At 40.7% G+C, this 65,921-nt stretch overlaps 5 protein-coding genes across 7 annotated transcripts in view; 1 reads left to right on the forward strand and 4 right to left on the reverse strand.

The window, feature by feature from the left end:
* Positions 1 to 1,806: 1,806 nt before the first annotated feature.
* Positions 1,807 to 11,728, reverse strand: LOC137298244 (microspherule protein 1-like). The gene is made up of 13 exons (XM_067830417.1): positions 11,400 to 11,728; positions 10,338 to 10,708; positions 9,677 to 9,718; positions 9,178 to 9,258; positions 8,560 to 8,669; positions 7,898 to 8,006; positions 7,434 to 7,578; positions 6,647 to 6,722; positions 6,148 to 6,176; positions 5,820 to 5,912; positions 5,280 to 5,362; positions 4,647 to 4,862; positions 1,807 to 3,633 (listed from the first exon to the last, which is right to left on the reverse strand). The coding sequence occupies exons 1-13, from the start codon at positions 11,428 to 11,430 to the stop codon at positions 3,541 to 3,543; spliced, it is 1,479 nt and encodes a 492-aa protein (XP_067686518.1). The 5' UTR covers positions 11,431 to 11,728; the 3' UTR covers positions 1,807 to 3,540.
* An 8,193-nt stretch (positions 11,729 to 19,921) lies between these two features.
* On the reverse strand, positions 19,922 to 27,285 carry LOC137298079 (uncharacterized). Its single transcript, XM_067830146.1, has 9 exons — positions 27,165 to 27,285; positions 25,335 to 25,548; positions 24,765 to 24,916; positions 24,078 to 24,204; positions 23,355 to 23,470; positions 22,725 to 22,914; positions 21,949 to 22,088; positions 21,540 to 21,642; positions 19,922 to 21,151 (listed from the first exon to the last, which is right to left on the reverse strand). The coding sequence occupies exons 1-9, from the start codon at positions 27,205 to 27,207 to the stop codon at positions 20,953 to 20,955; spliced, it is 1,284 nt and encodes a 427-aa protein (XP_067686247.1). The 5' UTR covers positions 27,208 to 27,285; the 3' UTR covers positions 19,922 to 20,952.
* A 4,554-nt stretch (positions 27,286 to 31,839) lies between these two features.
* LOC137297709 (cytochrome P450 3A29-like) lies at positions 31,840 to 44,767 on the reverse strand. Its single transcript, XM_067829635.1, has 14 exons — positions 44,606 to 44,767; positions 42,015 to 42,111; positions 41,560 to 41,609; positions 41,233 to 41,329; positions 39,722 to 39,838; positions 39,322 to 39,410; positions 38,544 to 38,695; positions 38,080 to 38,216; positions 35,793 to 35,874; positions 34,937 to 35,094; positions 34,565 to 34,653; positions 34,131 to 34,268; positions 33,463 to 33,619; positions 31,840 to 32,656 (listed from the first exon to the last, which is right to left on the reverse strand). Exons 1-14 carry the CDS (start codon positions 44,674 to 44,676, stop codon positions 32,579 to 32,581), a joined length of 1,512 nt encoding a protein of 503 aa, XP_067685736.1. The 5' UTR covers positions 44,677 to 44,767; the 3' UTR covers positions 31,840 to 32,578.
* A 3,454-nt stretch (positions 44,768 to 48,221) lies between these two features.
* On the reverse strand, positions 48,222 to 58,384 carry LOC137299025 (cytochrome P450 3A29-like). The gene is made up of 14 exons (XM_067831498.1): positions 58,311 to 58,384; positions 57,525 to 57,612; positions 56,975 to 57,024; positions 56,262 to 56,358; positions 55,836 to 55,952; positions 54,768 to 54,856; positions 54,252 to 54,403; positions 53,323 to 53,459; positions 51,504 to 51,594; positions 51,114 to 51,271; positions 50,188 to 50,276; positions 49,630 to 49,767; positions 49,226 to 49,376; positions 48,222 to 48,299 (listed from the first exon to the last, which is right to left on the reverse strand). The coding sequence occupies exons 1-14, from the start codon at positions 58,382 to 58,384 to the stop codon at positions 48,222 to 48,224; spliced, it is 1,509 nt and encodes a 502-aa protein (XP_067687599.1).
* Positions 58,385 to 64,938: 6,554 nt separating this feature from the next.
* Positions 64,939 to 65,921, forward strand: part of LOC137297804 (uncharacterized) — a 20,483-nt gene continuing 19,500 nt past the window's right edge. The window contains exon 1 of one of the 3 annotated variants that reach the window (XM_067829756.1): positions 64,939 to 65,088. In XM_067829756.1, the coding sequence (XP_067685857.1) occupies positions 65,076 to 65,088 (13 nt within the window). In that variant the 5' untranslated portion in view covers positions 64,939 to 65,075. The remainder of the gene's footprint in view (positions 65,089 to 65,921) is intronic. The other 2 variants (XM_067829757.1, XM_067829758.1) reach the window with 2 other exon arrangements.

Here is a 65,921-nt window from a genome sequence, read left to right on the forward strand (position 1 = left end):
TTTACCTTCAGAAAACATGAGATTGCATCTGAGATCATCTCATGTTTAAAAATTTCCGGACTCCCTGATGAGCCACTTCGCCGCCTCGAACGTGAATAGTGCCAACCTCACCCCCATACATTGCTCTGTTGTATCTCTACACGTCGTGGAGTCGGTGGGGTAGCCCAGTAGTAAACGCATTCGTTCCTCACGTCAAAGGCCAAGTTTCGATTTTCCACATAGGCACAATGAATGAACCCATTTCTAGTGTCGTGATATTGTTGGAATATTGCTAAAAGCGGCGTACAACTTAACCCACGTGACGAAATAATGTACTGCTTAATTTTTGAGACGATACCTTGACATGTGTTTACATTTTTCAAGGACATCTGACTCGGGTGGCTGGTGTTAGGTTGGTTTATTTATGTTCTGCCAAACGATATAAGCTGTTTATCGTCCTTCCCATGAAAATCAACAAAGCAGTGCAAGGTTTAATGTCGGATGAAAACCCATACCAGTAATTACGTGATGTCTCGGCAAATCTGATTGTGTTGTGAAATGTCATCTGTCATAAGTGGTGGGGACAGTGTCATAACATGATGTAGCACATTATAGGATACACACCATCATTTCGTTACTTTCTGTGAAACTGTCGTTGGCGTTGGATGTTTTAACCAAGAACAGACGTTATTTATTTGTAAATTATGTAAAAAATGATTCCATAATGAGAAGTCGTTGTATCAGGGTTTGTTTTATTTTGTTTTTTCTTTGATTGACATTACATTTATATTTATGCCCGAGCTCATTACGTCAGGGAACCCGAGATCAATGTTTGTGGTAAGAGACCGCTGACGGGATTAGGTGGTCAGGCTTACTGATACATGTCATCGTATGATATCATGATCATGTTTGTCTACCAGTATACGGAATTTAGTGGGTGTTGATATGTTATCCATTAAGCAGGCTCGTGAATATAACGTATTGGGGTGTCAGGCTCCGGGAATTTTCGGTGTAAGTGTGATGTACTGACATCGTGACATTCGGTTATTGTGCTGTTGTCTCGAAGAAATCCCCTTGCTGTCTGCATGGTCATTGACTATTCCTCATTCTTCGGTTGTGTCGAAGAACATGGCATAACCATGTGTTTAGGTAGGTGCCTAGCGCCATCTGAATGGTGTGTGACTGTTTGGGGATGGAGGTGGGATGTTGGGCAAGGTGAGTGCTAATCAGCCACTTCCCAGAAATGTAACACTGAATCTCCTGTTCATTCACACAATGCATGGACTACTGAAGACCAGGCCCACATACATCTGGAATCTGGCATTAAACAATTTCATAGAATCCTGACCCCCACTTCTACATCCTACATGGATGAGTGGTTGGGTGGTTTAATGATGAATACATTTCAAAATATTCACAAAACAGCAAACTGTCTCAGCTTTATGTGGGACACAGGCCATCCTGATTCCCGGGCCTCTCATTAATATAGAGGCCTCTGTGTTGGTAAGAGGCCTGGGAACCAGCAATAAGTAAGTGAATGAGTTTAGTTTTATGCCATACTCAGCAATATTTCAGCCATATGGTAGCAATCTGTAAATAATCGAGTCTGGACCAGACAATCCAGTGATCACCATCATGAGCATTGATCTGCACAATTGGGAACTGATGACATGTGTCAACCAAGTCAGCGAGCCTCACCACCCAATCCTGTTAGTTGCCTCTTACAACAAACATAGTCACCTTTTATGGCAAGCATACCAGCAATAAAGTCACAAGAATATGTAATTCAACTCTCCATCACTGTACAATGAAATATCCATCCTTAGACACCACTATGAACACTATTTATTATAAAGATGTTTATTACAAAATGACATCCCCTCTTCTCAATAAGGCATTATTACTTCCATACATACATAGTCTTCCACTCGACTTGTTGAGGTTGGCATCAGAACAGTGATAGTATATTACACCAGTTTCACTTATCTTTACATAATAGTAACAACACAACAAACATAGAGAGACTAACAAGGGAAAGTTTCCTGATGTTGAACAATGTTTTATGTTGAGAACAGAGAATATAGCACGCAGTTTCTGTAAGTGTACCTAAAGGAGGAACCAAATGTTGCTATTTAGCATCAACTACATAACAGGCAAGCCAAGACTTTTAGTCATGAAAACTTCCAATAAAACTAATAATAAACATTCGTTTTCCTAAGCATAGCTTCAAGGCTGAAGGCCTTATATTTATACGTTATAACCATGAAGATTTAATTTCATAGTGGTGTACTGACAACAATTTTGTACTGAAATCAATTTCAGCAGATCGTTTCCTTGAGACAAATCAGTAAAGTAAACAAAGAACTGTGGCCTTTGGAAAATGGACCCAAAATATACTGAGCAAGTGAGTGAGCATGGTTTTACACCACTTTTAGCAATATTCTAGCAATATCATGGCATGCTACAACACAACTGGCTTCACACATTGTACCCATGTAGGGAATCAAACCTGGGTCTTCGACATGACAAGTGATTTCTTTAACCGCTTGGCTACTCCACTGCCCCACCCAAAACATGTCAAAACCCAAACCATTAAACATTATTAACTATATAATACTTCTGTGAGAATCTCAGACATGAAGGAAGCTTGAATGGTATAGTTACTCAACAAAACCATGTGACAGTGTTTTGTTCATTTAACTGTTAAGAGATTAGCGTCATGATTCACTCAGGTCATTGTTCCAAGAGGCAAATCACATACATAAATCCTCAGGAAATATGGTAACTTAAAATGACATTTATACAACAAATTAAACAAGCATTCCTCCCTATATAAATTTCATTGTTCACTACATGTTTGAGCCAGTGTGCCTTAGAGTGCATCTTTCATTCATGACAGCCTTTATTCTTAACCATGTCAGTTGCATAAAGCGGCCTTCCATACACTAGATACAATAATGTCAACAATAACAGATAACATGTGTCAACAATGGCAGAGAATGGCAGCTTTTCCTTATCTAGGACCAACACACCATGTGCACTTGTAATTCCACCATGTGAGTGCCTAGGTCCAGAGAGGATGTTTACTCTCGAAATACTCCGTCAGAATATTCACTGTCCTTACATTCTAGGAAAATCAACCCTGATTTACATACACTCATGAACACATTTTGAAAGAGGAGTTTAAGGTTGCAGAGCCATTGCAAGTACACCAACGAATACAATCATGACAAATCTGGTATTCAAGCACCAATACTTCTCAGAATTTTGGTAAGGAAACAATAGGGAGACTGGAACTCAAGTGAGCTCACTGAGATCACAGCACCACCACTGAGATCACAGCTGAGTGACAACCTCAGCACTTTCCAGTAAAGATTACTGCAGTCACTTCATGGCAGCTTTCAATCTCAAATGAACCACAATAGTGATGTACGTATTCTGGTGGCTTCCTATAGCCATCCCACTGTAAAGGTGACTCCAGGTAAGGAAGAGCTGCATATCACGTATGGATGTTGTAGGTGAAGATGAATGTGAAGAGGATGAAGCTAATGTTGAACGTGGTCATGTTGTTGGTGGTGTTATCTTCTGAGCTTCTGCTCGTATGACATTAATCAGATCTTGATTCATCAAAAATGTAAAACGCAAACATGAGATCTGAAAAAAGAATACAAAAGAACGTAAGGAAAATGTCAACACTCTGTATTGATTTAAACCGATTTTAGTATATCAGTCTATACAATCTACTTCCTACACCATTGTTGATTAATAATCATAAAATATTAACATGAAGCACATATTCACAGCATTATAATTTGTTGACATCAATCCAGTGAATATCCTAATTACTCAGGCAATGTAGATAATGTTTACTCTCTTTGTCATTTAGCTTTGAAGTAACTCAAAATAGACAATAATTTGCTGGTTTCATTTCTTTGCGGATTTCTTTAGGAGTACCCCAGCTGTGTCACAGACTCTGGCCAACCCAAGGGAGGTAACTGTTTCATTTCTTCGGATGTTCTTTCTCATCTTTGGCTTTATGTTGGCTCTCATATAACCAAATGTTCTCTGACAACCCGTGACAACCCCTGAAGGTCCAGGTAAGGATAGTCCTCCAGCAACCTATGCTTGCCATAAAATGAGACTATCCTTGTCGTAAGAGGTGACTAATGGGATCGGGTGGTCAGACTCACTGACTTGGTTCCCCATTGCACAGATTGATGTTCATACTGTTGATCACTAGATTGTTCGGTCTGGACCTGATTATTTACAGACTTCCACCATATAGCTGGAATATTGCTTAAAGATCAGCCAAAGATGAGAAAGAACATCCAAAGAAATGAAACAGTTACCTCCATTGGGAGTGTGAAATAAAACCTAAACTCACTCACAATCAGGGGCAAGGAGCCTGCAGAGTTTTTATCTTATAATATCAACTGTAAAGTTAATGGGTTAATATCATAATTCAGTCAGTTTTATTTTTTAGTGTTCCTTCCCCACTATTCCAGGCCACTATTCCAACTGTATTTCTACTTACACAGATTACCGTGCAGTTTAACTGAATCCACAGTATCATGAAGAGTGTTATAGCAAGGCTGACTGTATCACTATTGAGGCAGGTTTAGAAAGTTCAAAACTTTTTTCAACCTTGTGTTAAGAATTGTATTTACCTCTAACACAGAATTATTGAAGAGTTTCTGTTTGTTCCCAGCTAACACTGGTTTGCCATCTATGTAGATAGGCCGTTTTCCCTCATTAGCAATGAAGAAATCTCCATTGTTTCGCAGTTTAATGACTCCCTGTCGCCGAGATATTTTGGCTGCAGGACCTTCCAGTGACAAGTCCACATCGATCTGGTTGTCTTTTGTGGCTCGACCCAGTGTGATCTGAAATTGAATATTAATGGAGGTTTACAAGCAACAATGCCCCCCCAACAACCAGTCACAGTCTTGTATCATCGTATACCAATTACACCACTGGATTGTCTGGACCAGACTTGACTATTTACAGACCACTGCAGTTTAGCTGGAATATTGTTGAGTGTGGAATTTAACAATAAAGCAACGCTAGTCATCTGTGCCTGTTTACTACTCTCAAGACACTGGCTATTTCTGTTTACAAACAAATAACAGCAACAATGAAACTAGATGATAAAACGTACCCCATAATTAAATGTACATCCATATATTTATAAACACTGATCCTAATTTCAATAAAAGCAGCAAACTTTCGAGTCAACATCAATGAACTGTGTATGCATGAGGTCAGTATGCAGGAGTCACAGACTAGTAAGGGATATTCACCTCTCTTGACCTCATGAGATAGCGTACCAGCCTCCCTTTCAGCACTGCTAGTGTCTGGTTGTCAAAGTCCTGCGGGTTGATGCCTGCAATACAGGAAGATCTTAGCTCCTACTGGTATCTTAATATATTACTATATTGGCTGGGATAAAATAGTTCACTAGGCTTATTGACTTGTGAAAAGTTTTGAACGTATCCAAGCTTATTTACCAACAAACAGTTTTAAATCACTATCAGCAAGCAACTACTATACCAATGTCACATATGGTAAAGTGACAAATAGAGGAAAAATCAATACATAAATGTAAATTGTGCAAAATTATGTTTGAGAATATTGTCTGAAATTCATAGCAACAGAAGGAGAATGTGCACCATGTCCGAAAATATATGCAACTATTGGGACCAGCAGGGTTGACATTACAATGTCTTAAAGTGACATATTCTAACCCTCAGAAACAAAATATGTGCACAAATATCTGAAAACTAAGGAATACCCATGATGGGAAAGTTTTTGCCAGTTAAAAACAAACGTGTGTCTCTCACCTGTGATGCTGTCAACTTGCACCTGCCATTTTGGCAGTTCCTGTTCAAGGTGACGAATCTCACGCTTATTTCGTTTGTCAGCTATTGCAAGTTCTGGGGGCAGAATTCAGATTTCCTTAGTACATATCATATATACATATTCATGAAACAGATATAGCAATTGAAAAAAATGAAGAGTTCATATATTATCTTTCATATATGTTCATTTCCCAGATTATAGATTTCAATAATCCCACTGAAAGATCAGATTGGAGAAAAACAGGTTAATTACTTATTAGCTTATCAAGTAAATTCCTTAATGTAAAAGAGACATAATCAATCCACTTACCATGTTCAAGTATTTCATCTCTACCATCCCTGAAAATACCAATGTAATAAAAATGTAACAGCATAGACTACCATGCACGGGGGATGAAGGTAAAGGGAGGCAACTCAATTAACATCCCTACAATACTTCACTTCACCTTCTCCAGTCATGCCAGTGTTTATCAAGACATTTCCTCCAGCTGATTGTGATTAGGTAACATGGAAAGTGATGATTGCCCTTATCTATTAAAAAGAAGAGTTTCTATACTATAAGTTCTATACTAGCTGTTTCTGAAAAAGCTCAGTCTAGTTGAAGGGTGCAAAGTTGACAACAGCAAACAGATGTCTAACTTCACAATAAATGAATACTCAAGTAAAAATGAACCTGATTCACATTGCTCAAGAAGACAGTTACTATTAAAGTAGTGATTCTGGTACATGTACTGAAAACTCACTGGTTTTTGTTGTTTTACACTAGTCGGCAATATTTCACTTTACACAGACATAGTTCAAACACTCACTTCAAGTCATCATCATTCAGCATGTCCTCTGCATCCGACAGGTTGAGGACATGGTCCCCTCGTGGCATGGGCTGAACTGTGGACATATGTGACAGGTACTGGTGTGTTACAGACAATAATATTACACAGATCACATTATTGGAAACTAATGCTGCATGTGATTAGATCCCACAATGGCCAGAATGAATTTATTCTTTAACCATTATTTCCTGAGGACATACAGCTCTCAACAAAACAAGAAAATCTCTCAGACAGTGAAATACATTGAACTTCACGTTCAATGTTATTCCAGGTACTTTGTGTCAGGTTTGCATGATGTGAGATGAAAGCACTAAGAGAAGGTCTCAGATTTTCACCACTTCCATGAAACACACAGCCAGAGCTATGACACTGACAAAGCAAAAAACATTGGGGCAATGGAGATTTGATTTCTTGATGATAAGTTTCCTTTAGGATGGAACCCTGCAATGGAAATTTCATCAGTGGAGAGAAGACTTGAATGGCCATGTCAACCATGGATGGTAACCTAAATACTCCCAACATTTTATGTCAGGTGCAAACTTAAGTGCATTAATTAATAAATCAAATATTGAAGGTATGTACATGAAAATATTTTCGTACTCTTCCAGGTCATAGACAGGTGTGTTACTATAAATAAACTTATTCATAAATAATAAACATACTGCTTACAAAGGAATAATCATGTGAACAAAACACCATCACAGTGATGTGGTGAAAGCGTCGTTTGAATGTACTGTATATTCATGGCTGGAGAGGAAGGTCTCACCTGATTGGTCTGGAAGGAGGTGGTACTGCTTCATGAGCAGCCAATGGCTATGCAAGGATTTTGCTGTTCTTGCAGGATGGAAGATGTCTGGGGTTTTGTCCAGTAGGTCCTCAAACACCTCCAGCGTAGGCTGGGGCTGAGTGTTCTTCAAGGATACAACAGATGAATCAAAGTCACATACTGGTGTATCGTATCAACATTAGTTTCAGCTGGCTTGTTGCTGTGTACAACCATGGAATCAATCATAACATTGCATCTTTAATATCTGATTTGGGTCAGCCAGGTTTAATATTAAAACTGTTAGTTGATTTTGTACACATTGCACATCCTTCTCCATAAAAATCACCTGCCCTGGCCAAAAATTATGTACTGTCCCTAATATTTTTCATTTTCATTCATTAATCATCTACTTGTTTTACCCCTACTAAAGTTACCCGACTGATACGCTAAAAGATGACACTAACCGATGGTATTTTGCCAAGGAGTTTCTCCTCCTCAGTGCTGTAGAGGGCTTGAGCCTGGACTGCTCCTGCCACATCAGGGTGTAACATCTTCATGGCTTGAATGGCAAGTCTGTACAACAGTGTGTGAGTCATGACCTACTTTTAGTTACAGTCTATGCTGCATCCTATTTTTCAAAATTCATTTACATATCTGACGAACTAAACCTCAATGTTTGAAATAAACCAAATGAGTAAAATAAAGACAGCATATGAAATCTTCCATCTTCCATCCCCTCCTATCTGTATTCTCCACTTTTCTTCTCACAATTCCTAAACCATGTACATGTAATCGCTTGCCCTATCTATACAGTTGCACATTACAGATGAGAGAACAGATACGCCACATCGGAATGTAAAGGCTTTTGTGAAACATGGCCAAACAAATGAAAAATAACACCTATTTTAAAAAAGGAAGACAAGAAATCGACATTGAATGAACTCTTCATACAACATACCCTTCATGGCACATCAATATGATTATGAATGAAGGTGCGATGATGCACGTAAACAGCAAGATTTAAAAAATATCCACTACAATATACTGGCATAGCTTTACATTTAGAATTGTTTATGCTTTATTTCAAGACACAGAAATCCATATCCTGCTTTGCTAGTGTACTCACTTTGAAATGACTGGGTCATACAGCAGAGCATACCACCTCTCCTGGATTTCCTTCAAAGTAAATCTACACGAGAACTTCACTCCCTGGTACACACCGGTCAAGTCATTGGTCTAAAAGAAAATAACATTTGTCAAAAGAAACAGATTTTGTTGTTGAAACATTAATACAATATATTTCGTGTACTTGTTATAAAACATTCGGCAATGATAACGTTTAGAGTTCAACCACTGTGAATTACACGTATCCGTTACAGCATCTTTTAACAGCCACTTTAACTAAACATGAAAATCTGCGTTAGAATTGATCTTAAGTAACCCATGCTTGTCATAAGAGGCAACTAACGGGACTCGATGGACAGGCTCATTGTCTTGGTTGACATTTGTCATTGTATTCCAGTTGCATAGATCAATGTTCATGCTCACTGGATAGACTCGATGATTTACAGACCGCTGCCATGTAGCTGGAACATTGCTGAGTGCTGAGTGCTGAGTGCTGCACAACACTAAACTCAGTCACTCACTCACTTGTGGTACTAATGAAGGTACGGCTGAATATCACTTTCTTTTACTATTTGAATGTGATGTGTCAATTCAAATTGTTTAGTTTCCCTTTACGTACCTGCTGAACTGCAGTTATCAAGGCCAGGTCATCCTGAGCCTTCCATCGTCCTAGGTCTTTGGTAGAAGCTGGAGCTTGTGTCTGTAATACAGAGAGATTGAATGAAATAGTATTAACTTGAATCTAATAAACTCTCCAAAATAATTTGAGCTTTTTCTCCAGATTTAAAACTTGGAAGATATCTGCTATTTCAGTGAAAGCCACAATGTGTATTTAGTTCACAAACCAAGGACAAGGAATTATTCAATTTTTGCCCTGTCCATTACCAACAGCCACAAGCTCAATTTTTAGGCATTTACTGTTTTTTCACTCTCTACATGCTTCAAGCAACAACCTAAAGAAGTATCTACATAGAAATCATTATGACAGTACACATTTTGCAATATGATGTCCTCAACAATCTGTTTATCCATGCAATAACCATACTGAATAAGTGAGAGCATATTCAGGAATGCTGCCACATCTGCAAACTCAAAAATAAACAAAATACTTTCCTTACCTTTTGTTTTTTGTTTCGTTTAGAGGAGGATGACTTTGTTGGCTGAAGCAGAATATAATCATCATCATACTATCCGACACTTGCATGATCGTAAAGAATTTCAGAAGCATGCTGTAACTATTGTAAACAGTTTCAGGATAATAATGAATGTACTTTGTCATCCGAAATTTTCAGTATTTGAGCAGATCAAAAATAGTGTCTGCCTGGGGTCAATGTATCTAGACGTTCTTCCTACAAGCTCAATTTGTATTGGCTCTTGCATTGACAATTTCCATCCCTATTTTATAAAGCTATATGGTTATTAACTCTGTCAATATATACATGTGTTGCAACTCACTATATACAAGGTGTTCAGAGATCAAGTGAATGTCAATTTACCAAAACGTCTGAAAACAATTCAGTCTGGACCACACAAACAAGTAATTAGATGCATGAGCAAATGATCCACCCCTTGTAACTTAATATATGCATCATGGCATGCAATCTACAAAGTCACATAGTCTAAGCATCTAACTGCCAAATCAAACATAGTCAGGAAGCACCAATTCTAGCCTTGAGTTTCCACTGGCCAAGGTCTTAGAAAGTCAAGAGGTTTTTACTTCTAAAACGACAAACATTAATCATTCACAATCGTGAATAAAGCACACAACAGATTATATACCATAGTTTTAGTTCCAACAGGTCTTTTTGGTGGCTCCTTTTTCTTCTCAGGTTGTGGAGGAGCTGGTGCCTTCTCTTCTGGCACAACTGGTTCCTGTTTTTCAGGCTGAGGTGGGGTGATCTTGATTCGCCCACGATCTGATTTGACCAGACTACTCTCAACAACTTCATCATCAAACTTTTTCCTTTTGATTGATCTGGTTGAGCTCCGCCGAATTGGAATCAAATTTCTCGGGTCTAGGATAGGCATCCTTCTCCCAGACTTCACAGCTGGACTAGGTGTGTTGGTTGCTGATGATGGTGGAGTTTGGGTTGGTGTTTGGACAGGTGATGGCACGGCAGAGGACTGAGGGGTCACTGGGGTTGATGAACCTTGACAAATGATAAATATTAACATCAACAAACTTTGTGACAAAATGTTCCTGCATCACATGACAAGTTGATGTAATGATTCATCAAAGTATTAGTTTCTGTCAAAGCCTTCCGAGACATGAGTGTTTCGAGTCGAAATAGACTACACTTATCAATATTTCTTACCCATGAATCCAAGGGTAAAGGATATGGGGCATGAAAATTAATCATAAGGCTTGATGAGGCAAGAGAGATCAGTGAAGTTATACTTTAAAAATATTTCTGGTTACATAAAGATGTACTTATTGAGATGTGAACAGATTCTACTCTCACACAGTGCTGAACTGTAATCAATGTATGTACAATAAGCAGCGATTCATGCTTTAACCAGAGGCCATACGATAAGGTGTCTGCTTTAAGTAGTGACACACACACACACACACACACACAAAAAAAAAACTCACGACGATGCCCCTTTAATTTAGCTTCTGTCATAATGATCATGATGCTGAATTTATAAGTAGTATTATCTAATCGACAAAAACTACATGGGGCTATATGTTCGAAGCTCTCTGACCCCAATATACGACACTAAATCGTACCAACGTGAACGTGATGTGGTCTCATTTGGGTAGTAACGGTAAATGTATGCTCCCGCAGCGGTCAGTATTAAAAGGAAACCAGTTTAAACGGTCAATATATACATTCTTACCAGGTGGTGGCAGCGATGCAGGCTCTTCCATGTTGTTTCACTGTTTTCGCCTTTGAATCTGCCTGCCTTGTGAAAAGTAGAAACAAAGCCAAGTGTGCTGACAGACCTGAGTAAATTTCAATGAAACGTGAAATAGAAGCGATTTACACGCCTAAAGATATATAAACATAAAACTTGCATTTTATTGTTTACAGAAAACGACGAACATCGTTCATATTGCAAGCAATAACGACAACATAGGCCACTAAGTGGAAGCAAGTGTATAATCAGTTCTTAAGCGGAAGTTAACAGTTTTACGGTGTTTACAAAAGTTAGGATTGGCTGAAGTCAAAACTGGTTTTCAAACAAAGACGAACTCAGCACATAGCTATTAGAATACTTAGTAAAAATAATAAGAGCCACAAAAATATAACGGAGAAGGACATCACAGTCTAGCTACATCGTATCATCATTAAGACTAATAATGAACAAAGCTAAATAATCCAAATGTATGGGATAGCAATGTATGGGTTAACTGAACTGATGTGAAAAAACATTTAAAGTATGCATTTCGCTGAATAAATATGAATGGGTGCGTGGGTGACATGAGGGGAAAACGTGGACTTCGTTAGTTTATTTGTATTTTATCTGCACTTTGTAGATCATCATAATGACATCTAATGTCACGTTTAAAACGTAATGACTAAATTAATGACTAAATTAATGACTAAATTAATGACTAAATTAATGACCATGACGTGGATTCTAAAGCTTAATTGGAAGAAAGGGGACATTGAATACATACTGTTAGCTGAAATGAGCATCTAATAGTCTAATAGCAAAATATATGAACAACTATCCACGAAGAGATACCAATATTTATATAAATAATAGGCAATGAGTTGTCGGGTGCGTTATTTACTAGTTACCTCTATAGCCCTAACGATAATTCAATCAATGGCAACACTCACCAATGAAAAGATGAAAGTTTTCCTCTGCATATTGATACATTTTGTAACTTTGTAACTGTCAACCCATCTATTTCGGCACATCTCCTCTCATTCGCGAGGGACTATTATTATCGTTGGATTTTACTTTTCGGATCACTATAGAAACAACAATGCATTTAAAAAAACTCAGTTTCGAATGCCGACCGAGCGGTCTAAATAAATACCTTCTGTGCAATTTTAAAAATGTTTCTTCCTATTTCTTTGTTCACAATTGTAACATCTGTACACAATGTTTCGAACTAGACTTTATCCTTATAAATATGTTTAGACATATCTGTATGCATGCAAAACAACTGTTTTGTTCGGTTTAAGTATTAATATACAATAGCTGTAATATTTAATTCATTTGACAGTCCAGACATTGCATGAGAAATTTACATCATGTACATGGCATGTTCAGGTTTGTCCAATATTACTCATTCACCCAGTTTACTCGTTGCAACTTAACAAGATAAGTCAGTCAGAAAGACAAACTTATTTTTTATCAACTTTGAAATTAACACATTTTCAGTTCAAATGTAATATCAAAATGATTTTGATTCCATTATACAGTTTTCTCTGTATTTGAATTTCATCCAGTCCAGTCCAGTATAGCGTGCATGGACTTGGTATCAAAGGTGTGCTTCTGCACATGTGCAGCATTGTCAGGCAGTCAGACGTTCTCTTTTTTTAGTAACTCTTTTGTTCGTTAATGTTTAGGCATTGCACAATATGTAGGGTGCACCGTAGTCTATGTCATTGTCCAGCATTCCTTATCATATATATTAATGCCTTTTAAACCATATTTAATGAGGTATATCATTCTGGTTCCTGAAATGTAGGACATTTTTTGCTTCAGTATTTGAGACGTGCACAGGGCTGAGGGTATATGGGATTCCAAAAACGTGTTATATCAATACCTTTGAAATACAAAAACAAAAACAAAAAATAATAATCAGTAAAAAAAATCTAGGGGGCAATTGCCCCCTGGGTTACCTACGTCCCTGATTACTGTTGCAATTTCACTATAAGAAATATGTACGTCATGAACATGTGTCATTCCTAATATGTCATGGGAAAACAACGTATTTATAATGTGTTGAAAGAATGTTAAAGATTTAAGTAAATAAAAGTATTAACCATATGTCGACTATATCCTACATTCCGTTGTCTGGATGGAGTCAATTCGGGATATCCACCAAGATGGATGCAAAATCAACGAAAACTGCACAGGTCTTTGTTTTCAATCGGTTCATCAGTACGAACTTTGATTTCTCGTGCATCCTGCACAAAATGCGCGTGTTGGTTACATATCATTCAGTCATGAGGTCTCCGTAACCACTCGTGTTTTCCCGTAACCCGCAAGGGGGACTTGCATTCGTCTATCTATCAACAACTGTTATATGCGAAAGTAGGACAAACCAAATTGAATGCATATAAGGACTGAGTTCCTCATTATACCCCGAATACTTTAACCATTAATGGCAGTACTGCATCACTTAATAATTGTAAAAAAGTGTTTTTGACACTACAAGGTACATAGACAACAGAACTATACCCCATGCATAAATTGTTGTTTGTAAGGTACATGGATGCCCAGTGAGAGATTATACACCGTCCGCTTGTTTAGAAACCCGCTCGGTGCTTTTCTATTGAGTTTTTCTCTCAGATGTATTATTAAATTTGTTCCAATTTTGCATCCATTTTGCTTTACATATTTAAGAGATTTGAAATGGCTGAAAGCTTCGAAACAATTCACCCAGTTAATGCTAATATTGAATATTGTTCTTACATTCCATAACGCTGTGGAGGTATAATCATGTAGCTCTTTCAATGAAAATATAGCAATTCATCCTGACAATTTTGGTATTCATAAATATGTGACTGTAATATATTTCAACGCCGATAGAGAATGTATGGTTGATTTTACATGAACATAAGTGTATCAGTTTTGGTTTTATTACAGTTTGGTAATGGGGTAGCTTAGTGGTTAAAGCGTTCGCTGCACTCACCGAAGACCGGGCTCGATAGTTTGAGGTGTCATGAACAGTTGAGGAAGGTAATTTACAATAACCGACAAATAAATTGTTTTAACATTTTGACTTCTAAAACTTATGTTTTGGTAAACCACTGGATACAATTATGACATTCCACTAAAACAGCAATATGCAAGTACTTCTGTTATGTGTCTCACAACTGGAATTAATCACTCGCATACCTCCTAGTGCCTGTGTGGAACGACTGGGTACTGGAGTATGAACACCAGTGGTTTAGAACCCAGAAGATAGGCAGTAATGGATTCACCAAGGCCGAAGGAGATGAATTCAAGGTCAGACTAAAACCTGATACATGCTTGCTATAAGATGCCTAAACGTGGATTTGAAAGTCAGTCTCAGTAAGCTGGTGCATGTCCGTCCTGCTGATAGACACTGTTGTGGCTGGGTTAGGTTTGAAAGTCAGTCTCTGTAAGCTGGTGCATGTCCGTCCTGCTGATAGACTCTGTTGTGGCAGGGTTAGGTTTGAAAGTCAGTCTCAGTAAGCTGGTGCATGTCCGTCCTGCTGATAGACACTGTTGTGGCAGGGTTAGGTTTGAAAGTCAGTCTCAGTAAGCTGGTGCATGTCCGTCCTGCTGACAGACACTATTGTGGCAGGGTTAGGTTTGAAAGTCAGTCTCTGTAAGCTGGCGCATGTCCGTCCTGCTGATAGACACTGTTGTGGCAGGGTTAGGTTTGAAAGTCAGTCTCAGTAAGCTGGTGCATGTCCGTCCTGCTGACAGACACTATTGTGGCAGGGTTAGGTTTGAAAGTCAGTCTCTCTAAGCTGGCGCATGTCCGTCCTGCTGATAGACACTGTTGTGGCAGGGTTAGGTTTGAAAGTCAGTCTCTGTAAGCTGGCGCATGTCCGTCCTGCTGATAGACTCTGTTGTGGCAGGGTTAGGTTTGAAAGTCAGTCTCAGTAAGCTGGTGCATGTCCGTCCTGCTGATAGACACTGTTGTGGCTGGGTTAGGTTTGAAAGTCAGTCTCTGTAAGCTGGTGCATGTCCGTCCTGCTGATAGACTGTTGTGGCAGGGTTAGGTTTGAAAGTCAGTCTCAGTAAGCTGGTGCATGTCCGTCCTGCTGATAGACACTGTTGTGGCAGGGTTAGGTTTGAAAGTCAGTCTCAGTAAGCTGGTGCATGTCCGTCCTGCTGACAGACACTATTGTGGCAGGGTTAGGTTTGAAAGTCAGTCTCTGTAAGCTGGCGCATGTCCGTCCTGCTGATAGACACTGTTGTGGCAGGGTTAGGTTTGAAAGTCAGTCTCAGTAAGCTGGTGCATGTCCGTCCTGCTGACAGACACTATTGTGGCAGGGTTAGGTTTGAAAGTCAGTCTCTGTAAGCTGGCGCATGTCCGTCCTGCTGATAGACACTGTTGTGGCAGGGTTAGGTTTGAAAGTCAGTCTCAGTAAGCTGGTGCATGTCCGTCCTGCTGATAGACACTGTTGTGGCAGGGTTAGGTTTGAAAGTCAGTCTCTGTAAGCTGGCGCATGTCCGTCCTGCTGATAGACACTGTTGTGGCAGGGTTAGGTTTGAAAGTCAGTCTCAGTAAGCTGGTGCATGTCCGTCCTGCTGACAGACACTATTGTGGCAGGGTTAGGTTTGAAAGTCAGTCTCTGTAAGCTGGCGCATGTCCGTCCTGCTGATAGACACTGTTGTGGCAGGGTTAGGTTTGAAAGTCAGTCTCTGTAAGCTGGTGCATGTCCGTCCTGCTGATAGACTCTGTTGTGGCAGGGTTAGGTTTGAAAGTCAGTCTCAGTAAGCTGGTGCATGTCCGTCCTGCTGATAGACACTGTTGTGGCAGGGTTAGGTTTGAAAGTCAGTCTCAGTAAGCTGGTGCATGTCCGTCCTGCTGACAGACACTATTGTGGCAGGGTTAGGTTTGAAAGTCAGTCTCTGTAAGCTGGCGCATGTCCGTCCTGCTGATAGACACTGTTGTGGCAGGGTTAGGTTTGAAAGTCAGTCTCAGTAAGCTGGTGCATGTCCGTCCTGCTGACAGACACTATTGTGGCAGGGTTAGGTTTGAAAGTCAGTCTCTGTAAGCTGGCGCATGTCCGTCCTGCTGATAGACACTGTTGTGGCAGGGTTAGGTTTGAAAGTCAGTCTCTGTAAGCTGGCGCATGTCCGTCCTGCTGATAGACTCTGTTGTGGCAGGGTTAGGTTTGAAAGTCAGTCTCAGTAAGCTGGTGCATGTCCGTCCTGCTGATAGACACTGTTGTGGCTGGGTTAGGTTTGAAAGTCAGTCTCTGTAAGCTGGTGCATGTCCGTCCTGCTGATAGACTCTGTTGTGGCAGGGTTAGGTTTGAAAGTCAGTCTCAGTAAGCTGGTGCATGTCCGTCCTGCTGATAGACACTGTTGTGGCAGGGTTAGGTTTGAAAGTCAGTCTCAGTAAGCTGGTGCATGTCCGTCCTGCTGACAGACACTATTGTGGCAGGGTTAGGTTTGAAAGTCAGTCTCTGTAAGCTGGCGCATGTCCGTCCTGCTGATAGACACTGTTGTGGCAGGGTTAGGTTTGAAAGTCAGTCTCAGTAAGCTGGTGCATGTCCGTCCTGCTGACAGACACTATTGTGGCAGGGTTAGGTTTGAAAGTCAGTCTCTGTAAGCTGGCGCATGTCCGTCCTGCTGATAGACACTGTTGTGGCAGGGTTAGGTTTGAAAGTCAGTCTCAGTAAGCTGGTGCATGTCCGTCCTGCTGATAGACACTGTTGTGGCAGGGTTAGGTTTGAAAGTCAGTCTCTGTAAGCTGGTGCATGTCCGTCCTGCTGATAGACACTGTTGTGGCAGGGTTAGGTTTGAAAGTCAGTCTCTGTAAGCTGGCGCATGTCCGTCCTGCTGATAGACACTGTTGTGGCAGGGTTAGGTTTGAAAGTCAGTCTCTGTAAGCTGGTGCATGTCCGTCCTGCTGATAGACACTGTTGTGGCAGGGTTAGGTTTGAAAGTCAGTCTCTGTAAGCTGGCGCATGTCCGTCCTGCTGATAGACACTGTTGTGGCTGGGTTAGGTTTGAAAGTCAGTCTCTGTAAGCTGGTGCATGTCCGTCCTGCTGATAGACTCTGTTGTGGCAGGGTTAGGTTTGAAAGTCAGTCTCTGTAAGCTGGCGCATGTCCGTCCTGCTGATAGACACTGTTGTGGCAGGGTTAGGTTTGAAAGTCAGTCTCTGTAAGCTGGTGCATGTCCGTCCTGCTGATAGACTCTGTTGTGGCAGGGTTAGGTTTGAAAGTCAGTCTCTGTAAGCTGGCGCATGTCCGTCCTGCTGACAGACACTATTGTGGCAGGGTTAGGTTTGAAAGTCAGTCTCTGTAAGCTGGTGCATGTCCGTCCTGCTGATAGACACTGTTGTGGCAGGGTTAGGTTTGAAAGTCAGTCTCTGTAAGCTGGCGCATGTCCGTCCTGCTGACAGACACTATTGTGGCAGGGTTAGGTTTGAAAGTCAGTCTCTGTAAGCTGGTGCATGTCCGTCCTGCTGATAGACACTGTTGTGGCAGGGTTAGGTTTGAAAGTCAGTCTCTGTAAGCTGGCGCATGTCCGTCCTGCTGACAGACACTATTGTGGCAGGGTTAGGTTTGAAAGTCAGTCTCTGTAAGCTGGTGCATGTCCGTCCTGCTGATAGACACTGTTGTGGCAGGGTTAGGTTTGAAAGTCAGTCTCTGTAAGCTGGCGCATGTCCGTCCTGCTGATAGACACTGTTGTGGCTGGGTTAGGTTTGAAAGTCAGTCTCTGTAAGCTGGTGCATGTCCGTCCTGCTGATAGACTCTGTTGTGGCAGGGTTAGGTTTGAAAGTCAGTCTCTGTAAGCTGGCGCATGTCCGTCCTGCTGATAGACACTGTTGTGGCAGGGTTAGGTTTGAAAGTCAGTCTCTGTAAGCTGGCGCATGTCCGTCCTGCTGATAGACTCTGTTGTGGCAGGGTTAGGTTTGAAAGTCAGTCTCTGTAAGCTGGCGCATGTCCGTCCTGCTGACAGACACTATTGTGGCAGGGTTAGGTTTGAAAGTCAGTCTCTGTAAGCTGGTGCATGTCCGTCCTGCTGATAGACACTGTTGTGGCAGGGTTAGGTTTGAAAGTCAGTCTCTGTAAGCTGGCGCATGTCCGTCCTGCTGACAGACACTATTGTGGCAGGGTTAGGTTGGAAAGTCAGTCTCTGTAAGCTGGCGCATGTCCGTCCTGCTGATAGACACTGTTGTGGCTGGGTTAGGTTTGAAAGTCAGTCTCTGTAAGCTGGTGCATGTCCGTCCTGCTGACAGACACTATTGTGGCAGGGTTAGGTTGGAAAGTCAGTCTCTGTAAGCTGGCGCATGTCCGTCCTGCTGATAGACACTGTTGTGGCAGGGTTAGGTTTGAAAGTCAGTCTCTGTAAGCTGGTGCATGTCCGTCCTGCTGATAGACTCTGTTGTGGCAGGGTTAGGTTTGAAAGTCAGTCTCTGTAAGCTGGCGCATGTCCGTCCTGCTGACAGACACTATTGTGGCAGGGTTAGGTTTGAAAGTCAGTCTCTGTAAGCTGGTGCATGTCCGTCCTGCTCATAGACTCTGTTGTGGCAGGGTTAGGTTTGAAAGTCAGTCTCTGTAAGCTGGCGCATGTCCGTCCTGCTGACAGACACTGTTGTGGCAGGGTTAGGTTTGAAAGTCAGTCTCTGTAAGCTGGTGCATGTCCGTCCTGCTCATAGACACCGTTGTGGCAGGGTTAGGTTTGAAAGTCAGTCTCTGTAAGCTGGCGCATGTCCGTCCTGCTGACAGACACTATTGTGGCAGGGTTAGGTTTGAAAGTCAGTCTCTGTAAGCTGGCGCATGTCCGTCCTGCTGATAGACACTGTTGTGGCAGGGTTAGGTTTGAAAGTCAGTCTCTGTAAGCTGGCGCATGTCCGTCCTGCTGACAGACACTATTGTGGCAGGGTTAGGTTTGAAAGTCAGTCTCAGTAAGTTGGTGCATGTCCGTCTTGCTGATAGACTCTGTTGTGGCAGGGTTAGGTTTGAAAGTCAGTCTCAGTAAGCTGGTGCATGTCCGTCCTGCTGATAGACTCTGTTGTGGCAGGGTTAGGTTTGAAAGTCAGTCTCTGTAAGCTGGCGCATGTCCGTCCTGCTGACAGACACTGTTGTGGCTGGGTTAGGTTTGAAAGTCAGTCTCAGTAAGCTGGTGCATGTCCGTCCTGCTGATAGACTCTGTTGTGGCAGGGTTAGGTTTGAAAGTCAGTCTCTGTAAGCTGGCGCATGTCCGTCCTGCTGACAGACACTATTGTGGCAGGGTTAGGTTTGAAAGTCAGTCTCTGTAAGCTGGCGCATGTCCGTCCTGCTGATAGACTCTGTTGTGGCAGGGTTAGGTTTGAAAGTCAGTCTCTGTAAGCTGGTGCATGTCCGTCCTGCTGATAGACACTGTTGTGGCAGGGTTAGGTTTGAAAGTCAGTCTCAGTAAGCTGGCGCATGTCCGTCCTGCTGATAGACACTGTTGTGGCAAGTGTAGATGTGACGCAGGTAGCCTACGCATAGATTTATTACTCCTAGACGTAAACAATAAACATACAACGCGGGCTTTGTGAAGACAATAGAGTACCCTTGCGCGTCAGTGGCAAAAAAATACATCTTTTTATTATTCAGCCACCAACAATAAACAAAAACAGTCAGATATGTCCAGGGTGTACAAAAGAGATAAGAAATCACAAATACTGTCACACACAATCAGTCTGGACCTCCTTTTACAACGCATTAAGGTGATCGTAAGCCACTAAAGTAACATCACTGCAATGTTAAAGGATGGGAGGTAACCTTTGTAAACGCTAGATACTTCGTGAAAGGAGACCCTGGTCTCGTTTTGGAAACTTCCTTTTTCCCATGTCAGAATGGAAAAGTGGTTATGCAATATATCTCGTATGTTTATAATCAGGTCAAAACATTCGCAGGTGTGACGAAGACAAATTGGCAATGGACGTGTTGTTTATGCCAAGACAACATTAATGGAACCTTGTCCATTGTTTCATATGCCAAGAAATGCAATAATTATGTATTCAGTGTCCATATAATGATCTTTAAAATTGTTATGATGATTTTATGAGGGATTGCTGCCTTTGACCTGAGAAAAAATGCATAATAAATTAAATGATCAGGACTGATGTGTGGATGACATTGTGCGCGGTGTGGATGGCACCGACGGGACCGGGAAGCATATATATGTTATCTATTTGCGGCCTCCGCCCTGGAAAAACAGTGGCTGTAAGTAATCAAGTAAATTTCCAGGAAAGTAATCGCAAAAGACAGACGAGCGAGAAGAAGAGAAAGGAAGCGCAAGTGACGTATGTCCATTTAGTGAATTAATTCTAAATGTAAATATCACCGATAAACAAGGAATAGATCCAAAGGTATGGTGGTATATCCGGCGTCAGTCACAGATTTTCAGACACGGGTGTGGTTATCGTGAGACATTGCACACTGTTATCGTCGTCATCCACAAGTAAACGTGACACAACAAATGGCATGATTATGGTGTCTGATTAGGGCCAAATTTTCAGGCGAGAAAGCGATGGACCTAAAGAGCTACCATACATGATCCTAATAGATGTGAAGTGCTTAGTGCACCGCCAGTAATAAGACGATCATGGCAGACAGCGACAGAATAGGCTTGTACGCTGAGTTGTCGCCGACAGTCTGGTCAGCTAGACACATCTCGGGCAACTGTGAGGTCAGGACTTTGCTGTAGGAGGATTTGGTGGACACGTCGCAGGTGTTCGTAGATTGAACCAGGCACTTGTTGCGATCGGCAGTGTCCCTGCAATAACGACCCAATCTGCTTTGTAAACATACCATTAGTCTTTCTCGATCCCATTTTATGGCCATTTTTAACACACGTCAAGACACAGAGAAAAAATGCATAATAATATTGCTATTTTGAAAGAACGCATGTGTTTCCTTCTGTTATGACTAGTAGTATACTTTACATACTTCTACCTCAATAACAGTCAGTAAAACCAAGTTCAGTGCAAGTATGCAAGCCAGTGATAGTTCACGCGGAGGAATTTAAGTCCCATTTTATCAGTCCCTTGTAACTTGTCCTGTATTAATTCAGACTACGGAATACATTTGGCTGTATAACCTAAGAACACATTAATAATTTCTTTTATTAAATTGATGTCACTTCGGGCGTATTGTGTACTTACTGACACAGATGTTTGAGAATACTCTGGTGAGACACTGAGCGGCGTTTTCTGCTGCCGTTACACGCAGTCTTCGTTGCTGCTACAACGCAGTCTGCGTCAAACTCTGGAAGCATAATAATGATAATAATAACTCCCTCATTGCCAGGTGAATTCACACACCTATGGTAACATCAGTTCCGTGGGACAAGTCCACGCTCTCTTCACGGACAGCTGGTGATCATCTAATACAATTGTGACTACAAGTTTACATGCAATATACTCATATGGCTATGACCGACTTACCTGGTGAAGTCCAGGGTTTGATTCCCCTCATGGATACAATATGTGAAGCCCATTTCTAGTATCCCACGCCGTGACACTGATGGAGTATTGTAAACGAGTCGTAAAACCAACTCACTCACTCACTCACCTGTTATTGTTTTACACAAGTTCTCCAGGCCAGTCTGTACTGTGCGGGTGTCGGATACAGTGGACTTGAGGCTGTCGGGGCTGCATTCACGCTGTACAAACAGTGTACAGTTGACGGCTTGCTTATGTCTAGATAATTCACTGCATGTACAGAAACAAATATACTCAGTGTAAAGAGTTGGGAAATAGTGTTGATAATAAGCCTATGGGTAAATCTGTGAAAGCCATTCCTGGTGTCCCCAGACGTCATATTGCAAAAAACCCAAATTCACTCACTCACTCACTTATATCCCAGATGCGATACTCAAGCTCTATTGACCTTGTAAAGTGGTTCCTGGTTACAGACTGACAAGTTTGAACCAGAGATGAGTATATGCCTCGTTTCATGGATAACAACATCTTATTCTTTACACGGCGTTTCGGCCCCTAATTACCTTTCTAGCCTATGGGTAAATCTGTGAAAGCCATTCCTGGTGTCCCCAGACGTCATATTGCAAAAAACCCAAATTCACTCACTCACTCACCTATATCCCAGATGCGATACTCAAGCTCTATTGACCTTGTAAAGTGGTTCCTGGTTACAGACTGACAAGTTTGAACCAGAGATGAGTATATCCCTCGTTTCATGGATAACAACGTCTTATTCTTTACACGGCGTTTCGGCCCCTAATTACCTTACTCGTAAAGAGTAAAAGGAAGTTGTTATATATAAAACGTGACATGTATTCATGTTCGTTCAGCTTCTAAATGCCTTTCAGAAACTTCAGAGATCATTACCTGCACATCTGTTGACTGTGATCGAGGGTGATTGTTCTGATGATGTACTCGCTATGCTGCTCGCTGGTGTCCAAGTCAGGGATGGTCAGCGTGAGGCCAGCGTCTACAAGACAGTTAAGATAGCCTCTTCTCACTCCCCATCTGCTGGAACAGTCGACTGGTACCTTCCTGTCAATTCCAAGGCTCTCATCTGGCGAAGAGATTATTCATTAGGTACCAAATGAGGCAAAACGCCCACAGATCTCCATAATCATTACTTCTTGGTATTTGTATGCACCACATTCCCCTATCACCTTGAATATACGTCTTCTTTCCTCGCTTGGACTAAATATGCCATTATTACAACACATGTTGGAAGCATGTATTGGTGGTAGCTGGAGGTGGGAAAACAAGAGGCACATAGGAACAGGTTTTCTTGTGTATGTAGCAATCCGTCACTGTATTCCAATAATATGACTCTGTAATAGTCAGTATGGCAGGTATCTAATCTGACACAATATTTAGGTATTTGTGTGTTGCGTTGACAGTCAGATATATAAGAGATTGTTTCTGAATCTCTGTCACACTGCCATGACACCATGTGACAACAATATGGCGCCGTGACTCTTTCCCTCACGCAGTCATTCTTACCAGTAAAATTTCGGCAAATCTCTGGATCTGGGATGGACAAGTGAAATTGTTGTAGCGCTGCATCGCCACACGATTTGAGGTGCTTCGTGCCACACAGACGAGCGAGAACATAGCTCCTGCAATGATAAAAGAATAACCTTTGAATATCATCGCACTTGACCTCACCAAGGGGTAGATGTTCACGGGCAAGGCTAGTGTGGGCTTTCAGCCAATGAGAAGCTGGCACGGTGAGACAGAAAATTGATGACAATGTCGCTAGATCTAACTCTTCGCTAGCACCTCTCAGTGACACAGCATTTGTATTGTCTATCAGCAGCAGTTGAAAAAGAGGTAGATGTAATTCTACGCCACATGGTGAATAAATCTTACACAAAATAGTAGTGGATGTAGCGCCGGCACCACCAGCAGTGGTACTAGTTGTAGCAGTTGTAGTAGTATCATTTATGGTTGTAGCAGAAATAGTGTTAGTAGTATTATTAACAGCAACAGCACTACCACAACTAGTAGTAGTAGTAGTAGTAGTAGTAGTGTGAAGGTGGTGGTGATGGTGGTGGTGTTAGCAGAAAAAGGAGGAGGTTCAATACCAAAATCACGTGGCCTGTAACTCTCTCCCAAGTAGTTGTTGTGGAGGAAGAAAAGGGGTATGAAGACGAAGAAAGGAAAAGAAGAAGTTGTAGTAGTTGTTGCTGCTACAGTAGTAGCAGTAATTGTATGATTACGTACGCGCATGTCAACCGAGTGGTCCAATCAGTAGTGGCTTCGTCACCAACTGGCTCAGAGGACCGTCTCGTGAGGTTCATGCAGTCTCGTATTTCCGCCATCTTGGATATCGTACAGTCTCTGATCACACCTGAGATGTAACGATATGACTATAATGTGGAACCAACACTACAGGCGGCACGGTTTATGCTGAGCCAGAAGACACCATTCTGTTAAACTCAAATGTGATGGTACACACAGATCTAGCGGTAAATAACATTGTCTTGACTAGGCAGTAAGTCTCCGCGACGGACTCGAGTCCTTTCATGGACATGAACTCCAGATCGCGAAGCAAATATGTTTGTTACTTGCGTGTAAATTGCATGAGCATAGTCAAATATTCGGTGTATGAACACACATCAGAACTATCATCAGAAAAGAATAAAGTAAATATTAGTATGAATTTTACTCATCCAATCAGTTGGCATCAGAAAATCGTAAACCCCATAGCCTATGGCCCAATGTTAACCACTCTAGGTACCCAATTAAGTCTCACCACATGCTCATGTTATTAACCTAAATGTCTTACATAACTAGATTATGTAACAGTTTTTCCCTACACCAGTATCCCCAGTTACCCCGGATGCAGGAAGAGAGTTAGTGATGGATAATGGTGTTCATCTAGTTTTCGTCCCCGGGTATGGGTATTACCGTCTGCGTCACTGCACTGGAAGTCTATTTGTTGCCTGATCCTCTTCTCCGTAGGTACTGACGCCTGGAGCACAGGACTGCTCTTCGTGCACTCCTTCATGATGTAGGCGGTACATAGCGTGGCGCTCACATATCCCTCTTTGTTTTCCGGTCTGAAACAGACATTAGCGATTATGCAGATATTAACACACACCATTCCATAAGTACAGGGAATCTCTTACGGAATCAGAATCCATTCTAAGTGGACTAAACCATAATCATATGTTTATGACTCAATATCACATTGTAATGGTACTATGAAGTTGCACTGGAGATAACACTTTGGGACTATTGCATATTTTGCTTCAGCGCGTCTGAAATTATGTTGCATAATGTTTGGCTTATTGGTTGATGTTCATTCCTTCGCCACCATTCGATATGGTTTCGCAACCCGAAACACACAAAAATACACACAAGAAAGCACGATCCTGGAGACAACCATCAACTTGGAGACCTCCAGCAAATATATCACGATAAAGATCTCGTCGTTAGCCCCTGGCACTCAATGGCACTTTCAGCAGAGTTACCTACTGGCAGAGTGTTCTGGTGGTGTTACTGTCCATCATCGCAACCAGGGTTTGTATTGCATTTGAGGACGTGTTGGCCAGCAGCTCCGACTCTGGGAGCGTTATCGGAATGTTGTACAAGTCCAGACATTTCTGAGACGCCTCGACGGTTGATGCTGGATCCGAGCAGTTCACTAGAGCCGAGAAGTTAGGGATGTCGTTACTGTCGGAGTAGACGCCTGGAACACAAACAGTGTGTGAGGTGAAGTTTTATGCCGCTTTGGCCGACGGTGGCTCAAGTTACCACCCAGTCTACCAGTCAGACCACAGTACCCTGAGCCGACTGACAGATCGAAAACTGTTTCGATTTTAGGGAATGCAACTGACCACATCTCAGGTATAACTCAACGTCATGTTCTTTGACGGCCCCTTAGGTCATTTGTGACAATCGATATTCAACAAACAGTTTATCAGGACACCATGTTTGAAATGCATTGAGATTCATTTCAGCTTTTAGCAGTATGAACAATACCAGCACCATCACAGGGCTGTAAGAGAAGAGCGTTTGACATGGGGAATCGAACACAGACCTTGGCTTACGCGTGAACACCTAGGCTACCCCACTACCCCACTACCCCCCCTTCTCTGTGTGTGTGTGTGTGTGTGTGTGTGTGTGTGTGTGTGTGTGTGTGTGTGTGTGTGTGTGTGTGTGTGTGTGTGTGTGTGTGTGTGTGTGTGTGTGTGTGTGTGTGTGTGTGTGTGTGTGTGTGTGTGTGTGTGTGAATTATAATTCACTCTAGCTGTTCCCCTGGTCTAGTACGTTACATGACGGGGCTGTAAGTGAGGATGCCTAACCTTACGCGTGAATGTTTGAACACCTAGGCTACTCCACTACCCCCCTCCCTCCCTCCCCCCTCTCTCTCTGTGTGTGTGTGTGTGTGTGTGTGTGTGTGTGTGTGTGTGTGTGTGTGTGTGTGTGTGTGTGTGAATTATAATTCACGGTAGCTGTTCCCGGTCTCGTACGTTATATGACGAGACTGTAAGAGAGGATGCCTAACCGGATGTTTATGACATGCATGACATATATCCGGAAACGCGCATCACAATCTGCTGCCTGGTTTACCGTACAATATAGAGACGTGAATGAATGTTGTGTAAGGCTTACATGAAGGTATAGTCCTGTGCGTATTACCTTGCGATAATGCTAGTACTTTAGTAAACAACAATACATCAACAGTTAATAGCAGGTATAAGTTCAGAATACTAGTACCGGAAGTACTGTCTATAGGATGACCTGACAGTATATTGACGGGTAAATTTCTTTCGTTTGTTTACGAAATCACACGTTTTAGATGCTATCTGAATCTGCCAGCGATGTGTTTTGTTGTGATCTTCTGCCGGAAATACAGATGTGGCTGTGGTCTTCGCGACTTAAAAGCAGGTTTAACTGAGTACTAGAATCTGTAATTTAGTGAGAAAGTGTAATCCCAAAATATGTGTGTAATCCGACGTATGTTACGGTTTAACTGATGTTTGTATAACACTAACCTACACAGCACAGATCATGTAAGCAAACGAGGTGCCTTAAGAGCGCACCATTTAATAATTCTGTTTTTGAGAATTTTTCACTTCTGTTTTGTCAGTACTTCAAAGTTGTTATAATGTGATTTGTATGACAAACGTTTACACGCAAGAAGCACAGAGGATATCACATTCCCCAAAACTATACAAATTCGTCTGATTTTTTTACTTTTCTTATTCGCCTAATTTTGTTTTAATAACTATCTCATCCCCAACCCCCCTTTCAAGGGGTTTTGCTTTAAGTTTACATACATGGATGTAACACTGTACGTACCTGCCACGACACACAATAAGATCGCAATTTGTACACCCCACATTATGTAGACTGTTGACGGTTTCCAGTCTGTCCGTGTAGTTTCGTGTACTGCTGTTGTTGATTGTACTTTCGTGTTCCTCTGCTGCGTCGGAAGTCAGCGAAGCCTGTCCTTATAAGATCTAACTTCCATGACGTCAGGAAGGTGTGTCGGATATATCCGCGTGCTTGGTACTAGACATATACAACAGAGTGTAACGATGAAATGGAAACGTCATAGCGTCACAATTAGATCCTATTTTTACACAGGATCATTACTAAGGAAAACATTGGCGATTGTCAATATTTGCATATTGTGTGTGTTTGTGTGTGCGTGCGTACGAACCTTCTGCAATAGACTGTAAATACAATGAGCAGGAGAGACCACATTCCACATGCATCTCACTCTAGTGGGACATATGCCGCATTAACCTTGCAAGCTTCAACTCTATTTCACAATAACGCCGTATTGGCCACACAAGATACACACATGCATACCTGTTAAAAGGTGAGGATCCTCCGTTTTGCATCCATTGTGATGAGAGAGTCGCGGTCAAGTATATGTTGCTTGACTGTGTTGAATTCTTTATCACAAGGGATAAATATTTCAATGTCAAAACTGTTACGGATCTTTTTACCACTGTTAGTCACTCATTTAATTATTTTGTTTTAAAGAAATTGATTTCATGATTGAATTTTGATTAATACGTGCTGTATAGAGATGTATTTTAATTATTGGTAGTACATGTATAAAGTAACAACTGATATTGTTAGTGGCTGTATTCTCAAAGGGGGTTAAAGTATCGCAAAATTATTGTCCACCTAAGAGGGTGCGTAAGTCCCAAAACTTTCATAGTAATTGTGCTTACCCGATTTTAAACGTAGTATATTTGTTCTTTTAAAATTTGAAAAAAAAATTGGCTAAACTATCTTACAATCGCCGGCAGCTGAAGGGACGGTGTAACTCTAACTAGGGTCCATGCAGATAGCAAAGGTACTGTAAGTCCCCATGGACCCTGGTATGGTTGTTGGCGGTCTATAGCCCGTTTTTATATTGTATCGTCCTCTGTAGAAAACTGTTTTAGATTTAATTTCTAGTTTTAAATATCTCTCTGTGATAATCTGGTTGTTTTACTATCCTTCGTTGACGGGGTTTTTAGCTATTCACTATTATATATAATCTTAATGGTTCTCTGTAGCGATGTGGCTGAAATATTGCCGAGGTGACTTTAAATATTAACTCACTCACTCACTATTATACAATAATTAATATCGGAAATCTGTATTCTCTGAATGTTCGAAATTTTGATGCGTTTATGTTTCAATATTACTATGGTAGTAGAATGTTGTAAAAAGTAATTTCTTGCCAAGATTTGTGATCATATTGACAGATCGGTAAAGAAACGCTAATATAAGCGGATCACGGATGGAACTCAGCTTCTGAGAACGTTTCTGTCTAGTCCCACACACAGAACCACAAACTATAAAACTCAACATACTTTAGCAAGTGTAGCTGCTTTTGACTACTGTGGAGCAGGTAGTGTTTATGCTGGAAGGGTGTTTCCTGTCAAGAACGATCTTCCAGTGTCGCCCATGTTGGTGGGTTTGGTGGCCACCCCTTGTTTTCCAGCTGTGATCAACGATGATATCCGGGATGTGACGTGTGCATCAGTCACCTATATATTCCCCTTCGTAGTGTCTGTGTCCAGCGTGCACTTACAGGACATTATCTTACAAGTTTGTTTTGAGGATGGTAAATATCCTGTAATAGAAATTAAGGTATTGCATTTTGCGAGCCTCGAATCCGACTACAAGATATTTGCCAGGCAAAAACACACAAGGATTATTTTTTATCTCTGTCTGAAAGAATACCTTCCCACAGACCCCTAGAAAACGGGATCCCTTTCAAGTTTACCAAAAATTTGATTGCAACAAGAAAAATATTAGGGTCGGGGTGGGTTTGATAGTTCAAAAGTCGAAATTTGTTTGATTGAACTCTTAATGATTGCGATCGATACCTGTGTGTCGATAATGCTACCCGTCCTTACAAAGATAGGTTCCGACTGAGATTTTTCAATCCATCAAACCCACTAAATCTATTAACATGTCTCTCCTGCACGTTGTACATGGATTGGAGATGGCTGACCTTTGCGACTTCGCGAAGCAACACTCCTGCGTGGTGACTTGATGTGGGAGGAGAGATCGAAGGGATGGACTTTGTTTTGTTTTGTTAATGAATGACTTGGGATTAACGCCATTTTGAACGGTATTCCACTTAAATAATTACAAGTCAAGGAAACGTTTGAGGAAACCCGACGTAATGTTGGTCTCAGACGTAAACCCATGTGCAGGAGTATGGTGCGTTCACACAAAGTGAGTGAATGAGTTGGGTTTTACGCCGCTTCTAGCCATATATAAGTAATGGCTGGGCTTCACTCATTATACCCTCGTGGGGAATCGAACCCGGACCTTCGGCGTGAAGAGCGAACGTTTTGCCCACTATGTTACCCCAACGCCAAACATAATTCGCGTTAATCAGAATTCGGGCCCCACATTCAGAGGTTTCTGGTGTGCCAACGGATGCCTTTGACGTCTAGGTCACCAGTGTCTTCATTAGTTTCACAAAAGTACTGTGGTGCTGATGTACATAGAGGAATAATCGGAGCGACCTGGCGTTCGGGACCACGATCACGGGTTTGAGTGAGGAACCTTGGACGACTGACTGACTGTCTCTGACTGTATCCTTATATCAACGGCTAAACTAAATTCAAACACCGGTATCCTTGGTTCGATGCATTACACAGTCTTGTGAGCCGCAAAGATGCGTCCATTGGTTTTTTGAATCCTGATTATCATCTTTGTCCAGGTTTTCACTTTATTCAAGGCTATAGAGACATCTTGTATTAATATTAAGGTATAATTGCGTATTAAGATAGAGCTTATCCAATATTAATCCAACACATATCAAACAAACAAACACAATACTTAAGTCGTTATTATGACGTCACGCCATAGAAATTACATTGTTTCAATAAGCGACAACTTATGCTGAGCGAATAATGTTTCTCGTCAACGGTCTAATTACGAAACCAAGCTGCAAATTGGTCAGCACCCGCTCCCTCGACCGTGACGGACAAAGGGACTGGGCTCCTGTCCACATTTCTTCACTTTAAACAGTCAGACGGCCGAATGCCCATCAGATGCCATTATTTAAAAGTATCCATGGTATTCCTTGTCTAAATGTAACAAAATATCCCAGCAGTGTAGTTTTTTTCTGATGCCTGGATGGTATAGTGACTGATCCAATTTGATCCTATTTCTGTGTTTTTTTACCTCGATATTTAATCATGTCATGTGAAAATATGATGTCTACAGGCACGTAGCAAGCCCTTTGTTTCATACAAGTCCGAAAGATTGCAAACCTTTTATTTAGATAGTTTGGAGGGTTGGCCCGTAGCAAAAATCATACGTAAATTTCGGTAGCTATGGTAGCTACCCTGGTTTATTATCTATGATAATAAAAACACACATTTGATTTATTTGAATTCGTAAACTAAAAATAACGACTTTGCCACTGGTAGAGAAATCTGAATATGTTGATACATAAAAGAACTGATTACACCAATTTACCCAAGTACACAGCAAATGCCTGTATGTATTCCTTCTAGATCTGTATCAACGAAGTTCCGTTGGTATCCTCAAAACAGTTTCGGCCCATAAGTGTTTTCAGGCTGCATGCGACGCAGAGATTACATCTTCCTTGCTGTAACTTGCGTTTGACGGTATAAACCTACACGTGTTATTTGTCATCATTCACTTGATGGTCAGTTAATGAACTTATAACAGGTTGAATTAGTGGTGACACCACTCAGATTACTCGACAAAGATTCTCATTTGGCATTTCTCCTGTATGGTGTAAATACTCAATATTATCTGATGTGGCAAGTGTATTATATGTTATGTAATATGTGCATTTAAGGGTTTATCAGCTGAGTTACAAAACAAACATCGACCAAAGGATTAACCGGTAACACACTGATTGATTAATTACTTTTATCTTCTGCAGCGGGTTTGTCAAAAGGCAGTGTGTGTAGATGTACTAATCTATACTGACTACACCCTGTCGTAAAGTGCGAGTGTAAAAACAACATCCTCCCGTCAAAGAATTAACGACCATTTCGTAGAATGATTGCTAAGTATTGGTGATCTAAATTACTTAGAATGGCGGTCATCATAAAATTAGTTGCCAGGTGTGCTATCTTGGGTGACCAATGAGAGGTTTATCAGGTTCTCACCAATGTGAAAGACCAGAAACGATGTGCCACTTTTTCGCAAATTAGACAGTTGTAAGACACACGACACAGAGTAGGATTATTTACCAGCTGCAGATGAATAGAATATTGTTCTTTTGTGTGGATATTGATGGATACATTCCTGAACAAGGTAGTAGTCTGATATTGCTATAGCATTAGTCTTTTTTAAATTCATCATTTGCATTTAGTGTTAATTTATTTGTTGTAGCAATCAGCAGAATCTATATGACAGAAAACACACACTAGATGGCGCATAGGGCGTGTGTGAAACAGGATCCACATTGGCAGTCTACACCATGTTTAAATGTTACAGTCATGTTAGAAAATTACTATAAGAATAAGCAGACCGTGCGTTCTTTTATTAATTTTCAAAATCATACAAATATGACAATAAACTAATTAGGGTTATGACACAAGATATAGAGACGTACATTAGCTTCGTTATTTTCCCGTCCAAATAGTTTTTTTCTACAATTTCTACCACTGGCAGATGATTAACCTTCAAAGTGTTTCATTTGTTTTCATAATACATTTGTAATGAAGTAAAAGTGACATCACCTTAGTTGATCTGTCTATGATTAAACTCTCAATTGTGCATACGGGCTACGCAGCAGAAGTCATGAACCAGTCACGAATTCTGGGGTATAATCCGGGTACTCACGGGAGAAAACAATAACAAACGGAACAACCAGTCCATGGAAATTGATGCTCATCAGTCCCCCACTTTTAAGCGACAAGCACATACATAACATATACATTGTTGGCTTCAGCAGAATTCGCCAATCCACTAGCGCAATATCACAATACAATCAACGAAAATGAATGTACCCATAAGAACGTACGTACTTAGATTTAACTGTACATATTTCACCATCCACATTCTTTCATTTCTCCGTGTCATTGTGTTAACTGTGAATATGGATACATATAAATCTGAGGGATTAGTATGTAAAGGCTATTGCCTACCCATCTCTTTGACGGACAGAGTAAAATATGTATCACTAACTTTGTACAGGATGTAGAAACATCTGTACAAGAGGAATATACTGGCTCCAGTAAATGTTGGACTTCAATATATCTTGATCAACGGAATTTCACTTTCAGCTCTATCGGCTTCTTTGGTGCAAAAACATCAAGGACTTTGAACTCTGTCAGTATATCCTGTAACAGAGGGAAACATGGTTACTACTTGCGATGTTCATGAATTTTCATATCAAATAGAGACGTGTGTGGTTGTTTTTTAATTGTTCTTTACGGATCAGTTTTCAGCACAATCAAACATCAGATTGCTCTAACTCTTTAGAGAAAATAGAAACACAATATAATAGCATAAACACATCATACTAATGATTAATTAAATGATCACATCTACGTTAAGTTCTTAGAGTGGCATTTAGAAGTTGGTGTGATGAACAACGGAGAGAAATCTATGGATATACATCATCTTCATGACAAGTAGCGACAGTGTAGCTATTCACTTGCTTGATAAAGGTGGCAGTCGCTACACCAGAACGTCGCTCATATTTATAATACAAAAGTTGTATATCCAAAGAATTCTCTATGCTGTACAGCTGTATAAGGTAATGTGCCTGTATTACTCAAGTTTGCACAATTAAGTAGTTTGCCGTGTAGGCCACAGCCGCCTATAGCGATGCTGTTCGCAGTGCAGAATTCCCTTGTGCCAGACACCGACAATTATCCTTGGTTTGCCACCCGTGCCCGTGGATCAACGGGAGAGGTAACCAAGTCTGCCATCAAGTTCGGTTGTCCTCCCACATGTTACAGGTGATGGGTTAAATGACTTGCTGAAACTGTGGTGGAGTTGTATATATTGCGTGTGGCACGGAGGAACAGATCTGTCAGTGAAAGTTTGCAATGGGAAATGTGTGACGAATGTTAACGTGTTTAGTCAAAGTCCTACATTAACAATGCTCCATGTGTTTTATGCTCATCACATGTAAACGTACCGGGGTGTCATCCAGTCGGACAAACTGGAGTCTCTGGAGAAGGCGCGCCAGCGCGATTTTGACTTCCACCAGGGCAAGCCTCATTCCTACACACTGACGTGGACCTTGGCCAAACGGCAGGTAGTACATCGGATTCATCTCCGACTTTTTCTCCCATCTGTGAATAATTATGCCATATTTCACCTAAAGTGCCGGATAGATTCCCGTGAATAATTTTACGTTTGAGTAACCATCATGAAAATATACTAGCATCAAAACTGTGGAGAAAAACGGAAACTGACATATTTGAAATGTATTTGCCACTAGTTTATAATTTGTGTGTGAATACATCATGTTATATACCAAGTGGTAAAATGTAACTCAATCATATTTGGGATTACAGTTATCATTAAAGTACAGATTCTAGTAGTTTTATTGGGTTGAGTCAGGGTTTTGAACCCACTTTCCCAGTCAGGCACTTAACCTACAGTACACTAAGTCAGCCATCTAACCCAATCAGCCACCCCGGCTTCCAGGCTACCAGTTGTCCGAGGACCATTTTTGTAGAGGCCGCAGTGACTATCACGTTTGCTCCATCCATCTTTCAACAAACCATGTAAGATGGTCGCATGGTGTTGATTGTTTGTTGCTTATAATATCCTACAAAGATTACTGAGAAGTAACCCAACCTTTCAGGTTTGAACTTCAAGGGTTCTGGGTAGATGTCCGGGTTCCTTTGTATCTGGACAACAGGCACGTTGATATATACACCCTTTGGGAACGTCCACCCTTTGATCGTTGTTGTCTCAGACACATAGCGCTGCAAACTGCAACCATAATACACATATCGCATATTCTTGGAGAACTGAACAGTGAAGCCACGTATTCTCTGTTCGAAGACTGAACACAGTAAACGATTGTTATCACATGAACAAGTTTTATAAACACTACATAATACAATTATCAAAATCACGATTGCCACAAAGACAATGTACATCTACTGCAATGGGCAGTCTACGATATTAAACTGATAGTCTTTAACTCGTAATACATAATGCATTTTCGGGATGAAAGTGATCTCAACATTTTAACAGAACCGACTGGGATATGATGAATGACGTACTCTGCTATGACGGGATACAGTCGCAGGGTCTCTGTCACCACTTGATCCATATACACCAAGTTATGGATGCTGTCATAGTCCGGTTCTTTCTAAAAGGTAACAGAAAATATCGAAATATCTAATTATAAGCCAGATCTAAGTTCACCTATTTCTAACCACTTCTATTGTCAGTCTTCAATGGCCGTCACCTATCTACATAGTCGTATCAAGTCTGCTTCCATATTTCACGTGTTTAAATTTAGTAATATCAAAGGTCATCTGGAGATACCCCACAAGCAGAAAAATGATCACACAACACACATAGGTGAGGCGTACGTGTCCTAAAGAAAAATTCATAACACAACATGATAATATAACCTCGGTGAGACTTACACCTCCGAGGACTGAATCTATCTCTTCTGACAATTTCTGTTGAACGTCGGGATGAGTTGCCAATATGTACGACACGTACTGGAGAGTGCTGGCCGTAGTTTCGTATCCAGCCAGAAAGAACACGAATGCTTGTCCAATCATTTCATCGGTTGACATTTCTGACATAAAATTAAGAAATAAGTAGAGTGCGGAAATATAGTTCAAAATGGCATTCTGAACATTCGGCAGGAAATATTTGAACGATTTCTCCACCCATGTCGTGAGACAACATCTTGACACATTAGAACCTATGACAAGCCAGTCAGTAAAATACGCTGGGGCATGTGGCCTTTATAGAATGGAAGCGTGTGAAGTCATTAAGCATTTGCAGATTGTGGGGAGAATTACACCCAAACAACGAGACTTGCCTTCCTTCATGCAATTTAAACCTTTCAGGGATAAAACTACACAAGTATGCATGATCTGGATTGCGCTCACGTGTTTGGCTGTTCAGATTATAACATAAGATATATTTGAGATTTAAAAACAATTACACTTTCTCAGTAAGGAATAGATTTTAGTACTTTTGATGGGTAGTGTCCATCCAGGATTCGAACGCACACTCTCAGTGTCAGGCACTCATTCGACAACATACAAAGTCAGCCATCTAACCCACTCAGCAACCGTGGCTTCCAATGGCTTAGTTGTCTTTTTTCTTTGATTTGAACTAGCTGCCAGTAACAAAATCTTTCTGTTTTGATAGCAAAGAAATATAGAACAATGTATTGCATTCATCATGGTTGTTTGTTGCACGTCTATACCATGTAAACCAACCATTACATACTACATATGTTGAGGATATATGTCATGAACATACTCTTATGTGATTGCTCATTGTTCCCGTTTTCGGTGACGTCATTCTCAGCATTCAGAATCAGCTGGAGGAAGTCCCCCCTGTGCTGGAAGAGAAAGTGAAACAGCTGTTAAGCCGACTGTAAGTAGCAAACAGGGGTGTATTGCATTAGTCGGTAAATGGCACTGAATCCGACAATTAAAAGCAGATTTTCTGCATATGTATTTGGATTTAAGCAACTGGTTCTTTAATCTGTTGTACACATTTCACGAAATAGTCACATTTATTGGTATATACAATTATCCGATTAAGTATCCAAATATAAAATATTCTCAAATATACGGAAAAAAGCAACTAGCGTCCTTCGGCAGTTTCAGTTGTATATTCCGTAGGGACTGAAATGCACACTCTTCCATTGTTCTTATAACAACTAATATATCAGTGTTTCACGGAGTTCAACTTAACCACACATAAAGTCAATTTTGAACCATCAAAAGCACTGCAAAATGATTATTTGTATGTAGTTTATTTAAAACAGCACAAAGCTAAAATCACACGTGTCTGTTTTGTACATGCCAAGTGTTCAGTAGTGAATAGAAACCTACATTGTCCGGGAGGGCCTGGCTGACCTTGGCTTGGCATATTATCAAGACAGACGTCGTCGCGTTGTAGCCATTCGATAGTGTTTGAACAGACTTACTCTCATATCATCCTGGTTGGATTTTATGTGTGCCTTGACATTCACACAATCACTCTCTTAAAGGTCACATGCAACGTAAAACACAACTTTGCAAGTTCTGGTAACTTCGGTATGCACTTACCGAAACAAATAATAAACAAATGCCAATTCAACCTATAAAGTTGAAAAAAACGCGATGAAAAAAAGCCCGCGAAATCAGAGTTCAAACGTTTCACTAAATCCCCCCCCCCCCCCCCCCCCCCCCAGCGCTGGGGGGAAAACTGGTTTCAACAGCTGTGCTGCGCTGCGTCCATAACGCATGCGCAGTGAATACGTTCGCGGAGCTTGAAACAGTATGCATGCCCAGCGTCTGAGGTCGTGAGCAGTAGTCTAATCCTGGTTGTGTACACAAACAAGTAAATAATCTACTCGTTACGTAGAAAAACTTGCTGATTGTGGTAAACAGTCTCTGTCACAGAGAAAGCTCAGTTTCTGGTTTATTCACACCTATATGTCTGTCTGCTAAAGACAACATGCAATACACAGCTACAATCATTGACCACGTGCAATTTGAACTTAACACCTATCAGACTATACGACATAAAGAAAATAAGTTGATTTATGACTCGCGCACCCGAGTCCCGTGTCTGCCACATTATGTAATCAGGCACGTGTGATACACATAACATGTTTTATGTCTGTGGGTTGCAAACAAACTACATTGACGAATGACAGATTCCAGCCACGCAGTAGCCTACCATCTCTACTGACATTTGATTTTTGATTGGATCGAGCGCAAATTCAGAGAACATGTATTTTCCAAACCCAACATCTCTACATACATTCTTCATGGATAACGACTTCTTTTAGTGTATATGATTTTGTTTGACAACAGTGTATGAATCCATACTGAAACGACGCATCAAGTACACAAAAAGAAGTTGTTATCCATAAAGAATCTTACTTTCTTGTGACTGGCTATACTTCTAAAATGCCCATCAAACAGATCATCTTTCTGTACACACAATGAACCCTCAGCATTTCAGCAAACGAAACAGCCAATCGGAAGCCGTCGTTACACTTGAGTGCATATTCACCCGATATGACTGGGTTCGGTCTCCCGAGGGCTTCGTTTCGGGGGAAGTAAGCCCAAGTACAAAATATTGCACTATTGAATCGCGATTGTACTCTTATAATTTTGTTTATTTGTTTTTTTAAAAGCAGCAATGTATATTATATGTCATGAATAAGTGATAAATGTGTTTTAATTATGTTTGATGTTTTGGTTGCATGTGACCTTTAAGGTTTAATGCCTCATCATCTAATTTGTGACGCGCATGAATATTCAGATAGTACCATATCAATTTACCTGTATCTCACTATAACACAATTTCACGAATCTCACTAACTGAGCATTTTGTTGAAACATACAATGGCTCCCCTGGACTAACCCCAGCCAGCCAAAAACACCACCCCAAGTTAGCCGAAGCCTACTCTGGCTGTGTGAGAGACCTGGTTTGACAGAATCTGATAGGACACCACGAACGGGTCAACGAGACTCCCTTGCACTGTTCCCATCACTGACTAAATAGCATATTCACATCGGAAACATGAAACACCAACTATACCTACACGTTGATCTTCCTCCGGTTCTGACCTCCTTTGCTTGATCATATCTTTCGCAGTGTTCTCAAAAAACTTCTTAGATGCCCGAGGTATCGATGAAAATCCTAGTTTGGCTATCAATGGTTGTAGAGACGGAAAGATGACTGAAATTAAGTGAAACGGTGTCAGTTTCATCAACTAGGTTTGTTAAAGAAAGCTAAACAAGTTCGTAGAATTCTTCACATGATTGTCGAAATTTAACATTTTAGGTATTATTAGATTGGAATGAATTGTTGGATTATGGGACCAAATCAAAGATTTGAATCCAGAATCGATGAATCTGTCTATCTAAGGGAATCAACTATGAACATTAATTCTGTCTCACAACTAGAAACCTACATATGAGAAACTTTATTTCTAGTGCACGAAAACGTACGTTTCCCGTTATTTAATCAGGCAAGATTTGTTTTCAGTGAAATGTGGACACTCACGTGCAATGAACAGCATGGGGTTTTCAAAAATATTATTTTCAAATACTTTCTTAGTTGCTGTAATAAAACTGCTCTCGAGTTGATTTTGGGACTGGGTGTCGATGCCAAAAGCGGTGCTGGCGATGGAATCCATGGAAAAAGCACCAAAGTAACTGAAACAATATTCACAATGGCAAATCCAGTACTGATCAGCATGACAGAAGTGGTGTAATTAAACCGATCTCCTGCGTGAAACTAGTTGACATAATCCTGAAAGTCAGATCCTAGATTTTCCAAGCACTCTTAGCGCTAAGATAGTCGTCAGTTAATGGTAATGAATGGTATTTAAGACTGTCTTAGAGCTAAGAGAGCTTCGAAAACAATCTAAGCCCAAGATTGTAAAACTTATGGTTCCGCCAATATTTGGAGACATGAAAGACGATTGACTAAACCTACCTCCATTGTTTAGTACAGACAGCTGTACAGTACTGTCATGGTCGACTTTGATACTTGAGAAGTAGGTGAGGACTGTTTCTTCGCTACATTTTGAATGTGACATTGTGTGATGATTGACAGAGACAGAGACAGAGCGCTTTCATAGTCCATACACCTTTTGTTTCACACCGTGACAGACGCTAAAGCTGAGGTTTTTTTGCCTTATGCCAAAGGATACAAATTAAATATGCCTCATTTGCAGACATACCAGCATGTTGTGCCGAAGCGTATTGCTAAAATCTGGATGCCACACATCAGGCTGACAGACCACAGAACACTCAGCATATGTACATAAAGGTCTTACGTTTTCACCTGTACGGTTTCTCCAGACTCAGCGGCGGCAGCAAAGTTATCTGTTAGTTTTCCGGCGCATTTGTTCAATCCCGCACACATCTGAAGCAAAAGGATTAAGTGTTAACCTCTCTCTCTCTCTCTCTCTCTCTCTCTCTCTCTCTCTCTCTCACACACACACACACACACACACACAAGCCAGTGATATTAGCTTCCCTTTTACCTACTTGTATATTGGCTAAGGATGGCCAGTAGATCTTCAGTTATTACAGTGTGAGATAAATTTGTTTTGAGGGGCGAGGGACACCAGAAGTGGACTTTAACCTTAGACCACCCCATTGCCCTTGACCGTCCGTCACCTTGTGTCATGAGTTGACACCAACCGCTACCGCCGACGTGGCGTTTTCACGTACCCGTCGAAGCTTGACACCGCTGAATGTTGGACTAATGATGTTTCGTAGTCTTCTCCAAGCTTCACCATGCGCATTGAATAGATTAGTGGAAAGGGGATAGTCATCGAGCTCAAACGTCTGGAACATACAAATATATAATTATAATGGACACAGCGTGAACATTACATATGAACACCGTGTTGCCTCATTTACCTCATACCAAGAGGGATCTAATCCCCATACACACTGACCATAATCGCAGGTTTGTCCGTGAAACACCCATGCTCACGGGTTTCACAAAAGAGTACAAACTCCATGACGTGTACAAAATTGATGCTCCCAATAAAACTGAGTGTCCCCATTCCCCTCCCTCCCTTACAATAATCGTCATTCACCCAGCCACAAATCATCAGCGAATCCTAAGACATTGCTAGATATTTCGACAACGTGTCCATCTGTGGGATCCGTTGACAAAATTGCCTAATTGCTAAGGCATTGTCGGAAATAGCAAAAGCTGTTTTTAGGCTGTTTCCCTGTATCCCTAAAAATTACATAACAGTAAATAGCATATGTCGAAATAAGTCACTTCGACCTAACTGGGCATTCAGTGAGATGCGTAAGAGGGTATCCAGAAATGCATGTTTACTCATACAATCGGGCAAAATTTAGAACAAATACATGTTCTGAAACCAATAGATCAGATTATAGATGACAATTAGGTCGCTTAGCCAGATATGACGACGGACCGTCGACCCACCTGGCATAACGGGCCATCTTAAAGATTTTTTCTTTGTTTTTTCAAGTGTGTAGAATATGTCTCATCTATTGATTAGTATCTTACGAGTCTTTCTTTCATAAAGTTTATGTTGAGAAATGTAAAAGAATAAGACACCTGATACCCAGAAAAGCATTAGAATATATAAGTAGCATGACCAGCCGGAGATCGACAGGACTGGACATTATTTGTATTGTTTATGACATGCCGTGTACTTCCACAGTTTAACGTCCCTGGGTGATTATTATATATTAGATGATGTCTCTCGCCCCGAGTCTCCGACAACAATCATGGACAACCACTCCTACCTGTTTCTTTGTAATGTGATGCTGAGTGTCCATGGTAACTACGTCTTTAGCAGTTTTTGTCTTGACAGTTATTATTTTGACGTCAGCTATCGTTTATAATGAAGCTAAGTCTAATTTCAAAATGAGCATTTAACAAGTGTCCTTTGTAATACAATATCATCGCACCCTAATTTGCGTAATGCGATGATCTGTTCCAAATACGTCGCTTTGGACTTGAATCTGCATTGCTCATTTCTGCACTAATCTCTCCTGAGTAAAGTCCTTTATTATGTTTTCTATCTCCCTGCCAGTGGAACTGTAGTTAGGTCGAACTTAGTTCAACAGATATTTTACACTTTCACAACAACTGCGGATATAAATTTGAAAAAAAATCCAGTTTCTTTCCTATTTCCGACAGCACTCGAGGAACTTGTTCAGTTTATTTTCACCACCGACTATCTGCCACTCACCAGTCTGCTAGAGAAGGTCTTAAAGTCCTTTATCAGAACCTCCTTCAGGATATCGGGGTCAAGCACGTTGACCATGGGTAGGCCTCCTAACCACAATCTGCGAAAGGAACCTTGACATTTCAGCTGACTTTACAGTCATGAACTTGAATCCTAAAGTCATTAGCTTGACCAAAACAGTTATCCTGGCCCCAGACACAATCAACCTCCCCCTGTAAGCACACCCCATCTCACCAAAACACACAACTTTTAAAAATATATTGTAAAAAATTAATTGAAGTTAATCTACTGTATAATCGTGTTATCTATGCTTATGAATTTATACAATACCCGAATACGTCTCCATACTGATTGCCCAGCTTGTTCTCCAGATCGAAACCCTGCAAATTAGTTTAGATTAATACTACTAGCAATGGGTTACACACAGATCAGAGATGACTACTTAATGTAATGGCCGTTCAGGCTCTACAGCGGTATAATTATCTCACCTGCGGAACAAAACGATGTTAATACACAAGCATCTACATTTCGTACAGAGATTTTTTGTAAATGATATGCTTGGACATCTTTTAACTTCTAGGAATGCATGAACACATAAAAGCGTTAATTTTAGATTAATGGACAAGTGTTACACCAGTTTTCCGTCAAAGTTTACCGACCACTTCACGGAATGGTGAGTAGAGTAAATGTCTGGGGACTATATATGCGTAATACGTTTTAATATGTGTATTAAAAAATGACCTAGCGGTCGATAGACGGAAGAGCTATGGCTCCTAATTGCCTACATCTCTTATGGAACGCCGAAGATCTCCAATGTAGATGTCAGGTTCTGGGCCAGGAATACCTGCGTTCTTCATCAAGCGGAACCGCCATTTACCGTATCTGGAGAAAACAAGGACGATCAGCATCATTTCCTAATTCAATGAGGAATATATCTTTAAGTCATCAACCCCTCGATATAATCATGGGACAGTCCGTTTGGCTCAAAGGGTACCGATGAATTGGTCTCAAACTTGAAAACTAGGGGTTGGGGGTTGGGGGGTAGGGAGGTAGATATTTTGAGTTTCATATTATTTATTTTACTTGTTACAGATTAATAATAAATTTATTCTACTTGTTATAAATACTCTCTGCTTTCATTTCATTCCGTCTTTGTGTCTTTGTGTCTCCCTAATATACGATAGTCCATATGGTGCGGGTAGATGTCAATCACACGTAACACGCTATAGAATCTTATCCCGTTTCAAGCATACTCGACCAGTGAAGGTGCGGGTAGATGTCAATCACACGTAACACGCTATAGAATCTTATCCCGTTTCAAGCATACTCGACCAGTGAAGGTGCGGGTAGATGTCAATCACACGTAACACGCTATAGAATCTTATCCCGTTTCAAGCATACTCGACCAGTGAAGGTGCGGGTAGATGTCAATCACACGTAACACGCTATAGAATCTTATCCCGTTTCAAGCATACTCGACCAGTGAAGGTGCGGGTAGATGTCAATCACACGTAACACGCTATAGAATCTTATCCCGTTTCAAGCATACTCGACCAGTGAAGGTGTGGGTAGATGTCAATCACACGTAACACGCAAAAGAATCTTATCCCGTTTCAAGCATACACGACCAGTGAAGGTGTGGGTAGAATAGGTCTTCAGTAACCCATGCTTGCCAGAAAGGCCAACTATGTTTGTTGTAAGAGGCGACTAACGGGATCGATAATTTGGCTGAAACATGTCATCCTTAACCAACTGCGCAGATGCTGTTGATCATAGGATTGCCTGGTCCAGGCTAGATTATTTACAGACCGCCGCCATACAGTTGGAATATTGCTGAGTGTGGTGTAAAACTAAACTCAATCACTGTCACTCAAGCGCAAGTGATACACGCCGAAACGTCCCTATTGTGAAAATAAAGAAGTTGATTATCCATTAAGTTGCGTAATCTCTATATCACAGACCTCTAGAATGCCCCTCAAAGAAACACATTACGTGTGTTGACAAAAGACGATATATCAGAGTATTTGTGAATTTTGAAATGTAGGATACTTACGTATCATATAATTCGTGGTAACACCATTCAAAAGCTTCACAATAGTGAATACATGTGAATCCTTGACATTTATACTCCTCGTCTCTATTATTTGTTTCGATCACACCATCCGTGACAAGGCCGACCGAGTCAGTCGTATATCATACAACACAAAAGACCTTTATGTGCACCTTTGAGTGTTGATACTGTGTAAAACATTCGTTTTCTGTAGGTTTGTTATGACAGTAATGGTTCTGAGTAATATACTGAGTGCATTAACTAAACTGCTTTGAACAGGACTAGGAAAGCACGTCTCAGAGTGCGGCCCACTGACTCACTCGCTGACTACCGATGAGAGCGAAGTAAATACTGGTCTCCCTTCTTTTGTATTGTGCATGACTTAACGTAATGCAGTACTGGCGAGAAGGGAAAGCATACAAGTTAGCTGTGGCGTAGCTACCATTATCAAAATGGCCCGGGCTTACACGTGATTGTTGCTAGGTTGGACAAGCCCTCAATACTGTCAAAATGTTAAGCTTTGCAACGTATGGGGCTTACACCAGAAAAATGGTTTGCTACGCTCTTGGTGTGTCTATTTTAACTCATTTTAGCTAATTAAAAACAGGAACTTCCGTCATCACATGTGTTAGAATATAACTACAGTTTACCTTGCCCAGTCTTGCATACCTAGGTCCATGACTAGCCCTATGGTCTACACTTTACCCTGCCTAGCCTAATCTGTTTCCTAGTGTATGCTGTAAACGACAGCCTTCAATAGGCCGACCTCTAACCTGGCTTCTAGTGTGTACTGTAATCGACCATCTTCAGTAGGTCGGCCTGTATCATGCATTTTAGTGTGTACTGTAATCGACAGCCGTCAGTAGGTCGGCCTGTATCATGGCCTCTAGTTCGTATTATACCCGGATTATCTTTGAATAATTCTACAACGACGTCTCTCGTGTCCACTGTACCCTGCCAAGGCTTAATGCCAATACACAGCCTGAAAACGAATATCAACAGCTTGGCAATTTTCCAGATAGATCCCGACGGAGTCAGCAGAGGAGAGACCACTGAACGTCAACCCAGCCTTGAATACATGACACAATAACGCGACCTCGGTTGCACGATCCCTGCACCGTACCCCTGTCTCCAAGTCACCAAACTAAGGACATTTCTGGAAACCTGGAGGTCCATGAATACTTTATGTACAAAGTTAGACTGCACACACCCTCTTGACCCTATTCTCAACCAGGCCGACACTGCATGTACAAACTGCCTGTGTCCAACATACACAACACCTGATAATCATGTAACAAATCTGTAATCAAATGATGCATTACTTACATGTATACAAACAACAGGAAGCCCGCGAGTAGAGTCAGGGGCAGGGTAAGATCAACACCCAGGATCTCCATTGCTGGGGTAGCTTGAGGTGGTTCGCAGTCGTCAGCTACACTGTGAACTGTTCACTGAACAAACAGCTAGGGGTCGTCTTATTTACATGTCACGTGAGCTCTATACTCAGGTCATAAAGAGAATGTCATATTATTATATACAGGCCACTGGAGCTTTTAATGGTAAGAACTGCTATTAGAAAATTATACTGTCACAGACGGTGTCCTGATACTATAAACACTGATATCAGTGTATTTTTGTCACTGACGGGGTCCTGATACATAAACATGACTTCGGGGTATACACGGTCGCTGACCCGTGACGTGACATCCTTCTACTTGGGTTTAAGCAGTGTAACGAACAATACTCACTTTTTTTAGATGTTTTTGAACTTTTGATATCATCAGCCAAATCATTTCTTTGATAGGTATTCTAGAAGTTGAGTTGATGAAGAACGATGACAATTTTTATGGATATACAACTGTTATTCTGTTAAAGGCGACACAGTACATTTGCACCCTTATTTTTATTAGATTTTCATATAATACATTTTCAGCACAAAATGTCATCCTTGTACACGCACGCACACATACGCACACAGAGGAAGAGGGTGCGCATATGTACTAGTACGCCTTATCTCAGAGCGAACGCTGTCTTCAAGACTTAAAGTAAACAATCTAAATACAATTTCAACATACTTACATTCTTCAGTGACCCCGCTGGTCCAAATCCTGCAGCTCCCCCACGTTAAACTCGTTTAGACTTCTTTCTTTGTATCTGTGAGGTCGAGGTCAGGGCTGTGGACTGCGGAGACCGCTGTCACCATGTTTTTGCGGAGCCCACGACATACTGTCTGGAAATTACTGCCATCAAAGAGACGGTATCCACACACATATAATCACACTTCCATTTGTGGTGGCTCTTATAAATATGCTTTTAATGTATTATTCTATTGTGTACTGTGCGAAAGAGGTGAGACTCTAATAAAATATCTGTCTGTCTGTGAAGAATATATCCAGTAGTGTAGTGGGTTTGTATTGGTACAAGCTAAATTTATGGCTCGAAAAATCTTGTATTATGATAATACACGTGGAACTGAAACTGTACTCCCACGCTGTTTGTTTTTTCTTGCTGTTTTTTTTTGTTAATTTGTCAGTGAATGAGTGACTATAGTTTTACGCCGCTTTTAGTCACGAGGGGACGCTTGAGCTACTAAGCTACCCAACCTCCCATTACATATGTGTTAATAGTGCCACGTGAATTATTAGGGATATTTCATTATCAGTGTTATTGTTACTAGAATCTATGTGTTAACTGCAAGTCTTGCATCTGTATCCAGATAAACTGTGAACAAAGATGACTGGCATTTGCCACATCAATATCATTATGACATCTGTGGGTTATGTTAAAGGTCATCACATTCAGTGATTACTTGGAAAGCCTGAGTACGACTCTAAGACCCTTTCTTGTCGAGAACATTCCGTAATGGTATTGAGGCGTACACATTTCTTCACGGACGTACTATTAAATGATGTTAAGCTATGTATAGTTGTTGACTGTTTACTTGCCATTCATACACTGATTCCTACTCTTTTGTGATTAGTGTTTGATTATTTGTATATCCTTTAGAAAAATGAGCACGACAAAGCGAACGAAACCAATTTCTTGATACGCAAGATTTCCTACATGTGTTCAGTTCATTTCAATGGTTACACCTGTTGCCGCTGAGGGCGCAAGGATGATCCATTTATCTGTACGTACAGTGGCAAGGGGTGAAAATAGATATTTTGCGGACTAAAACATGAAACGTTTCAAAGTGCCGGGGAATACATTATCTAATGATAAAACATATATATAGGGTATGCCCGATGTTTTGGGCCCATGATCCGAAAATTCCAAGATGGCGTCCAAGATGCGCCCATAAATCAAAGATTTTCTATTCTAACACTGTATGACTGGATCATGGCTGAAATCAGTGCACAATTCTAGGCACCTGCATAATGATGACACCCCAAAAATATATTTTATCATGCTTTCCTCCAGCACTATGCAATCTTTCATGCTTTAACTCGGCGTGTAACGATCAAATCGGGCCTACGCTATTGCAACAGAGACCATATAATACTACATGGTCTCTGATTGCACTATATGCAGATGCGCCCCGTTATGAAACTTATGATATGTATAATATAATATATAGCCATAATTATGATGGTTAGTTTATCATTGCTATATCCGAGCTTGTGACTTTTTACAAGAGTGATATATGATCTGACGATGATAACAAGCAGTGTAGTTGCAGACAAGAATGTTCATACATGTTTACAGAAGCTCCATTTTATCATGTGTTGATTGAAGTTTTGTGTTTCAGCTACCTTTCCAATGAGGAAATAGTTGATTACAGAAGTGTGATGCTGGTTTCCATGCGAATAAAGCATGCGTTAATACGATCTGACGTGCTTGTCTTTTTAGGCTCGATGTGAACCGGTATTACTACAACCACACCGGTTTGACTGTACACTTGAGATTACACGGTATGATTAGACAGACACTCGTAAAACACAAGTTTGACCATTTTCTACCAAACTCCCAATCGTACACAAATTAGTCATTTGTGTGTTCATTGAAATACTGTCAAGTCGGCATTTAGGCCCGTGCTATATTGTGAGCTCCCTTACCGCAAAACACTAATTTCCATCTATTCTTCATTAATCTGTTCATTTTGAAATAAAAATGTTCATTTGCGGGGTTTTTTTTATTTTGGTTCCACACCAAATTCTCTGTACTGGAAGACCTGCGGTTAGCTTATTGTGTTAAAATGGGAACTGACAGCTAACAATCATTCGTAACTACTCGTCTCTTTCCGTGAACTACAAGAAGACTCATTCACTGAAACATATTTGCAAAGGGAATATGACCGTATTGTTGTTTTGCCCACGAGATGTAGGATATTTTAGAGGCATGTTTTTTAAATTCAGAGTTATCTTTCCTTGATAATAGTACTAGACTGTGTTCATCTCCGTGCTCGTTTGCCCTTGGACAGGACCAAGTCGTAAACATGGCCACGAGAGGGGTACGAGACGCCATCTGGCTTGCTGGAATAACACGAGTAGTTAGAAATGTACTAACAATAACATATCACACGAGAGTTGTCCCCTCTTATCTGCCCCGGCTGAAGGTATGACTAAAGCCATTACAGTAACTGTTACATAGTTCCTATCTGGACTTGCATACTATGTTTTCAGGTGGACAGCAGTGTGTATAACGGCCCGCCCTAAACCCATGCTCATTATATAGCCGATACAGTGTTGTCGACACTGCATTTGACAGAGATTTCTTACATATCCGTCTACATGCAATTGACTCCACCTTCTCCTGAACCGAACAAATTATTCGACTTTAAGGAAGTAGATATACACAGCACACTTTGTTTAATGTAATGACAACTAAAGAGTAAATGACGTGTTCACAAGCTGTCAATATTGTATTGACTAAAGTGTCTTGGTATTCTAAATAAACAATGGTTGATTTGTCTGTCAACTCTAAACAACGGTGTCGTCATTCTTCAGCATCTGTGGGACAGTTTCAACACAATATCCTCAGCCGGTTTCAGGGTGCTGACCTTCTTGAATGTCAACTCATCCTGTAAACAAAGCAAAAAGTATGATGCATCTTTACTTCCCATTGATCTGCAGGTATGTGCTCGTGCATGGGTAAAGTGAATAGTTACTTCCACAGAATGCCTCACAGATTCACTGGCTGCTTACACTGCCAAAACATTGATGTAACCTGGATAGTGGGTTGACATCCTGGTCAGTATGCGCCCGTGCTCGCATCCCCAACACCTGCATCGCTGCATGCTTTCATAGTAGGATGACATGCCGGTATATGAGTGAGTCAGTGAGCGAGTTGGTTTTGAGTGAGTGAGTGAGTTTTAATTGCTACATCGACAATATTTTAACCATGTCGTTACCAGAAAAAAAATGCACAATAATTATATTCAAACGGTAGAATATCATGTAGTCAAAAGACAGCACAACAAAGAGATTATAAAATTTTATTTAGAACTAGATGGAGAGCGTGTAAGATTGTAAACTGTCAATTAACAGAATATAAACATGGGCTAGAGGTCGGTAGCAGCCAAAGTTTAGACAACCGTACTAGGCACGGTGTAAAACTGCAGTACTGTTCACAGAATCACCTATATACTATTACAATGTCATTATTTCGCTTTCAAAATAACTGGGAAGGTATTCTCACGACAGTGAGTACATTCTAGTTTTAATGACAATGTATGTATTTAAAACGGGAGTCTCATTCGGGATGTTTGTTATGAAGGAATGTGTGAATGGCCTAGAGAAGACTGCTTTATGTATAGAAAATCTGTTGTACACCACTTTATATAAAATGTATAATTACGTAATTCAGATGTCGAACAAAATAATTACACATGTTTTATTGCAACTAGTATAGTTCCCAAAGAAATGTCGAAACAACAACGAAGGGCAGAGTAATGCCCCAACCCTGACTCCTTACACCCCTTTTCCCTTAGTTATTACGTGATTGTACCTCTGTGTTTGGCATACGTTCAAACTTGACACTCCTGAGGACGTGAATCAGGGCTATTTTCATTTCCACCCAGGCTAACCGCATCCCAATGCAGATTCGGGGCCCATATCCAAAAGCAAGGAATGAGAGTGGGTTTGACTTTTCATTGTGCCTGAAAAATTAATCCCATACCGAGGAACGCTTCTTTTATTTTGTATCAGAACGAGAACACATATCTCAAAATTAGATTTGATAAAAATACATCTCGTTGAAGGCATTTAAAACAATATTCATTGGACATAAAAAATATGATGACATTATGAGGGAGAGCTGGAAGCAGACAAGATGTAAACGAGGAAGGTGTTGCCCAAATAAGGCATGAATGAATGAATGAATGAATGAATGTCTTTATCGGTTATCTTTACCTCTCTGGTTTAAATGAATTTGGATCCTTGAAAAGCTGAGGGTCTCGCTGAAGGGCAAATACGGGGATAAAGACGGTTTGACCCTCATAGATTGTCACATCCTTGATTCGAATAGTCTCAGACGCTCTGCGAGTCAGTCTGAAACATGCAATAGACGGTTAGCAGGACTGACAGACGAGGGCAGTATCTCGTACCAGTATTCCCGCCAATCATCTTGAATCTTGAATCTCGTGATCCATGACAGCAAAGTAATGCAGAAGTTCATTTGCCTGTGGGATGTAATTTTAAGCAAATGTCGGTTCGTAAAAAAAACACACACACACACACACACACACACACACACACACACACACACACACACACACACACACACACACACAAAACAAACAAAAAAACAGCAACAACAACACAAAAAGTCGATGGTTACCTGAATCAGTTCAAAGTAATGGCTGAAGAGGTTGAGAGTCCCCCTTAAATAATCAGATTTGACATGAATTGTATCTCTCATCAAACATCGACAGTTAATCTAACAGCCTGATTTAATGAATGGAGACTCACACTATAACCGGTGGACATACTCTAAGCGTCTCAGTGATGACGTTGTCCAGGTACTTCAGTTTCTTTATGTTGTCGTAGTTAGGTTCCTCCTGCAGACAAACAAAAGAAAATATTTGGAGTTATGACTTTTAGTCACATCGGCAGCATATCAACCATATCGTGACCCAAACAAAAAACACATGCAAGATACATAAGATACATCTGTATTATCCATCTGTCAACAGGACAGTAAAACCAACAAGGACATCACAGATATGGATGTAAAACCTGCACGTAACCCTTCAAATGTGTAGCACAATCGAAGGGTAAGTATGGCTGTTATATATCACAACTGTTTAGTTTCCTTTAGCGCCACTGGACATTATGTAAACCATAACAGCATAAGTTGCATTAATGTGTGAGGAAGCGTTGAGGTTTCTGAGTAGGACATTTACGGGCGAATATTAATCTACGATTAGCACCCTAGATCACAAGATTTGAAAATGGTGAATGGCGAATAGTGGCGTTTAAGACGTCTTGGCCACGACAAGTATCTAGACGAATAACTTTTTGAAATCTAGTTAGAAGTCATATTTACATAATACATTATTTTATCGTTTTCTTTTCCAAGGGAGAAAACTCTACAGTTCACGGAATATTGTGTTAAATAAGTAATTGATGGTTCTCCCGAAGACAGTCACGGTGTCCAGATTTTCTCTTTGCCTTCAGTTTTTGCCGATATTTCTGATTTGCTAAACATCGAAGATAACAGGAATTTTATAGGATGTACATAAACTCGGCCGACATTCATTTGAGAATATTTTTTTCAGTCAACTCAAAGTAAATTTGCTAATGAAAACTGTTAGATTGCTGTATATTGGGTAACGTGAACAACGTGGAACTTTCATGGATATCTTAGCTCATGGCAAATGATGTGTGAAACTGACATCTCCAAGTTTTTCTTTCATTTCGGCGTATGCTTTCTCTTGTACTTCCGGGTTTGTGGCCAGGTGGTGCGAGGCAAAGTTCAGAGTTGATGAAACTGCTTCATATCCAGCAAGGTAGAACAGCGTACCCTGGGCAACTACTTCATCTGTAGATAGACCTGTAAGTGAAGCGGTGACATTCTGTCAGTCTTTGTGGAAAAAGACGTCATTAGGTTTCATGCTGTTATGGGTAGTATATCAATATTTGTTATAGCTCGTACACAAAAGGTACGCAAATATACACAGTGATGATGTAAAACATTGAACGTCATTGTGAGTCAACTCTCGGTCTTTACTTTCTAAAAAGCAAACACCATATCACGTCACACACAATGGTGTATGGTTACATACGTCTAACGACATGTTTTCCATTTGCTCCGGGATATCCTTGTTCGTCCTCTACCTCAGCATCCATCAGGAGCTGCAGGAAGTCTGTTCTCTGCTGCAATGACAATGAGTGATAGCCTTTAGGGAAACAGCACTTTAGATACAATCCACTGTTCATGCTATGTGAGTCCAGTTGTTCACAAAGTGTGGAAACTCTGATGGTTCAACAATCATCCTTTCCACGATTACGACGCTCATCCTGACCAAGCAAGCGTCGGAATGTTAATCTGAGCAAGATATCATGGCTTGCAGCTCGTTATACCAAACCGGTATAACAAATGACTGCCAACCTACAGAGAGACCTCCAGTTACCACTGCAGCCCAAGATCGGTACTTCGGGTACTACAGTTTTGTGATCGTACTGCGACGAGTGAGAGCACAGCAGCCACCGTGCCTGGACTACAGAGGATACCCGGTCAAACTGTACGGAACAGGCTCAAAGAGATTGGTCTGAGAGCCAGGAAACCCGACGTCGGGGTCGTGCTACGTCGTCACCATCGCGCTCAGCATCTCCGATATCTAAAAGAATCCACTTGGTAGTATAGACATCATTTTCTTCTAATCTGGTGTAAAAGTTCATGCACTATATTTGTGGACGAGTTATACATGTTTGAAAATACATTTTCGCAACAGATTTCTCGTCTATGCGTTTCTTGTTTTGGATAGTATATATGGTGAATGGAGCCATTATTTTCTATCCATCCCTCGGCAAGTGCGTTCTACTCTATTCACTCTCGAATGCAGGCACACCCGTCATATATCCAAGTCATGCAGTTCGGTTAACCTACAGCATCCATTACCATGGTTCTTGTGACTGTAATTTCCTCGCCCCCGATATCTAATCCTAATTTACGACCAATTAATTGCCGACACAAGGTTCAGGGAAAGAGAAACCTGCATCATCCCAAAGCCAAAGCACCCGTCAATATTAATATTCAGGAAGAGATATAACTTGAGGAATTTCTTTTCCCTGATAACAATTGTTCAATATTGATTATCTCGCAAACTCATAATCAGTTGAACTGGCTGTCGTGGTGTCGATATTGTAAACCAAACACAGGCCGGTTGTGTGATTGGTACGTTAGACTGTTTAGAGTAGCCAAGCAAATTGGTCAAAAAACAATCACATGTGGGTATATTGCGCTCGCAAGAACCAAGGGCTATAGATGAACAGGTAAGTGAAGGTTACCGAAATGATAAACCTAGCTTTTTGTGTAAGGTAGAGAGGATGAAGCTAGTCAGTCAGATTACCAGAAGATCAGAATGTTTGGACTTGAACAATAACTTGAACAAGAACTCAGAGGATTGCTCGAAGGCCCATAATGTTTTATTACTGACATGCAACACAAGAAGCATGGGTACTTGTCAATATCCTGCACGCACTTTCGTTAATGATACCCCATGAGAAAGTGACGCTTTGCTGTTGGGTTCAGTGTGTGTTTTAACAGTGCCGCATACAAGTCGACGTGACATAATTGCCAGGGTGCCGTTGTTAATCCAGTCGTAAGTGTTAAGATATGGGGACTAGTATCAACTAAGCAGTATGATGACTTTGTACAAGTACATCCAGTACAGTAGGAATAACCAAAGAGAGACTTCAGAAATCTAGAGTAACGAAACTGGTATCGTACGATTTTGGTACACTTTACATTGACACACTGACGTAAAGTTTTCATGTACAAAGAATGCAGATTACATTTCTAGAGTAAATGTTTGCAAACATTAGAAGAGTTGTCTTAAATAAATTTTATACAGGTCATAAAAAGGAAAATGTTCAACCAACCTCTCGCATACTTTCCCGGTTATTCAGTCGTTGGTTGATCATTTCCTTGATGTTCGTCTCAAAGAATTTGATGATACTTTGAGAAAAGATTCCAAGGCCAACTGTTTTCAGGAACGTTGAAAGCGATGGCAGCACAACTGTGTATACAACAGGGAGGGGAGCGAATCAGTGTTCACAGTTATCACTAACTTTTGGACATGATTGCATGTTTAGTTACCTCCTGGAACTCCCTAGCCAGCATTTCAGATCCAACCAGCAGTTAAGACTAAACTAAAGATTCCTGGCGGGTCTCTATACTAGAAAACGCATACCTGTCAACTCTCACGCATCCCGCGTGAGTCTCACGCATTTGAGCCCCATGTCACGCACTCACGCGCTGGTACCAAAATCTCACGTATTAGGAAATTTGACCGCCTCAATTGTTTTGATGTATAATATAATTAAACCGAAGTAAATATGCGATTAATATTCGAGGGGGGTTGTCCAATGCGCCAGCTCCCTGGACCTGGACCCCGGCTTCCAAAAATCACTAGCATAGGGAGTCTTCCACTACGGACGTTTTTAAACCGTAACAACAAACCTCGGTAATAACTATAAGGGGTGGAATCTGAAAAGCGAACTATGGCCCGCGCACGCTTAACTTAGGATGGATGACAGTATGGAAAGTTTTATTTGAAACTTGGTTGATTGTGTAACGCCGCACTGAGCAATATTCCAGCTAAATGGCAGTGGTCAGTAACTAATAGAGTCTGGACCAGACAATCCAGTGATCAACATAATGAGCATCGAACTATTAAACTGGGATATGTGATGGCATGTGTCAACAAGCAAGCGAACCTAACCACTCGTTCCCGCCTCTTACGACAAGCATAGACCGCTGGAGACCAATTCTAATCAAGATCTTCATGGGTGTATTATATTGCACTCACCGTTCAGTTGTAGTATTGATCTGATAAACTTAGGTGGCGTGAACATTTCTTTAACGTTAATAACGAACGGGTTGCTGAAGTCATTTTGAGAATCGACCTTTACACTGAAGGCGGTTCGTGAAATCACATCAACAGCAAAGGCTCCAAAGTACCTGAAAAAGATGACAACAAACTGTTTTCACGACTACACACCTGTGCACGACTCAGTGTTTTGCGATATACACTGTGGTATTGGCGACACCATGTCCATGATTATTCTGTGATCGATTCCGACTACGTCAGAATGTCTTTTTTAAAAGTCACTGAGACTTAACTAGAGATGTTACCACAGATGCGGCACAAATCACAAACACATAGTGTGAGCCAATGGAATATATTTGGAAATAACATCAGCGAGTATGAATTGCTTTTAAGTGTATTTAGATCACATTACTTTGGCACTACCTGATGACGACCATTTTATTTTCATTTTCAAGATAGTCACATGTTTAGTTAACCTGTAAGCATGATACTTACTCTTTTATATTTACCCCTTCCTGCTTCCCGATGACTTTGGCGAAGTTGCTGGTGAGGGTCTCTGCACAGTGGTTGATTGAAGTACTCATCTAACACGAAAATATTTTAGTTCGGTTGTTGATCAACGCCGAACTCAGCAATATTCGAGTCATGTGGGTTTGTAAACAAATTGAGACTGGAGAGATAACCCAGGGATAAACCGCATGATCATAGATTATAAGTGTCAACCAAGTCAGCGAGCCAGACCACTCGACCCCGTTAGTTGCCTCTTACGACAAGCATGGGTTGCGGAAGACTAACTCTACCCCGAATCTAAGCCGAAAAGACCGATGATGCGAAGGAGACAAAACCCTGTTTATAATCACAACCCGATAAACCTACAATCTTTAGATTTTGTCTTGTTTCTGAAACAACAGTTAGCAACATTGAAATTTGTTGATGTTAGGCTTGATGTTAGTTGGTTCCCTTTGGTAGCCATGTGTCACATAATCTACAAAAATGTTAAGTTTCCTTCCTGGTCTGATTCCATGAACAATTCTTTTCTATTTAGATTGCAGATTTCTGACTTAAGTTTCAATATACACGCCACTTGCTTGGACCACAACAGGTCGCGACTATCCATTACAGCAAGGAACGGACAAAACTGGTTTGTCTGGAGCACCATCAACATTGTGGCGTTATGCACATCCCTCACTATGACCAAAATATGGTCTGATAAAAATGTTCATTATGATTACAGCTTAATGATGAAACCCATGTCTGCATTCAGATTTCGGACTGGTGAATTATTTTCTGGGCGAGTAACTTTCAGGCATAGCTAGCCCGACTGGCTACCACAATTTGGAAACTATTTTGCACACTGGATAAAACCCTCTTTGTATGTTGATGTTCAGTCTATTCAACCTATCAAATATTCCTTGATGCTCCAAATAACGTGTAGTTTTCAGGGTAACACAACTGTCTATGTGACAAGGTAGTATAATGCATCTTACGTCAGTAATACCCCTTTGGTGAAGCCTATAATCTAGGGCGATAGATGCGCCTCTTCAGAAAAGTGAAGTCACTTACCTGTCTTAGTTTTCTGCCGCTGAAGGTGGGGGTCATGATGCTTCTCACTCTCTTCCACAGAGCATCATCCAAGAAAAACAACCCCAAACTGAACGGATAAGGTACAAGTTCAAATTTCTGGAACGAACATGAATCTATACAGCTTGGGATGATTTGTCTCCTTGATGTCTTGGAGAAGTATGTGATAATACAATAGCGCATGGAATTCTAACTCACTTTGTACATTCCTGTCGACTGTACGTTTTGTGTGTCTACTACAGCTGGCTGACTTTCTCCAGCATATTTTGTTTAAACAGTTTTAAAACTGGTCATCTATTGCCATTTGACGTTCGTGAAGAAAACAATACCATGCTTGAAACTGATTACATTGTTTGTACTTATATAGGTATCAGTAAAGTGAGACAAATGAAGCTACAAAATGTTTACCTTCCGGTTTCTGAAAACGTTTGAACTCTTGACTAAGACCTCCTTCACAATCTCCAGATCGGATATAACAAAACATGGCGCTGCCCCCTGGAAGACTCTGTCAGACAAAATAGATGTAAGTCACAAGATCCAAATAAGAGACATTGAGCATTGTTTTCAATATATACAACATACAGGAGCCCACTGTTTAAAATGTTTTGGTTTTTTTTCTTATGTTACCCTGATTTCTCCCTGTCCTTAAAACACAAATGACGAATTTCTAAATGTTAATGTAACCTCCATTAAAACCCTATTTTGAGTGCAATATTGATTCCTTGAAACACAAGTAGACCTATTGTTTCTCATTTTTCGTCTCATTTAACATGAACTTTAACATGACGGGTGTCTCAATGTTGTGTAACCTTCCATTTGATGGGTTTCTATGTGTAAAGCCAATACCCGGTGTCCCTTGCCTCATACTGCTAGTGTAATGCTAACACCGGCGTAAAGACTCCGACAAAGACAAGTTTAGTTTATGCTTAACTGAGTTGAGCATTTTCATAACAGTAAGTGGATGTGTCGACGGCAGTCACAGAGCCTTACGATGGCGAGACCATTTTCACAGGTTGCAAAATTGAAATCACACCCAGACCACTACGATACCTACTGAGGGATTGCAACACCGGGTGTCCGTCATACGTCTCTGTCATGTACACAATATCATGTGTACCTACCCGAACACATTTCCAAACTTTTGTCTCCAGGTTGTCATTGAATGGAAGAACTCCTGTGAGAATGGAACACGAGAAATTGCTGTACATGTATTTTGTTAGTGGCATCTCCGGCTATTGAAGTGTTTTCGAGTATTGTTTCATAACATTTTATAAATAGTAACATGACCCTCGCACCTGTACACGACGATGAGGATTAGTTCATATAAGACCTATGTCAAGTTTATGACACATAGGTAGCCAGAATGATGTCCGCGTTCTCCATTCCGACTTCCACAACAGTATTCACCTAACATGGGTACATGAACTCATGCTTCTGATTTAGTCAAAACTATTCAACGGAGTCAGGTTTTAGTAGGGATTGGTTACAATTACGGAAATGGATTTATTGAAATGCCACAACGGCATCTGTTGTTTGTATCTTCTCTGCTCCTTTGTATCCAATAGCAAGTAATACCTAGCATCTTTTTCTAGTATCTTGTAGCTTGCACCAACTGGGCAGGTTAGATCAATGATATCATGGCTATCTATTAAATGGAGAATGTTAACCTACAATGCCAGTCATGTTCCCGATGAAAGGGTAGGGCGTTGGTCCAGGGATGCTCCGCTTCTTAAAGTATGTGTGGTTCCATGTTCCGTATCTGCAACGCCATTGTTAGTGGGGCTGGTTTAATGTCCATAGGTAACTTGTTTATAGAAAACAAACAGGCTTTTAAAGTAGGTGTCTTCAAGTTCAGTACTCTGAGAGTCTGATTATCTGACCCCAGCAGTTTGCTAGCAGAGGGACAGGTTGGTAGTAATGTACCGGATGACATCTATTTTCAATGTACCAGATGGGGTACTATCCAAAATAAACGGTCGTTGGCCTTTAGGTCCAGTAATGAATTCATCAAAAGCACAAGCGTTTATCATATTTTCTATATAATATCGTTATACTTTCTAGTACGGTCCACTACGGAGCAAACTCATATTGAAAACTATATTGAGGGAGAGAAATAAGGGATGACACGAAAGCACAAATGTACCTTAATGATTTTCCCAGTTTTCATCACATGTTGTCCGAACAGAGCTTGTGAAGGCCTTGGAAAAAATAAAGGAATACTTTTGCTTTCATGTGATCCCTTATTTTGTTCCGTCAGCATATATGTCATTTTTGTTAAAAGAGAATCTTAGCATAATAGCGTTAATCTCGACATCGACCAAAGTAGAAGTTTATATGGACCTGCTGTCTTATAGATGTAACGTTCGGTTGGAGACACACAACCATTGATGCTGCGCTTGGTGTGCGTGCGTGCGTGTATGCGTGCATGTATGTATGTGTGCGTGTGTATATACTTACATATACAGGAGCACAGGAGCCGCTAGAGCCATGAGGACATATAGTGGAACATCTGCAATCCCCGGGACGTCCATATTAATATGTTGAGTGGAAAGTGTTGTCGTTTGTGACTTCCATACAGTGTTGCCACCTATATGTAGGGAACCCACAATGCCTTGCGTGAAACTAACCAGTCCCATTCAGGCTGGCCAAAACACGACGTGAGTTCATACAGGGATCAGAAACTAGGTTGATTTTTTCAGTTGTATGTTTTTCTCTCTTATTTAATTTTCATTTAATGTATTATTTTTTCCTATACTGGTGCCTATCTCTACTTGAATAAAACATATACGCAAGCAGCTGCCACAGTGCTGTCATATTGAACAAATGGTAGGTGTTGTAGTAGTGAGTGAGTTTCAACACGTCAAGCAGTGCGAGTTAAATGTGCTCGGAGACTGAATGAATGCAGGTATCTGGAGATAGCCACTTTGCTGAATGAATTAATGACACCTTCCGCCCATCAGCAACATTACAGCAAGTCGCGGCGAGACGTAGTCGGTAAGTGAGTGAGTGAGTTACAATTTAAAGTCACATCGGCGACATTTCAGCCATATCCTGACTAAGAAAGCTGTGAATATATAAATGAATTTAAAAAAGTTTAATGTTTAATGTACTTACCTGCCTGCAGAGGACAGTAAAACAACTAGATTATCACATAAATAAAGTATAAACTAGTAATTAAATCTAAAACTGCAACTATCCATGCAATATATAACAGCCTATAGATCGCCAGCAACTGAAGGTAGATAACCAAACTAGGGACAGACAATAGGTACTTACAATACAATGCTTCCTGCAGGGCCTCAAGCTGGAGATATATCATTCCTTCAGACGTTAGCATGTTTCGACAATTGATCTTCAGATAACATATACCCTACAGTTAAAGACAGTGGCATGTTTCGACAATTGATCTTCAGATAACATATACCCTACAGTTAAAGACAGTGGCATGTTTCGACAATTGATCTTCAGATAACATATACCCTATAGTTAAAGACAGTGGCATGTTTCGACAATTGATCTTCAGATAACATATACCCTACAGTTAAAGACAGTGGTATGTTTCAATTCACTTTGAATGTTTGGGCACTTACGTGCCTAATTAGTTAAATGCTCCACCATGTGTTTATATACAAACAGTAGTAGTAGTAGTAGTAGTAGTAGTAGTAGTAGTAGTAGTAGTAGTGGTGGTGGTGGTGGTGGTGGTGGTGGTGGTGGTGGTGGTGGTGGTAGCTGTTGTTGTTTTGGGGTTTTTTTTGTTGTTGATGTTGCTGCTGCTGCATAACATGATTGTGGTGGTGATAACGTTGACACAACAATGAAATGAACAAAGGCTGACAGAAAGAGTGGGCTTTTACTCCGACTTTAGCAAGTTGTTTCTAACTCAAGTGGGGAGAGGACCAAACTATCCTCCTACATTTATAAAGATCAGTAATAGACTACGGATCCATCGTATATTGTGAAGCCCGCAAAAGCAACCTACAAATATTAGATTCTGACCACCATCAAGGTCCAAGACTTTATCATGGGTCTTTCAATTTACTAATTATAAGCTACCATTAAATCTTATATTCGTGAACTGATGCAAAAGTGGGACTCCCAGGTAGGTATAAGTAAATTACATGCAATTAAACTTTATATTGGTTATACCTACATGGGTTGTCAGTCCAGATTTAAAGAGGTCATCATACGACGATGTCGTATTAGTCAGTGAGTGAGTTTAGTTTTACGCCGCTTTTTAGCAGTATTCCAGCAATATCACGGCGGGTGACACCAGAAAATGGGATTCACACATTGTACACATGTGGGGAATCGAACCCGGGTCTTCGGCGTGACGAGCGAACGCTTTAACCATTAGGCTACCCCACCGCACCCGTATTAGTCAGACACGATGTACGCATGGATATCTATTGAAAGGTGATGGTTCTCCCTTTTGTCCCCATGGACGCTGGTATGGTGATCTACCTTCAGTTGTTGGCGCTAAAAAGCCCATTTCTATTTACATTGTATTGTCAAACAATAGGTTCCTACTTTTGGTGTCTAGTTTGAAACCATTTTGTGATAATCTAGTACTTTTACTGTCCTTCGTTGAAAGGGTTGGTGCAGTCATTATATGTATGTATTCTGCATTTAAAACTAGTTTTAGTCATGTGGCTGAAATATTGCCGATGTGACTTTAAATCTTCACTCACGTTCTGAGTTAATTTACAAACTGTTGTTGGCATTATTAGAAAAAAACTTTCACATACTCAAATTTCACACTTCTTTCAGCATTCACTTACTGAAAATCCCGGAAAATGTTATTTTCCCCCTTGGGCGATATTAACTTATATCATACACAGTGCTTAATCAGCCTTATCACAAAATTCCTACCACTTTCATAGTTGTATTATATTTATGCTATTTGATATATTATTTTTAATAAAAATGCCATGCTTCCACAATCCAAATATATTGTTTATATTGTGTATATTTTTTTCACGCCATATCGTTCTGATTCCATTGTTTGCAGTGTGTACCATGCATCGACTACAAACCCATAAAGACTGTGCCACCAGGTTGCACCATCATGGGGGTTTTCATATGAAGCCGCGCGGTTTATAATGTTGATCACCGCATCGTTCGGCCGAATTTGCAGACTTGACCTTGACCAGCTATCATGTGCTTGGTTTCATTCAAGAGAGACAACTCCGTTAATTCTTTTTCATTAGTTTGTGAAGAGTTATCCCCCACTGTTTATTTGCTAGCAGCAGTATGGATGATTTAGAGAAGAGGAAGTTGAGTATTATAACAATGACATCAGATCAACTAAAGTGATTTCAAGCAGCAGAACAGTCATCCCTTTGCCCACTGTTTAGTGTGTTTTGAAAAATATTGCAAATGGATATGGCACTGGGCACCAGGGAGGCGTATGTAGGCTCAGAAAACTGACTGTCGGTCACAGGAGACGGTTTCGTACTCTTCTTTCTGAAAACAAATGAAGGAGTGTAGGAAACTTAAGACTGTATATGATTGATATGTATATTGAAGAACAGTGACTGTCTGTAAGGAGACAATGGGAACTGAGCTGCATGCAGTGGGCTGGCAGACAAGTCGGGGAATTCCATCACCGATCATGAAACCTGAACAAAAGCAGCAAAGTTTGAACTGGTGCTTACAGCATAGAAATTTTAAATAGGACAATGTGATTTTCTCAGATGAAAGTTCTGTGTGGATGTTTCCTAATACACTGAAATTCTGCCCCAAAGAAACTGGAAAACTTTTGTATCAGCGCCCAAGTCACAGTCAGTGTGGGGCGGCATATCTGTGTAAATCGAAGGGAATATGAACAGTGAGGTACATAGATATTCTCGAGGGACATTTACTTCCATCTGCTCACGTGTTCTATGGACAATTTTGGATTTTCCAGCTTGCCAAAACGATCCAAAACATGGTTCAAATCATTCCCAGGTCTGGTTTCGGACCCAACTGTTCACATTATTAGACTGGCCAAGCTAGAGCCCTGGCCTATGTCCAATAGAAAACGTTTGGGGACTGCTGGGAAAGTGTCAGTAAGAAAAATCTGACAAATAAAGCTGAAATGAAAGAAGGGGTCGTCCGATATTGGGACAGCAAGGACCACGACGTCCTAACTTCTTTGATCAGTAGTATGCCCCGCAGCATTGAACCCTGCATTGCTGCCCGTGGCGACTTGACAAAATACTAATTAGTCACCTGTTTTTTAATCTGGCGTAATCTCTAATCTTCTGCTAATATTCACATTTATTACGTGATTAATGAGTGAAAAAATATCCAAAATTACAATCTTCAAATTGTCAATGAGTTCCTGGTCATACTACAAGCATTCAAGTTAAAAGAACTTTAGACTTGCTTAACAGAATCCCGCAATGGAATGAATGAGAGAGTAGGTACTCTTTTAGCAATGTACCTGGGGCGGGAACACCACACACAGATTTCACACAGTACAGTCACGAGGCATTCAAGCACGGTCTTCAGTCTTACAAAAGAACTCTTCAACCACTATGTAATCAGTCGAGATCAACAGTTGCCACGAATTGCTCGCAAATATATTATGCAGTAACGGATTGTCCAGCATTAAGCCTCCAGCTAATGTCTCCACAATGCATTTTTGGTCGTCTTATGCTCGATTTTAAACGTGAAAGTTTGATGAGTTTTTCCTGTTTAACAATGTCTGAGTGCTTGTGTTCAGTAATTGAATTCTGTTGGCGTTTCTACATATATATTTGTTTAAAGTGCCGTTACCGTATAGACAACGAGCACCGAATGACAAACAACTTGGTATAACCAGCCTTGGTGCCAAACTGAAAATGTTGTACAGTGCTCTTTCCATGCCTGCCTACCACACAGTCAATATTCCTACAAACATAGGGTACAAAATGTAATTCATTGATAACGTTTCGTAAAGTGTGGGTTTTCCCCTATACATTGAACAGACGTTGTTTCAGAGGATAGCCAGAACCGGGTATATTCCACCCACCTTCCTTGCTATATTGAAACGTTTAAGGAACATTTCAACCACAAAAGAAAATCTAATACGCACAGTGGTTCAAATGAACAGGCCATGAAACCTGTGACCCAGAAGGAAATAATGTCTTTATGTGTGAGATCCATATCCAATGTATTGACTTCAGATTGTTACCATTTCTGAAACAGTATACTGTTATATGGCATTTTTATTCATTGTTGTAATTGTACAAGTATATTAAATCGTGTCTGATTCACCAGAATGAAGTGGTGTACTCATCACTGCACTGGGATGACATTTGGAGTTTCACGTTAACTTGGAATCTTCTCGAACACAATACTCTACTCCAGGTAATATGGAGCATTGAGGAAGTTAATTAAGACTATATGGATGACAAAGCACATGCTTTCATCTCACATGACACATGCTGAGCGGTTGTGTCAAACTCATAATTGTACCCAGGATACCCCGGTAGAATTGTTGCTACTTTTCTTTGATTGAAGAAAAAAACAGTGTAATAATTAGAATATTACTGAGAACAGGTATTTATGAAAAAGGAAATTAGAGATACAAATTTGGAAATACACTTAAAAGCTGAAAAAGGAAAGAAAATAGCTGATTTGATTTGGTTGGTTTGTTGATTAACGCCACACTGATCAATATTCTAGTTATATGGCATTGGTCTGTAAATAATTGTGTCTGGACCAGAATATCCACTGATTAATGGCATCAACCTACACAATTAGGATACGATGACATTTGCCACCCATGCTGACCACCCGTTCCCGTTCCACCCGTTCCCGGTAGTCGCCTCTTTCGTCAAGCACGAGTTGCTGAAGAACAGGTATCCTAACCCGGATCATCACGAAGGTGAAAAGATTGTATTTCAGTCCTCGCGATAACTTTTGATATACCAGATACCACGTTCCATTTGTAATCGACATGAGCGTTTGTAATACATACTGGTGTTCGTACAAGCCATGGCTCTCACATCAATATAATCAAGAAGTATCATGAAAAACGGACCAGAGCAATGTGTATACTCAGTCAGCTGTCACTGTTTCTTCTGTTGGTGTTGTATCAGAATGTGAAACAGTGTAAACGTTAATGGCATCGGAGGCGAGGCTATCCCAATTCAAACAACTCAGGTGTTCTAGCTTGCATGGATACACTGATCCCTCTACATACTTCTTTCAAGGCGTGTTGTAAGACTGTCATTGGTGTTTATCAACACGATATATAATGCAACTTTTTCTACTCACCTGGAAGTTCTAGAATGCCGAGTAAACAATTAACACTTCATATAATGATTGTAGCGAAATATACCACGGTTACTGTGTCATGAATGAAGATCTCTGTAGCCTATGATTCAACAGGAATGTGGTGATTTAGACTAATACATTGTCCGTGTACATGGATGGTGGTAGCATCTCATGGCTGAATGTAACATGAATGATTAAGTAGTAAGTGAGTAGTGTAAAGTCCCTTCTGGGAATATTCCAGCGATATCACGGCGGGGGACACCGGAAATGGGCTTCACACATTGTGGGGAATCGATCGAGCCAACACTTTACCCACTGCCCCGAATGTAACGCATGGAAACAAACTGTCGTTACATTCTGGTTATTCAGAAGAGACGTGTTCCTTTTGCCGAAAGACTTAAATCTGAGCGCACTACAAGACCACATGTGTAAGCAACGAATGTGAGACCAATGCTGTGATTGATTAAAGTGTGATGTTGTTTCTGTCCCGCCTATACGCACCTTACAATTACACGTATTTAGTTTGAAAAAAAGAAATATACACAAACGAGATTTAAGTGGAGTAGAGAGAATTATTTTTACATTACCAGTTCTAGTAAACAAACGTCGTTATGGCTCTGGAATGCGGAACCAGTCTGGCGTAAATCCCGCCTACTGGTACACAGTCTGTATCCATCCACATGAAAGATACTGTGTTAAGTGAAAAGTCCTCTTCCCTTAATACTCATGAGTACAGCATGAGTACAGCATGAGTACAGCATGAGTACAGCATGAGTACAGTAACTGTGTTAGTATTGACGTCAATACTTTATTGATCAGACTAAAACGACGTCAGATTGTCAGACACGGCTTCTCTCCCTTTGTTATACCACCCAGTCAGGCATATACCTGGTAATCCATATCCCCACTTCCTAGAAGCGCTGCGTTTCCTCGAATGTCGTGTTGTGTTCTACGTGTAAAGCCACCACAAACTACAAGATGGCTCAGCGTGGTAAGATCTTTCTTTCTGTGAGCACATACATACTTAGTCAAGTATTCGTTTATGATCTACTTTGTGGACAAAATCATCTGCTTCATAGTCAAAACTACGGGTACAAACTTACTTTAATTCTTGTGGACGTACCCAGAAACAGTTTAAGCTGGTTTCAGTCGGGTCACCGCGACCTTCTATGCTGGCGAATCAGTACATGTTTGTATATGTGACTACAGTGAATGTGTTGATGCCTGTTTCGTATTGATAATCGTCAGCTGACACAATCACATGATGGGCGATATCTATGTGTTGCGATGTCTGTTCTCTCGTCAACCAACAACATGTTAACCGAAATGATTGAAACAATGTTGAAAAGTTACATAACTCCTCATTCCATCCAAACATTTGTGAAATGTTCCTGGTTGTTTGATTAAACAAACAATCAATCAAGTGTATCTCGTAATTCAAGCCACACGGTTCAGAGTACAGATGAAAGATAAAGCATTATATGATAGTTAGGTCACATATATGGACTGTTACATCTCTGTAGATCTCGTTTTGAATAACTCGCATATAAACTAATGGGCAAAAGAAAGTGAACACCCTTATTAATGACCGATGAAAACAAAGCAGGGGAGTATGGTGAATGGATTCACTCCTGCACCTGCACACGTCGTAGCACGGTATGTCGACTACTGTCATGTCGAACAGCCGTTACCTACCGTGATGACCCGGTTGCGCAGATAAAGAGTACGCCGTAGATGGCCGTGTTCCTGTGCTTCATGGCGTAGTACATTAATATCACGGGAGTTAAATCAATTTTTGAACATAACTCTACCATATTTCTGTAA

This window comes from Haliotis asinina, chromosome 10 (assembly GCF_037392515.1).
Source record: "Haliotis asinina isolate JCU_RB_2024 chromosome 10, JCU_Hal_asi_v2, whole genome shotgun sequence".
Lineage (NCBI taxonomy): Eukaryota > Metazoa > Mollusca > Gastropoda > Lepetellida > Haliotidae > Haliotis > Haliotis asinina.

Excerpts from the sequence above, each read along its gene's own strand:
- LOC137298244 (XM_067830417.1), bottom strand. The coding sequence starts at position 11,430 with ATGGAAGAGCCTGCATCGCTGCCACCACCTG. Across the intron at positions 10,709-11,399 it reads TGCATCGCTGCCACCACCTG|GTTCATCAACCCCAGTGACC; the intron begins GTAAGAATGTAT and ends TCATTTGTCAAG. Across the intron at positions 5,363-5,819 it reads GCAAGTTGACAGCATCACAG|GCATCAACCCGCAGGACTTT; the intron begins GTGAGAGACACA and ends CCTGTATTGCAG.
- LOC137298079 (XM_067830146.1), bottom strand. The coding sequence starts at position 27,207 with ATGTGGGGTGTACAAATTGCGATCTTATTGTGTGTCGTGGCAG. Across the intron at positions 22,089-22,724 it reads CACAGTCAACAGATGTGCAG|TGAATTATCTAGACATAAGC; the intron begins GTAATGATCTCT and ends CTGTACATGCAG. Across the intron at positions 21,152-21,539 it reads ATTCTCAAACATCTGTGTCA|GGACACTGCCGATCGCAACA; the intron begins GTAAGTACACAA and ends TCGTTATTGCAG.
- LOC137297709 (XM_067829635.1), bottom strand. The coding sequence starts at position 44,676 with ATGGAGATCCTGGGTGTTGATCTTACCCTGCCCCTGACTCTACTCGCG. Across the intron at positions 38,217-38,543 it reads CCCCATGCTGTTCATTGCAC|TCATCTTTCCGTCTCTACAA; the intron begins GTGAGTGTCCAC and ends ACTTAATTTCAG. Across the intron at positions 33,620-34,130 it reads TTGAAGTTCAAACCTGAAAG|ATGGGAGAAAAAGTCGGAGA; the intron begins GTTGGGTTACTT and ends AATTATTCACAG.
- LOC137299025 (XM_067831498.1), bottom strand. The coding sequence starts at position 58,384 with ATGGACGTCCCGGGGATTGCAGATGTTCCACTATATGTCCTCATGGCT. Across the intron at positions 55,953-56,261 it reads ACGTTTTCAGAAACCGGAAG|AAATTTGAACTTGTACCTTA; the intron begins GTAAACATTTTG and ends TGTTCGTTCCAG. Across the intron at positions 49,377-49,629 it reads AATTCATTTAAACCAGAGAG|GCACAATGAAAAGTCAAACC; the intron begins GTAAAGATAACC and ends TTAATTTTTCAG.